This window comes from Coffea eugenioides, chromosome 2 (assembly GCF_003713205.1).
Source record: "Coffea eugenioides isolate CCC68of chromosome 2, Ceug_1.0, whole genome shotgun sequence".
Lineage (NCBI taxonomy): Eukaryota > Viridiplantae > Streptophyta > Magnoliopsida > Gentianales > Rubiaceae > Coffea > Coffea eugenioides.
Window position 1 is genome coordinate 54,362,648 of NC_040036.1, and position 72,089 is coordinate 54,434,736.

General features: G+C 38.1%; 2 protein-coding genes across 6 annotated transcripts; both read left to right on the forward strand.

Annotated features, from left to right (window-relative positions):
• The first annotated feature begins 31,522 nt into the window (after window positions 1-31,522).
• Window positions 31,523-43,109, forward strand: LOC113760450 (mediator of RNA polymerase II transcription subunit 15a-like). 5 transcript variants are annotated; one of them, XM_027303025.1, is made up of 11 exons: window positions 31,523-31,742; window positions 32,777-32,906; window positions 33,073-33,193; window positions 35,437-36,789; window positions 37,627-37,697; window positions 37,818-37,892; window positions 38,287-39,702; window positions 39,801-40,145; window positions 41,511-41,708; window positions 41,808-41,896; window positions 42,488-43,109. In XM_027303025.1, exons 1-11 carry the CDS (start codon window positions 31,558-31,560, stop codon window positions 42,744-42,746), a joined length of 4,242 nt encoding a protein of 1,413 aa, XP_027158826.1. In that variant the 5' UTR covers window positions 31,523-31,557; the 3' UTR covers window positions 42,747-43,109. The 5 variants fall into 5 exon arrangements, with proteins under 5 accessions (XP_027158826.1, XP_027158828.1, XP_027158827.1 ...); XM_027303027.1 differs by having other exon boundaries at window positions 42,539-43,109; XM_027303026.1 differs by having other exon boundaries at window positions 32,795-32,906.
• An 11,806-nt stretch (window positions 43,110-54,915) lies between these two features.
• On the forward strand, window positions 54,916-56,085 carry LOC113759901. Its single transcript, XM_027302478.1, has one exon. The coding sequence runs from the start codon at window positions 54,916-54,918 to the stop codon at window positions 56,083-56,085; it is 1,170 nt and encodes a 389-aa protein (XP_027158279.1).
• The last annotated feature ends 16,004 nt before the right edge of the window (window positions 56,086-72,089 follow it).

Consider the following 72,089-nt stretch of genomic DNA (forward strand, 5'->3'; position numbering starts at 1 on the left):
CATTAGAGAGACAAAGAGATAGACATTGGCCTTATTGCACCACTAGTCAATCATCCATGAAATTTGAACAAGACCAAGTTCATTCTTATTCTACTTAAGTTGTTTTTCATCATTTTTCTTCCATTTTTTCCCCGCTTGGACGAAATATTGGAGAGAAAAGAGGGAAACAACAAAACAACTCAAGTTCAAGCCTTGATTCTTGTCCAATTAGTGAGGGAAAACAAGAGAAAACTCGAATTTACTCCAACAAATCTTGCATCAAGTTTGGAAGCGAGCTTTTGGTGAAGTTGTTGGGGGAAGAAAGCTCTTGATTTGCAATCCATCTAAGGGTTTTGAGGTATATTACTAGGGCACTTCTCCTTTCTCTCTTATCTTGCCATTTAATTGATATATGAAGTGATTATGGAAGATTTCATGGTTTTGTTATAGTAACTTGAATTTTCCAACTTTGATGAGATTTTTCCAGCTTTGATATGAGGTTTTCTAACTTTGAGTTGAATTTTCAGTTTTAATAGGAGATGTTCTAGCTTTGATATGAAATTTCTAGTTTTGATATGCAATTTTCAGCTTTGGTATGCAAATTCCAGTTTTGAGGTGCAAATTTTCAGCTTTGATGTAGCTTTGTTTAGAGTCTTCTATATATAAAATTTTGCTAGATTTCCTTGTGTAGGACATATACCGTTCACCCTAAGATATGGTGGCTTGATTGAGCGTGATTTTGCCATGAATATAGGGTTGAAAATTAGAGGGTTAATTTGAAGAAATTCTGGGACATGTTGCTGAAATTTTTCTTTTGTTGGTCAAGTGAGCGAAAGTGAGAGTTGAAGGGCAAATATAGGATGATTTGGACCTACTTTGCTCGAAATTACTTGAGAACACCTTGATTGTTGCATATAAGTTGGATATTTGCCAAAACCATGCATTTTTCAAAGGGTTTTGTCGTTTCTCTTCAAAAGTCATGCTTATACTTTACATATATGTTTGCTTGAGATACATATTCAATATGGAAGTTCATGAGCTATCGTTATGTAGTATTCCTTTAATGTTATAAGTTAAAAGCACGCATTTTGAAACCCTATCCTGGAAGTATGACAGTTTCTTGCTATATGATCCTTGATCGCAAATTTCGAGTGTGGTCAAGAGGTAGACCCCGAGTTTGAAATTTCCAAACCTTAATTGGTTGGTGAGTGTCTCCAATTGTATGGTCAAACTTGCCATTTGAATGCAATGCTCTCTTGTTGTATTAGAAAATGCTTGACTTGCTTGGTTTGGACGAGTGTGTACTTTATCGTACTTGCTCTAACTCAACTAAAGTATTGTGTACTGTTTACAAGTGAATTGATATGCATGTATATAACTTGAAAGTAATTGCCTGGGATCCCAAACCCCTATTGGTTAGTTGGTCGAATCAAACCAGCAAGGACTTAGTCGAGAAGATTAACGAACCATGGATATTGTTTATTGTTTACTCCACTGTTTACTACTTCTCCACTGTTTATTGTTTAATCCACTGGATGCGGTCCATTGGATTCGATATACTCAAGTACTACCACCACTGTTATCATTGGAGTTTGGGCCCAATAGGGGTTTGATCGGTGGACGGAGATTAGAGTTAAGTGGTGCTCTACTGAACTTGTTACTGTACTTCCAGGGTTGACGGAGTGTCAACTGATCCTTGACAAGTTGCTACCGAATTAGCTCGCAAGAGCAAATTGTATCCTTATGTATGAAATCATTGATTAATTCATTGACTTGTTACTTGAAGTGTTAATGTTACTCTTGTGAACTTTTACTTCCTTTACTTTGAGATTTCGAATTATATAAAACTGCCAATTTGCTGCTTGGTTTGCATGTCGTCTTGGAACCTTACTAGGCAATAGCTCACCTCATTAGTTTGTTTTCCTTACAGGGGACGAGAGCGAGGGCGTGTGAATTGGAGAAGATTGGAATTTTGTCTAGGTTCCTCGTCTTTTATTTTAGTACTAGATGTTTTGCTAATGTTAGTGAGTTATCTTGAGTTTGAACATCTTGATCTATTAGGGGTATTTATGAGAATTAAATGACGATGTATATACATGAATGTATATATTGCTTTTGCTAGTGTGGTTCTTGCTATAGTATTGGATCTTGTGAGTGAGATTTGACAAGAGTTGGGCAGGCGGTCCGTCAAAATCTGGGATACGCCCTAGGAGGAGGTGGGATCGTCACATTTTCAACTTTGAAAGGTTCTTTAATTTCGCTATAGAAAGATTTTTGTGATTGAAGGAATTATGTTTGTTTGAAACTAATTGTTGTGGAATTAGGTTTTCTACTTAATAAGCATTTTAGTTATAGTTGAGTTTTTTCTAATGGTCTTTAGTAAAGGCTAGCTTTAAGCTATACTCTAAAATCTATGTCATTAGTTGCTAAAAGGAGGTTTTAGGAATGAGGTATGTTTCTTTAGTAAGCAATGTGTTTTGGAGTGTGCTTTTGGATAGCACTTTATTTAAATTCATGATTGTTTTAAAGGAAATTTGAAACCGGTTCATATTGACATTTCCGTAATTTGGTTATGTCCTCTAAAGCCATTTAGTATGGAAGCTGATAATTATAGATCATAATCTACAATTCCATGATTTGGTTTTTAAGTCCCTTATTTAGTTATTAAGCTAGTATTTACATATTATTGGTGTTATGTCCTTGTAAATGCTATTTTATGAAATTGATTTTAATAGATTCTAACCTAAGCTTTACTAATTCAGTTGTCATGCCCATAAGATTATTTAATTGTGAAGTTGGTATTAGCGATTATAATGTAGGGCTATGGTTTGTAGTGCAGGATGTTCAGGATTGTGACTAGCAATTTGATCTATTTTTGTCTCAATTGGGTGCAGCCTGGCTTTTCTTTTTTTTTTTGGTTTTTTTACCTCTGTTCTTTTTTTAACTAAAATGAGTGTGCTTTAATTGTATCTGTTAACAAATGAAATCGAGTATCCTTTAATGGGATTAGTTTATGGCCCCTTCTGGCACCTTTTGGTAAATGGCATGGATAGATGTTATATCAATTGGTCTATTGAATTAAGACATGGAATTAATTGTATTGTTGAATCTATGAGGTAATTATAGCTTGTAGTTAAAGTTGTTCAGCATTCATTTTCTTTTTTTTTTAAACTAGGCTGGCATTTTATTTATTCCATTTACAGAACTGATATTATCTATTTTTGGTTTTACAGGCCTTCCCATTATAATTTCTGTACAAGATTCTAGAGTGAGTCGCAATACGCAATACAATTTTACCGACTCTTGACTTGGTAGGTCCCTAGCTAATTTCTTTCCTTTTTATTCTCATTTCTTACTCTTGTGATTGATCTGATAGGCTTAACCATGAAGGGAATGATATTGTCCTAGGTGTGAATTTCGAGGGCGAAATCCTTTTTAAGGAGGGGAGGATGTGAGGACCCGAAAATTTTCTTATTTTTATCGAATATTATTGGTTTATTTAAATATCTATTCACCCGTTTTCCTCCGACTAATTTATTTCAACCCTTTAGACCCAATTACATGGAACTATGACTTACGTATATTTTTAAAATGACTTGTTACAAAATTTAAATTTTGGAAACTCGTTTAGTGAGATTTGTGAATGCACATATGGAGGTAATAATCAATTTGAGGGTACAGTGAGCTTGGAAATTGAAGACTTATACATTAGTCTTAAAAAAGCTATTTTGATGTTTAAGTACTCAAGTATTAGTTAGTAATCCTATCGTTGTGAGAATTTCTTAGAAATTTCACTCTATCGTGCACAAATCGGAAGTACGGATTTTCGCGCGCGCGATTAATTGAGGGACTTTAGACCTTTAGTTTTAAACTATTAAGAGTGAATAATAATAGTATGAATGGAAGTGCATTAGAGGTTTAGTGCACAAGTTAAACAAACCCGAAAGGAAACGAGCACGAAACGCGCGCGTACTCACACTATTCTTAGTTGACTTTTGGCGTAATTTTGGCCACAAACTCTTAAGCTTCTCAAGGAAGCCTCAACCATCAGCCAACAACTCTTCTTTCTCTCACTCAAGCAGCCGTGCAACACCAAGGAGAAGAAGACCAAAAATTTCTTCATCTCATCTCACTTTCTTGCACCAAATCCTCTCAATTCATACCACAACTAGCAAATAACTTGGAGATCATCTTGGGCTAGGAAAGGAGCTTCATTCTCACGGTTTTCTTGAGCTTCTTGTGGCCGAAAATTCTGGTCTTCATCATCTAAGAAGGTAGCTAATCACCCAACCCTTGAATCTTAACTTTTGTAAGTTAGATTACACTTAGAAGCTTGTAGCTTCATATGGGCAGCTTTGGATTGTTGAAAATCATGTGAGTGGGCTCTATGAAATCCCACAATGGACTTGATGATCTGATTTGATGAGTTTGGATGTTATTTATGTTGATTTAGTGTTAAACTAGTGATTATAAGTTGAAAAGTAGAAAGAAAACTTAAAGGAAACAAAAGTAAAGAAGGGGCCGGTTCTACCCTGCCTTTGCCGCGCCTCTTGGTGCAATTTTTTGTAGTCAAATTGACTTGGTTTTGATGTAGATATGTTGTATAGGTTGTGTGGAAAATTTCCACCAAAAATCACTTGATTTGGTTGGGTAAATGTTTAGATTTCGAAATTTCTTCATGGCTGGAAAACGTGTCCAGAGTTGCTCTGGCAGTGAATTTCAAATGACTATAACTCTTTGCTTCAACGTCAAAATCGAGTCCCGTTTACGGTATTAGAAACTAGACACTTCCATTTTCTAACGGTATAAAATGCATTCCTTAATTCGGCCTGAGTGAACCGTATTAGCTTTTCAAAGTCACCTATCCTGTTTCTCTACTGTGTTGGAAAACCTGTTATGAGCTGCGACTTGTTGCCTGAAAATGAGCTAGTTATGGACAGAATTTCAGAACGATTTCTTCTAAGCAATTGTAGCCTTATGAATGTAGTTTTCAACGCCACCAACCACACCCAATTCCAAGTTGAATTGAGTGAGTTGTGGCCAAATTACAGACCTGCTCCAAAGAAAGAAAACCCTGATTTAGCCAATGGCTTATCTTGAATGGGACTTGTTATTTTGAAACTCTTGGTGTTAATCACCTACCAAATATATTTTGGATGTTTCTTAGACCTTGTCATCATAAATGAACCAAATTTAAGTTGATTCCATTGGCCAAAAGTTAGAAACAGGAAAACGGAAGTACAAGGCAAATTTGCCTTGGAAATTCTTGGAAATTTAGTGGCTTTGTTAACTGATCTTCCGTTCGAATTTTTGCATGAAATTTGACAGAGGAATAGGCCTTATATGGTAGGGTAATACTACCAAATTTGGTGCCATTCCAAGTCCATTTCGATGCCCAACTGAAGTCCCAAAGTTTGAGTTTCAAATCTGGAAAATCCTTGTTCAGTGAGAAATTTTCAGCAACTTTGAGCTGCTATATCTTGGCGCTCAAAACTCCGATTCTTGTTCCATTTGTTGTGTTTTAGACTTTGATTGTAACTCTAATTAAGTTTCAAATTTTAGAGGCTAGTTCGTATTCTGTGAACTTTGCCAAATTTCCAAACTTTGTCACAAACCAACCTCAAATCTGTCCTAGGAGTCCAAATCAGCAACTTTAAGCCAAATTTGAATGTCTTCCTTTTAGAATCATAGAAAAGTGTCTTCTAGGAACTTTTAGTACTTCGAAACTAGTTTCCAATGGTACCAAGTTTTCTAATTTTGGACCTACAAACAGTGAGATATGATTTTTCAAAGACTGCTTGTCAAATCTGAAATTTCCAGACTTAAAGGAAATTGAGTTTTTAGAACTCTCCATTTTCCTTCGATATCGTTTGACCATTTTACACTTGATTTCAAAAATGAAAATCAGATTTTTCTTATGCTTTTAAACCCCACTTTTGAGCCTCGATTTACGAGTAATTAAGCCTCATTCTCATGATATCTTCTTAGATTGTACACAAGTGCAATCTTTCTCGATAAGTAAGGGTTTTAAGCGATAGTATATAATAGTTCATTATTATTGCTCAGGCACTCAAGAGGATCTCACAGGAGACGCCTAAACGACCGCTTGTGCTTTACTTCTTGAATTACTTGGTGAGTGTCAAGTGTATGCGAACTTGATACATGCTTAACTGCTATTAATGATTGGAGATTTTGAAAATGGAGTCAAGTGTGTACTTTACCGCACTCGTTCTCATTTGAATGAATCGTGATTGAATTGATTGAAATGAAATGAATGAAATGAAATGTATTGAATGGATTGAATGAAATGAACGATTGAATGATATTGAATGATTGAATGAATGAAATGGTATGCTATGGCTGCATACGTCGTTGGAGTAAATCTCCTCGACTCATAAATGTTAAATGGGGGACGCCCAAACTCATAGGCCGACTTTGGGACTCGAGCCGGCATGGGTTTGGTCGGGAACCTTGGTGAGCCATGGGAATGAAATGATAAGCTTGATCTATTGGAGAGATCCTGCTTGGCCTACTCGTGTAGTAGCGCCTTATAAACGAAGTTCGGGCCCAATGCAGTGTACGGTGGACGGAAATGAGAAGCAAGTGGAGTTCTACGGATTGGAAATACCGATCCGGTTGACAGAGAGTCATCACGGGAAGGTATACGAATGAGATTGGCAAAACAAGTGAAAATTATCTCCTGAGAGCTACCATATCCTTGAATTGTTTCTGTTTATATTTCACTTGAATGGTTAATTACTCGATTATTATTGTTTCTTGTTAATTGGGATTGTTATTTGGAATACATGCTTGCATGTGTGTTCTTGGCCTCACGAGCAATTGCTTACCCCGTAGATTTGTTTTCCTTAACAGGAACGGCCTTGGAGTGAAAGTCAAAGAAAATCTTGGGATGTACTTTTGTATTAGGGTTTCATATATATTTGAATAGACTCTTGGCTGTTGTATATTTTGGGAACCTGATGTAAGAATTGGATAACTGATGTATTTTGCACTCGTGGTGTAAGACTTGGATATTCGATTATGGAAGCGACTTTTCTTTTAGGCTTGTATTAATTGTTGTGTATCATTAAACGTGAATCGATTTGTCTTGAGTCCTGGCGAGAGTTAGGCAGGCGTCCCGCGGATACCCTTTGATTCACCTTAGGGAGAAGTGGGGGCGTCACAGTTGGTATCAGAACTTAGGCTTCAAATTTTTATAGTGTATCCTAGGCTTAATAGTTTAGGATGTCGGACTGTGGAATTGGTTAGAAAGTTAAGTGACCGCTTGTGGGAATGAAAATTAGAACCTAGGTCTGAATTATTGGACAATTGGGAGTCTCGATCTTGTAAGAGATATGTGGGATGGTATGAGATGATCAAATCTAGTTTATTTAGTATACTTGGACCCATTTAAGCTTCTAATTTTAATTGTAAGTTACGGAAGGTAACGGTGGTATTGAACCGTCTCGAGGACGCATTCCGGTGGCCATTGTTGGGGAGGGCCTAGGGGAGCTCGTTGGAGGTATAACCCAACTCGCCGAACTAGGATTTCATGTGATTTTCAGAGGACTTAACGTAGTGTTAGCTGTAATCGATGACGGGGGGCGGTTGTCTAAGGAAACAGGGATAGTTCAAGAGGATAATCAAGAACTAAGGACAATTGTGGATGCCTAGACTACTATAATTCTGAAGTGGAGACTGAGGTACTTGAGGAGCGAGGAAAACAAAGGCTCCTTGTGAGAAGCTTTAAAAGCTAAGAACTGACGTGTTAGGGTAGTACATGAAATTAGAGACCGGATGGATAAGTCGATGGTTGGGTGTGTTACCTTGGTTGAACAAGTGGAGAATGACAAGATACTCAATAAGGGACATGAGATTAAAACTCCTAGTACAGGAAATGAAAATGATCCTATTGAAGTAGCAGAGACTTCTGGCTCCACCAATCACTAAGCTAGTGACTTAGTCTACTTTAATGGTTTTGTCAAAGTTAGTCGGGGTGATACTTATTCAAAGGCCATTGCATTTTGTATTTTGTTTCACTATGTTTCCTACCTTTTTGAAGCAATTAAATGTTACTCATGAGATGCTTTACTTTATTGCTTTATGACTTCAAATCTATGATTGGGTTGTACATATCTGCGACTATTCTGGTGTTTCCATTTTATTTTCATTTTGCATGATCAAAGTGTCATTTTTCAAGTTTCGTTTATGCACACTCATTTTATGTCATGTCTTTATAAATGTTAAATTTATGAGCGGCCAAAAATGTGAAAAGGGACCAAGAGCAAGGGGTTGAGCAACCCAAGTTCAAGGGGATGATTAGGGAACGACTGTTGGACTGAACCGAAACCCTAAAAATGAAGGAAAAATAATCACGTAGCTACTGCTATTGACCATATGATTGATGTCCTACCACGGTTGGTTGAGCACCAAAACTCTAGACTAATAAGCCAACCTAAGAATCAAGAAATGTGTGAAAATGAAATGATTCTTGAAGTTCACCTATCTAGGTTTCACGGAGAATTTAACCTCGAAATAGTAAGATTGATTTGAAAGGATACAATAAGGCACTAGTGAGAGCAAGATGTTATGATTTCTTCTCGAACAACTTTGTAGATAAGTATTGGAGAATGAACTAAGACATGGAATTTTATATTAAGGAATAAGATCCCCTTATCTTGTCGTGTTTGTGATTAATGATAGTAATCTCGTGGAGACCTAAGAGCTCGCCCGTATTAAGTAAGGAATAGTTAAGATTTGTATTTTGGGGTAACCTATAAGCAAAAGAATGAAAGAGTATTATGGCTCGAGCTTCCATTATGAATAGCTACTTATTTGATCCTTTGATTTGCCTGGCAGGTTAGCACTTGACTTAAGCCCGCTGGTAAGATGACAACTTTGGAAGAAATGCGTAAGGAAATAGACATTCTTCGAAATGAGATAGAATTTCAAAGGAAATTGGTTGACTACTGGGAAGGACGGTGGAAACAGGAATATGCAGAGAAAACTGAGTTGCTACGTAAGAACGTAGAACTGGAGAAGAAATACAAAGGAAATCCTCAAATTGGTCAAGCCGTCACTTCTCTCGCAAATTGTGAATACTACGGCAAGATTAACCACACTGAGGTCGAGTGCTGGAAAAAGTAAGGAAAGTGTTTCAGGTGCGGTAGTACCGAGTATAAGTTTTCGAATTGCCCTAGAACTCTTAAAAAGAGGAAGTACTCAGCAGCCGACTAGATCCGCTATAAAGTGATCAAGTGCCATATGGGAATAATTAGTGCTAATAGCTATGAAGGGGGCCTAGTAGTGAAAGTTCTACGAGTGAGGATGATTTTGACTCCACTCGAGGGATAGAATCTATAGTTTTACCCTAGTCTAGACTAACACCTTTGGAGGTTGTGATCTTTTGAAAAAGAGAAAAGTCTTTTGTTGTTTTGTATCCTGGCAACTTGACATGTTTTGTTATAATCTTGTTGTTTCCCTTTCCCTTTTGAAATGATTTGATAAACCTCTTCCAACTGGATGTAACTATTATGATCTTTATGACATATGAAAATTTATTTCGCTTTTAATTAATTTTATGACTTACATGTATATTTAAACCTTGCCCCACACTTTTAGATTTATAATAAGACACAAACGGTATTAGATGTAGTCGAGGTTGTACTTGAAAAATGGACAAATTCCGAGGTCTGGAGGCAACCAGGGATCGGGACCAAATTGAGAACTTAGCGTTGAAGTTGGGACCCAATATTTGATTGCCAAATTGATATATTAAAGTTGTGAGATTTGAGTTAGTGAAAGAAAATATTTGATAGATTTAATGAACCAAATGATTAAGGGACCGGATATCATATTTGGAATGGCAGTTTGAGGCTATATATATAGACCATTGAGACTTGAACGATGTGACTATTAAGAACAAATACTCTGTCGCCTCACATAAACAAGAATTTTGATCAATGGCAAGGGGCCGTGGTATTATTCAAGTTGAATTTAAAGTAGAGCTATCACCGGTTGAGGATCCTAGAAACTGATGTGTTTAAGACCACTCCCAATTCAAGATAGGGACACTTTGAATTTTCAGTTATGCCCTTTGGATTGACTAATGCACTAGCAGCAATTATGGCCTTAATGCATCGGGGTTTTAAATCGTATTTGGATTAATTTGTGGTGGCATTTATTGATGATATATCAGTATACTCTAAGGTTCGAGAAAGTCATGAAAGACACCTGATGATAGTTTTACAAACCCCGAGAGAGCGCCAACTTTCATTAAGTTCATTAAATGTGAGTTTGGTTGGAAGAAGTAGCCTTTCTAAGTTGTACAATATCTAAGGAAGGAATTGCCATAGACTCAGCTAAAGTGGAAGCTGTTTTAAGAGGAAATGACCAGAAAATCCTACCGAAATTTGGAGTTCTTAGAGTTAGTCGAATATTACCTTTGATTTATCAAGGACTTTTCTAAGATTGTAATATTTGGTAAGTTATTTGGGATTCTAAATGTGAAGAAGAATTTTAAAAGTGAAAAGTGCTTAACCAATGCACCTGTGTTAGCCTTACCGAGCAGAGGAGGTAGTTTTGTGATTTATACAGATACTTCAAAGGATGGTTTATAATGTATATTAATAATACATGATGAGGTGATTGTATATGCCTCTAGAAAGTTAAAATATCACGAGAGAAAGTAGCCAACTCATGATTTGGAGTTAGTGGCTATAATATTTATATTAAAGAAGTAAAGACATTACCTATATGAGGTAGACATGAAACTGATTAGGTTACCATATGACTGGGAAGTTAAAATGCCTATTGGGGAAAAATTTAGATTTGATTGCTAGTTGAATGAATAAAAATTGTAAAGTATGGGTTGGAAAAACGTAAGTTAGTGATTGATCTGATAGGCTTAACCATGAAGGGAATGATATTGTCCTAGATGTGAATTTTGAGGGCGAAATCCTTTTTAAGGAGGGGAGGATGTGAGGACCCGAAAATTTTCTTATTTTTATCGAATATTATTGATTTTTTAAAATATCTATTCACCTGTTTTCCTCCGAATAATTTATTTCAACCCTTTAGACCCAATTACATGGAACTATGACTTATGTATATTTTTAAAATGACTTGTTACAAAATTTAAATTTTGGAATCTCGTTTAGTGAGATTAGTGAATGCGCGTGTGGAGGTAATAATCGATTTGAGGGTACAGTGAACTTGAAAATTGAAAACTTATACATTAGTTTTAAAAAAGTTATTTTTATGTTTAAGTACTCAAATATTAGTTAGTAAACCTATCGTTGTGAGAATTTCTAAGAAATTTCACTCTATCGCGCATAAATCGGAAGTACGGGTTTTCGCGCGCGCGATTAATTGAGGGATTTTAGACCTTTAGTTTTAGACTATTAAGAGTGAATAATAATTGTATGAATGGAAGTGCATTAGAGGTTTAGTGCATAAGTGAAACAAACCCGAGAGGAAACGAGGACGAAACGCTCGCATACGCTCACTATTCTTAGTTGACTTTTGGAGTAATTTTGGCCACAAACTCTTAAGCTTCTCAAGGAAGCCTCAACCATCAGCCAACAACTCTCCTTTCTCTCACTCAAGCAGCCGTGCAACACCAAGGAGAAGAAGACCAAAAATTTCTTCATCTCATCTCACTTTCTTGCACCAAATCCTCTCAAATTCATACCACAACTAGCAAATAACTTGGAGATCAGCTAGGGTTAGGAAAGGAGCTTCATTCTCACGGTTTTCTTGAGTTTCTTGTGGCCGAAAATTCTGGTCTTCATCATCTAAGAAGGTAGCTAATCACCCAACCCTTGAATCTTAACTTTTGTAAGTTAGATTACACTTAGAAGCTTGTAACTTCATGTGGGTAGCTTTGGATTGTTGAAAATCATGTGAGTGGACTCTATGAAATCCCACAATGGACTTGATGATCTGATTTGATGAGTTTGGATGTTATTTATGTTGATTTAGTGTTAAACTAGTGATTATAAGTTGAAAAGTAGAAAGAAAACTTAAAGGAAACAAAAGTAAAGAAGGGGCCGGTTCTACCCTGCCTTTGCCGTGCCTCTTGGTGCAATTTTTTGTGGTCAAATTGACTTGGTTTTGATGTAGATATGTTGTATAGGTTGTGTGGAAAATTTCCACCAAAAATCACTTGATTTGGTTGGGTAAATGTTTAGATTTCGAAATTTCTTCATGGCTGGAAAACGTGTCCAGAGTTACTCTGGCAGTGAATTTCAAATGACTATAACTCTTTGCTTCGACGTCAAAATCGAGTCCCGTTTACGGTATTAGAAACTAGATACTTCCAGTTTTCTAACGGTATAAAATTAATTCCCTGATTCGACCTGAGTGAACTGTACTAGCTTTTCAAATTCACCTGTCCTGTTTCTCTACTGTGTTGGAAAACCTGTTATGAGCTGCGACTTGTTGCCTGAAAATGAGCAAGTTATTGACAGAATTTCAAAATGATTTCTTCTGATAAATTGTACCCTTATGAATGTAGTTTCCAACGCCATCAACCACACCCAATTCCATGTTGAATTGAGTGAGTTGTGGCCGAATTACAGACCTGCTTCAAAGAAAGAAAACCCTGATTTTGGGCTAGCCAATGGCTTATCTTGAATGGGACTTGTTATTTTGAAACTCTTGGTGTTAATCACCTACCAAATATATTTTGGATGTTTCTTAGACCTTGTCGTCATAAATGAACCAAATTTAAGTCGATTCCATTGGCCAAAAGTTAGAAAAAGGAAAACGGAAGTACAAGGCAGATTTGCCTTGGAAATTTTTGAAATTTTAGTGGCTTTGTTAACTGACCTTCCGTGCGAATTTTTGCATGAAATTTGACAGAGGAATAGCCCTTATATGGTATGGTAATACTACTAAATTTGGTGCCATTCCAAATCCATTTCGATGCCCAACTGAAGTCCCAAAGTTTGAGTTTCAAATCTGAAAAATCCTTGTTCAGTGAGAAATTTTCAGCAACTTTGAGCTGCTATATCTTGGCGTTCAAAACTCCGATTCTTATTCCGTTTGTTGTGTTTTAGACTTTGATTGTAACTCTAATTAATTTTTCAATTTGAGAGGCTAGTTTGTATTCTGTGAACTTTGCCAAATTTCCAAAATTTGTCAAAAACCAACCCCAAATCTGTCCTAGGAGTCCAAATCAGCAACTTTATGCCAAAATTTGAATGTCTTCCTTTTAGAATAATAGAAAAGTGTCTTCTAGGAACTTTTAGTACTTTGGAACTAGTTTCCAATGGTACCAAGTTTTCCAATTTTGGACCTACAGACAGTGAGATACGATTTTTCAAAAACTGCTTGTCAAATCTGAAATTTCCAGATTTAAAGGAAATTGAGTTTTTAGAACTCTCCATTTTCCTTCGATATCGTTTGGCCGTTTTACACTTGATTTCAAAGACGAAAATCAAATTTTTCTTGTGTTTTTAAACCCCAGTTTTGAGTCTCGATTTACGAGTAATTAAGGTTCATTCTCATGATATCTTCTTAGATTGTACACGAGTGCAATCTTTCTCGATAAGTAGGGGTTTTAAGCGATAGTGTGTAATAGTTCATTATTGTTGCTCAGGCACTCAAGAGAACCTTCAAGAGGATCTCACAGGAGACGCCTAAATCACAGCTTGTGCTTTACTACTTGAATTATTTGGTGAGTGTCAAGTGTATGCGAACTTGATACATGCTTAACTGCTATTAATGATTGGAGATTTTGAAAATGGAGTCAAGTGTGTACTTTACCGCACTCGTTCTCATTTGAATGAATCGTGATTGAATTGATTGAAATGAAATGAATGAAATGAAATGTATTGAATGGATTGAATGAAATGAACGATTGAATGATATTGAATGATTGAATGAATGAAATGGTATGCTATGGCTGCATACGTCGTTGGAGTAAATCTCCTCGACACATAAATGTTAAATGGAGGATGCCCAAACTCATAGGCCGACCTTGGGATTCGAGCCGGCATGGATTTGGCCGGGAACCTTGATGAGCCATGGGAATGAAATGATAAGCTTGATCTATTGGAGAGATCTTGCTTGGCCTACTCGTGTAGTAGCGCCTTATAAATGAAGTTCGGGCTCGGTGCGGTGTACGTGTGAGGACTCGAAAATTTTATTATTTAAAATCCCTAATTTTGGCTAAATTAATTATTTATTTGGATTTTTGCCACGAATAATATTTTTTAGCCTTTTTAGACCTAAGTACATGATTTTATAGTTTCGTTATATTTTTAAAATGTCTCGATTCAAAAATTATTTTCTTAGAAGCTTGTTTAGTGAAAAATGAAAACGTGTCTGAAAACTCTAGCCAATTGGGAGTACAATAAGCTCGAAAATTTGGAGATAGGTACAATGGTCCAAAATAGGTAAATTTAGGTTTAAGTACTCAAGTGATAGTTAGTGGTACGATCGTTATAAGAATTTCTCGAAGGTTTTACTTTATTGCGCCTAAATTGGAAATACGCGTTTTCACGCCCACGCTTAATTGAGGGACTTTAGACCATTATTTTGGGACAATTAAGAATGAATAATATTTATATGAATGTAAGTGCCTTAGAGGTTTAGTGCACTAGTGCAACAAACTTAAGAGAAATCGAGCACAAAACGCGCGCGTATGCGCACTATTTGCAATTGACTTTTGCGCACTTAAACTATTAGACGTTCAGCGTTCCTTGTACGCCAAAGGGTCAGACCAAACATTTCATTTCTCCAAGCTTCCATGGCCGGCTAGCAGACAGCAAAGGAACAACCGAAAACTTTTCAACATTTCCTCTACAAAACTCACTCAAATCACCACCAAATCTTCTCAAATTTTAGCACTACTTAGCCTAAGCCTTGGAGTTCATATCTAGCTAAAAAGGGGAGGCTTTTCACGGCTCACTTAGGAGCAAGGAGGGACTGAATTTCTGACTTAAACATCAACTAGAGTAAGTCATAATCCAGCATTCTAACTTCAATTTTTGGAAGTTCTAGTATATCTTTTAGCTCTTAATTTCTTATGGGTTGTGGTTGTTGTTGAAAAAAATGGAAGGTGGGCTCTATGAACTCCCACCTCTGTCTTGATGGCTGATATGATGATTGATGCTATTTATAATGTTGGTTTAGTGCTTGAAATGTTGGATTAATGGAGTATAATTAGTAGAAACCTCAAGGAACTCATGGGATAGAAACTTCCGATTTTGCCCCTGCCCTGTTCGATTATTTTAAGGCCAAAATTTGATGATCTAATGCCTTGAATATGATGTTTATATGTTGTATTAGTTGTGTAGAAATTTTCATTGGAAAATATTGAAGTTTGGTTGGGCAAATGAATTTCTTTGTGAAACTAGTCAAGCTGGAAAACTGTTTTCGTGTAGCTCTGTCCAGTGATAGTGTTTTGGCCGTAACTTTGTCCTCTGACGTCGAAATCGAGTGCCGTCAGTGGCATTTGAAACTAGACATCCACACCTTTCCAACGGTATAAAATGCAAGTTTTGGTTCCAAGTGTGTGAGCCAAACCAATCATTTTAAGAAGGCTACCCTGTTTCTCTGTTCTGCTGGAATGATTTGATGATGCTACAACTTTAGGCTTAATTTTGAGCCAGTTGCATGCTGAAACTTAAAACGATTTCTTCTGTGAAGTTATAACCCTATGAATGTATTTTCCAACACAATCAACCATGCTCAATTCCGAGTTAAATTGAGTGAGTCATGATCAAAATTCGGTGACTGCCTTGTTCTTGAAAACTCTTAGATTTGGACAGATTAGATGTGAGACTTGTTGTGGTCTTACTAAATGAATTTCTTGGTGCTAAACACCTACCAAATGTACCATGTATGCTCCTTAGACTTTTCTTGCACTAATGGACCAAATTTAGAGGTTTTTCTTAGCTGAATGTTTGGAAACGGAGAGAAATAGAGCTAAAGACAGTTTTGCCTTAGTAATTTCAAAACTTTGGTTGATTGGTTAACCACCTTTCTGAAGGTATTTTTTTCCACAAAATTTGATAGAGAGATACCCTTCATATAGGAGTACTATACTGCAAAATTTGGTACCAATCCAAGTCTGTTTCGACACTTAACTAAAGGTCCAAAGTCGGAAACCCAAATCTGGAAATTGTTCAACAGTCTTGAATTTTCCCCAACTTTGAGCTACCATATCTTGGTGCTCGAAACTCCGATTCTCAATCCGCTTGTTCTGTCCTAAACCTTACTTGCATCTCTAATTGAGTTATAAGTTTCAAGGGCTGGTTTGCAACGAGTGAATTCTGCCGAATTTCCAAAGTTAGCGAAAAACCAACCCCGGCTCAATCCTGGGTGATCTGGAACAGCAACTTTAAGCTCATTTTTTAATACCTTCCACTTAGATTCATGGAACAATGTCTTCTAAGGACTTTTAGTACTTTGGAATATGATTCCAACGGTACCAAATTTATCAAGTTTTGACTAGTAGAAAAGAATTTATGATTTTTCAAAAATTTTACCAAAAATCGAGAATTCTGGAATTTCAAAAGAAATCCGCGCGGGAAGGAATTCGGCCTTGAATCCGGCCAGTTTCTGGCCGGATAGGCAGCCAGATTGTAGTTGGGATTTGAAAAAAAAAATGATGAGGATGGCTATTGCCTCCAATCCGGCCAAGAATCCGGCCAGATTCCGATCGGATTGTGACGTGGCCAGTCCACTTTCAACTTTGGTCGTCCGTTTTGAGATTTATTCGCACGTACTCGTTTCCATCCAATGATTTCAAGAATAATAATCCGATCTTACTCGAGTCTCGCACCCTTTTTGCGAATCCAACTTCAAAGACAAACTCAAACGAAATTTCCAAAATATTTCTGAACCCTACTCGTGTTCAATCTTTCTCGCCACTTGGGGACTTATAGAAATTGTCTACTATTCGATGTTCAGGCACGCACGAGGACCTCCAAGAGGACCCTACCGTGGAAGTTTGAACTCTCAATCCAACCTACTTGCTTGCATATCTTGGTGAGTGTCAAGTGTTTGACTACTTGAACTCTATGGACTTGATTCATGCTTAGCTTACCTGAATACATGCTTAGCCTGCTTAGTTTTGAAAAATGGAGTCGAGTGTATACTTTATCGCACTCGTTCTCATTTGAAACAAATGACTAATGCTTAACATGTTTTACCTGGTTTACATGACCTGAAATACATGCTTAAACCTGTCAAATGCTTGAATACATGATATGGTATGCTATGACTGCATACGTCGTTGGAGTGAATCTCCTCGACACTTACATGATACATGGGGGACGCCCAAACTCATAGGCTGACCTTGGAACTCGAGCCGGCATGGGTCTGGTCGGGAACCTTGGTGAGCCGTGAGAATTACATGATAAGCTTGATCTATTGAGAGATCTCGCTTGGCATACTCGTGAAGTATCGCCTTATAAATGTCGTGCGGGCCCGAAGCGGTGTATGGTGGACGGATGAGGAGTAAGTGGTGAACTACGGATATGAAATATCAATCCGGTTGACGGAGAGTCATCGCGGGGAGATATACAAATGACATTGGCAAAATGTGGAACTTATCTCCTGAGAGCTACCATATCCTTGAATTATTTTTGGTTACATTTTGTTGGCATTATTAATTACTTGCAAATTATTACTTGAATTGTTACTTGGGCTTGTTACCTGAGCTATGTGCCTGCATGTGTGTTCTTGGCCTCACGAGCGTTTTTGCTCACCCTGTAGATTTGTTTTCCTTAACAAGTTTGAACTCGGAGATGAAATGGAGAAACCCTCCTGATATACTTTTGTTTAGGGTTTTCTATTACTTTTGGTTATGCCTTTGGTCTTGGATTGTACTTTTGGAATTGAAATGTAACTTTTGGGGCGTAATGTGTATTTGGGATTCTTGATGTATTTTGTATACCTACGTGTGGGTTGGATAATGGATGACTATTTTAAGCTTGAACGCTTCCGCATCTATTGTATCTAAGTTATTGACTAGTATTGTGTGGTCCGGTAATAAGCTTAAATGGAATTGCTTGAGTCCTGACGAGAGTTAGGCAGGCGTCCCGCGAATACCCTTTGGTTCGCCTTAGGGAGAAGTAGGGGCGTCACAGTTGGTATCAGAGCGCTAGGTTAGAGATCTATACGGGGGACATATTAGATACTCTACCCTTAAGACTCGATATGGGATGACTTAGTCATACCTAAAATGATACTCAGGGCGAACTAGCAACTAAGTTAGTTTTACCTAGAGTGATACTTGGAGACGAATTAGTGATTAGGTAAGCATGCATTACAGGATATCCGAACTAGATAGCGATTCAAATTTCTAACCCGAAAAGTGCTATTATTTTGCAGGGATGGAAAACGAAAATGGACTTTCGGCAGCTGACGGGAATGGCCATGCGAATGGTCATATAGCGCTTCCTAGGCCTATCTTCTACCGAGCTTTGGTTGGGGGAGCTCGAGTACGCTATTCCCCATCTAACATATATCCCCGATGTGCGTGTAGGGTTACCTTTGCCTACCCGAATCACCTTGTACTTGTTCTGGACGACGAGCGTCGTCAGCTAGTGGATCTTAACAGGGATCTCCAGGCGGAGGTAGATGAGCTTAGGCAGATGGTGAGCGCTCAGGGCGAGAGGGTCGCCGAGCTCGAAGAGGTGATTGAGGGTGAGGTGGCCACATCTGCTGTGGTCCGTGATGAGCTTCAGAGTACTAGGGCTCAGCTTACTAGGTTGAGGGAGGAGGTCCGTAGTAGGGCTTCCGATATCGTAGCTGATGCCACTAGGCTAGTGGAAGATGCGATGGAGGTAGCTCCTAGTCCTGAGGAGGAGGTTCCTCCTGATAGTCCTACTGTGGACTAGGTCTAGGCAGTTTGACCACTCTTTTGACTCTTTTGACCAGTATAGCTAGAATTAGCTGGGGTGATACTAAGTGCTGAGACCATTGTATTTTGCATGACTATGTGGCTTATTTTTGGAAGCACTTGCTTTTACTTTAGTCTTCTGTGACTAAGAGTACTCTTGTGGCACCTGTGTGCTGTATTTTGTGACTACCCCATGACTTGCTAATTGTATGAACTTGATATGTTAATGAATGTAAATTATTGTTAATTCCAATATTTTCTTGATTGGTTCCTGTTTTCTGTTATGCATCGCATAATTTATTTATTTCTTGCACTAGGCACGCCTAGGTTATGGAAGGACTAAGAGGTGGTCGAGACCGTGGTCGAGGCCGTGGTCGAAGTCGTGGGCGAGGGACTAGACAGGCCCAACCTCAAAGAGGTGACCAGGGATCAGCAACTGCACCGATCCAAGGTCAGGAAAATATTGAGGGTAATCAAGTGGCTACTGCCATTAATAAGATGGCTGATATTCTAGAGCGTTTGGCTGATAGACAAGACCCTGGACCATTCAACCAACCTGGGGGTCAGGAAAGAGGAGATGATAGAGCCTTAGAGAGGTTCTTAAAATTTAACCCGCCTAAGTTCCTCGGCGAACCTGATCCTGAGGTAGTAGAGAATTGGGTAGAAAGGATGACCAATATATTCGCTGCTTTAGACTACACCGAAGATAGGCGAGTGAATTTCGCTGCTTTTCAATTTGAGGGAGTAGCCCGTGCTTGGTGGGATCTGATAAAAGGAAAATGGGAAAGAACTTAGACCCCTTGGACTTGGGAGAATTTCACAAGGGAATTTAACTAAAAATTTCTTCCGCCCTTAATCCAAGAGAAGAGGGAGGATGAATTTATCAAGCTAAAACAGGGAGCTCTTAGTGTAGCTGAGTATGAAGGAAAGTTTACTAAACTTTCAAAGTACGCTCCCGAACTGGTGACCAATGAGCGGAAAAGGATTAGGCGGTTTGTTCAGGGACTTAATGTGGAGATACAAGAGGGCTTGGCCGCAGCCCAAATCTCTACCTTTACTGAAGCTTTAGAGAAGGCCAAAGGGTTGAGAGTGCAAGATTTTCAAGTGAGAGACTTCCACAATAGAAAAGAGAAACTTTTCTAGCCATGCTTCTGGACAAGCTAGTAAAAGTGCGCAGCCTTCCAAAATGGAAAGAGGAGTGGGAGGACCAAGGACTGCTGGAGTTTCGAGAGGAGCTTTATCTAGAGGAGTCGTAGTGGACTGACACAGCTAGGAGAGCGCCTTCTAGTGGTTTTCAGCGGTGACCCCTCAAAGTTACGTGTGGGTACTGCGGAAAAGCCCAACCATTCTGAAAATGACTGTTGGAGGAAGTCTGGGAAGTGCTTGGCCTGCGGTAGTACCGAGCATCAGCTCGCGAACTGTCCAAACAAAAATGAAGACGGGAGGTGATACCCAGAGACCAGAAAAAAGTCAGCCTCTAAGCAAACTAGTGCCAGAGGGAGCCGACCGAAAGTACACGCCAGGGTTTTGCACTTGACTATCAACAACAAGTTCCTGAAACAACTAGGTGGTAGAGGTACAATTCCAATCTTTCATCATCGTTTAGCTAGGGTTTTTAATTGATCCAGGTGCTACACATTCTTTTGTAAACCCTAACTTCATGAGTGGGATAGACTTGAAAGCTAATTAAGTTACCATATGATCTTGAAGTTAAAACGCCTACTGGGGATCAGAGTCTAAATTGCTAACTTGGTGTATCAAGATTGTGAAGTTTGGATTGGGGAACGAAATTATTGGCTGATTTGATGGGATTGACGATTAAGGGATACGATGTAATCTTGGGATGGATTGGTTAGCCGTTATATACGCTCAGTTAAACTGTAGGACGAAGAATTGTAGAGTTGCGTATTCCAGGAGAAACAACCTTGAAACTGGATGTAAGGGGTAATTAGCTTCGTCTGCGCTTATTTCAGGAATTCGGGCTAGGAAGTTATTAAGAAAAGGAGCTCAAGGGTATTTGACTTTTCTTATTAACACCCCTAGTGATAAGGTGAATTTGGAGGACATGCCTGTAGTGAAAGACTTTTCCGATGTTTTTCCTGAAGAATTGGAGTCTCTACCCCCGGAACGGGAAATAGCTTTTAAGATCGATGTAACCTCGGGAGTAGCCCCTATTTCTAGAACGCCATATCGAATGGCTCCAGCGGAATTAAAGGAGTTGAAATTACAACTGCAAGATTTGCTAGAAAGGGGTTTTATAAAAGAGAGTGATTCTCCGTGGGGAGCCCCAGTTTTGTTTGTTAAGAAAAAGGACGGGAGTTTGAGACTATGTATAGATTATAGAGGCTTGAATGATATTACAATTAAAAATAAGTACCCTTTGCCCCACATCGATGAATTATTTGATCAATTGCAAGGGGCTGTAGTATTCTCGAAGTTGGATTTGAGACAGGGTTATTATCAGTTGAGGATTTTGGAGAAGGACATACCCAAGACTGCTTTTAACTCGAGATATGGGCATTTTGAGTTTACCGTGATGCCATTTGGGTTAACGAATGCTCCTGCTGCTTTTATGGATTTAATGCATAGGGTCTTTAAACCTTATCTAGACCAATTTGTGGTGGTCTTTATTGATGACATATTGGTGTATTCTAAGAATGTGAAAGACCATGAGAATCACTTAAGGGTTGTTTTGCAGACCTTAAGGGAGCATCAATTGTATGCTAAGTTCAGCAAGTGCGAATTCTGGTTAAAAGAAGTGACTTTCTTGGGACACATAATTTCTAGGGATGGGATTAAAGTGGATCCAGCTAAAGTTGAAACTGTTTCGAAATGGAAACGACCGGAAAACCCTACCGAGGTTCGAAGTTTTATTGGATTAGCAGGGTATTACCGGAGATTCATTCAGGATTTTTCGAAAATTGCTGGACCCATGACTGAATTGACCAAGAAAAATGAAAAGTTTTTATGGAGTCCTAAGTGTGAGGAAAGTTTTCAGGAATTGAAAAGACGATTGACAAGAGCGCCTGTGTTAGCTTTGCCAAACGGAAAGGATAGTTTTGTGGTTTACACAAATGCTTCTAAGGAAGGATTGGGGTGCGTTTTAATGCAAAATGACAAGGTAATAGCATATGCCTCTAGGAAATTGAAACCGCATGAAGGGAATTACCCAACTCATGATTTGGAGTTAGCGGCTGTGGTTTTTGCTTTGAAGAAATGGAGACATTATTTGTACGGGGTAACATTCGAGGTTTTTACAGATCACAAAAGCCTTAAGTACTTGTTTTCTCAAAAAGAGCTGAATTTGAGGCAACGTAGATGGATGAAATTTTTGGAAGACTATGATTGCACTATTAAGTACCATCTTGGGAAGGCCAATGTAGTGGCCGATGCTTTGAGCCGTCAAGTACAAATGGCTGGATTGATGATTAAGGAGTTTCAATTATTGGAAGAAGTGAGTTACTGGAATCCTCGATTGGAACCAAGGAAGGTAATTTTGGGGAATATTATAGTAACTTCCACTTTATTTTTTTGCAACCTCTAGAAATACCTGAGTGGAAATGGGAGAATATCACTATGGATTTTGTATCGGGATTACCAAGAACACAGAGAGGCCATGATGCGATTTGGGTAATAGTGGATAGATTGACCAAATCGGCTCATTTTCTGTCGATTAATATGAAATACCCATTAGAGAAGTTGGCCAGATTGTATTTGGATGAGATCATTAGGTTGCATGGAATACCTGTAAGTATTGTGTCGGACAGAGATCCAAGATTTGTTTCGAGATTCTGGCAAAAGATGCAAGAAGTGTTAGGGACTAAATTGAACTTTAGTACCACTTATCATCCCCAGACGGATGGACAGTCGGAGAGGACAATTCAAACTCTTGAGGACATGTTACGGACTTGTGTTCTGGACTTTGGAGAGAGTTGGAGTAAATTTTTGACTTTAGTGGAGTTTGCCTACAATAATAATTTCCACTCTTCTATTCAGATGGCCCCATATGATGCACTTTATGGTCGAAAATGTAGGTCCCCAATTTGTTGGGACGAAGTAGGTGAACGGAAAATCCTAGATCCGACCACAGTATCTTGGATTGAGGAAGCTAATGAAAAGGTAAAGTTAGTACGTCAGAGAATTCAGGCTGCCCAGAGCCGCCAAAAGAGTTATGCCGATAATCGAAGAAAGGATTTGGAGTTTACTGTTGGAGATTTGGTATTTCTCAAGATTACACCTTTGAAAGCAAGTTTAATGTCTGGAAAAGGAAAGAAGTTACAGCCAAGGTTTGTAGGACCTTACAAGATTATCCAACGTGTAGGGAGTGTAGCCTATAAGTTGGAATTACCGCCGAATTTATCTCGAATTTATAGTGTATTTCATGTATCTATGCTGAAGAAATACCATCCGGACCCTTCACATGTCCTGCAACCGGAAAATGTTGAGATTGATGAGACCTTAACCTATGAGGAGAAACCGATTAAGCTTTTGGATAGGAAGGTAAAGGAATTGAAGAACAAACAGATACCATTAGTAAAGGTCCTCTGGAAGAACCATGGGTTGGAGGAAGCAACTTGGGAGGTCGAAGAAGCAATTCGAGAAAAGTATTCAGGCCTGTTCACCAATCAAGGTAAATTTCGAGGACGAAATTTCTTAAGGGGGATAGGATGTGAGGACTCGAAAATTTTATTATTTAAAATCCCTAATTTTGGCTAAATTAATTATTTATTTGGATTTTTGCCACGAATAATATTTTTTAGCCTTTTTAGACCTAAGTACATGGTTTTATAGTTTCGTTATATTTTTAAAATGTCTCGATTCAAAAATTATTTTCTTAGAAGCTTGTTTAGTGAAAAGTGAAAACGTGTCTGAAAACTCTAGCCAATTGAGAGTACAATAAGCTCGAAAATTTGGAGATAGGTACAATGGTCCAAAATAGGTAATTTTAGGTTTAGGTACTCAAGTGATATTTAGTGGTTTGACTCATCTATTTGCTGTTTCAGGAGCTCAACCTTACTTATGAGGAGATTTTTCCAAATGCTAGTGGCAGATATTGTTGCAAGCACATTTGCAGCAACTTCAAGCAGCAATTTCGAGGCATGCTGCTTAATAGTTTCTTCTGGAAGGCAGCAAAGAGTCTTGATCACATAGGCTACAATAAAGCAATGTCAACCATTAAAGACATCAACATACAGGCTTGGAAATATTTGGACAAAATTCCCAAGAAGGCGTGATGTAGATATGCATTCTCAAAAGAAATTAAATGTGACCATGTCACGAATAATTTCATTGAATCGTTTAATTCATGGGTTGGTGATCTCAGGGGCAAACCCATACTTACCCTTGTTAAGGTTTGAGAAGGAAGTTCATGAAGAAAATGCATAAGAGATACCAAAAGGGATGCATATTAACTAACAGAATCACCTCAAAATTTGCTGAAAAGCTCAAAAAAATTGCTCAAGCATTAAGGCATTGTACCCTGAATATGGAAAGTGAGGATACACTTGAGATTGGTGATATGGACAGATCATTCATAGTCAATTTAAACCAAAGGACCTGTGACTGTGGTGCCTTCCAATTAGTTGGACTTCCTTGCAAACATGCTGCACTTGGCATTAGCTACAAAAGGGAAAAGTTGGAAGATTACTGCAATCATTGGTTCTCCAAAGACATTTACTTGAAGGCATATGCTCCTATGATTCACCCTATACCTCATGAAAAGAGGTAACCTCCTATGCATAAAGTTACCCCTAAGGTTGTACTGTCCCCTTCTTTTAGAAGAGCTCCTGGTAGATCAAGAGTTAACAGAAGGAGAGAAGCTGATGAAGGACCTTCATCTTAGCCAAAAAGGTCTAGTACCTTAAAGTGTGGAAATTGTGGTCAGTTTGGTCACAACATGAGAACATGCCAAAGAGCTCCTGTGCAAAGAAAGAATCCAACCTATACTCATGCTCAACAGCTATCATCATACACACATTTTTACAAATTAAATGTTCTTTCTTGGCTCATCAACTGCTTATGTTGTTTACTTCATGACAGATGCCAACTAGAAGAGGGAAACCAAGTAGAGGAATTGCAAATTTAGAACTGCAAGGATTTGTTCTTTGGTTATAAATCATGTTTGAATTATGCAATTAGTCTGCAGTTTTACTTAGTCACATTACTTTAACATGTAAATTTGTTATGACAGACTCATACACATGGGAAGGTGCCTATTGTGCATTCAAGTCAAGGTAGCAATTTAAGTCCTTGTAGACACCAAAATTTTACTGTTTTAATTTTCTATTTTTAGTTTATTTTGTTTAAATTTTATTTATTTTAGTTTATTTTGTTTCATTTCTATTTCTTAAGAAAATCATTTTAGCTTATTTTTAGAAATTTAGAAGAAAAAGAAGAAAAGAAATGCAGAAAAGGAAAAAATCAATCAAAATCAGTTTTGTAAAAAAAAAAATCTCCCACGCGCGTGTTATCTTCCCATGTTGCAACCCAAACTAGAAAAACAGTACAAGAATATTGCAGTGGCCATTTGATCCTATTTTTGCTCATTTTTTTGCATTTGTTCTTTCCCTCTAAGCCCCCCAGTACAATGCCAACTCATGCCAATAGAAATCATCAAGAATATTTCAGAAAACAACCCATCCAATGGCTTCAAAAATGCCACAAAAAATCCATTTCATCTGTACCATCATTTCTAGGGTTGGGGAGAGGTTTTGGTTCCCATAAAAGGCTCCAAATGCAGCCATTAGGCAAGGACAGAGAGAGGAGAAGGAGAGGCGGCGACCAAAAAAAAAGAAAAAACTGCAAAAAGGGAGAGAAAATGGGAGAGAGAGTGGAAGAAAATTGTAGAAAATTTCTGAAAAAAGTGAGCCAGGGCTGATCATCAGGCCCCTTTTCAGCTCAAAATCCGATTTAGATTTTAGTTCTTTAGGTGATTGTTTTTGTTTCTGCACCTTATGCGTTCATCAAACAACAATTTTTGTTCAGAAAAAGTCTCGAAAAAAAGCTTCCAAACCTCTCTAATTTCGACTCAAAGTAGCTAGCTCGTCAGTTCTTGAGGGTCCTGCAACAAAGCTCGAAGGGATAGTTTCAGGCCCTGAGCGTGTTTATTTCACATTTTTTCACGTTCGTTTGGTGTTGAAGGATTGAAGGTAATCTTTCTTTCATCTTTTTTCAGTTCACATACCCTTGGATTGGTATCAAACTTGTCAGAAAGCTCTTGCTAAACCTGTTCCTTCTTTTTCTGCAATTTTCCTGCTTATTTTTGCAGACCATTAGGCTAGATTTCATTGTATGATGTTGTGTTGAGCCTTTGCCTGTGAATTTTGAGTGCTCAAATCTCATGTATTTCGGTCTGAAGTCCTAGCAAATAATGAGCATCTTCCCTGCATTTTATGGAAACCCATTTTGCAGCTTACCTTTTGTTTGTTTCTTTTGTTCTGATCTTTCAAATAGAGTGTTTTGTTACTGGAATTTTGTAAAAAAAAAATGGGGTGAAGTCTTTGTGTTGTTTTCTGGTTGATAAATTGATGGTTTAGTTTGAGTTTGGGTAAGTTTTCTACGGTGAAATGAGTTGCAAAAGAAGTTTGCAGAGAAAGCATCGAAAGCTTTGCATGAATAATCTGGAAATTTGCGTTTTGGCCCCCAACTTTCAAATAATTGTACTATGGCCGAAAAACTTCTGTAATAAATCAATTTTGCCCCTTTTAAATTCTAATTTTCTTTTGCATATTTTAAATAGATCGTTGGACAAATTAATTCTGGATTTTGGGATGAAATTAGACCTTAACAATTTTTTAGTTGGCTTATCAATTTGTTGGGTTTTGGTAAAATAGAGGAGAATTGGATTGGGTTATTTTGTTTGATTTTTTGAAAGTGGGTTATTGTTATTTCTGATTGGTTTTGTCTTGGGTTAGGAGGCTGAAGCCCATGTTTTTTTCGGTTGGATTTGTTTGAGTAAAACTATAGGCTGGCCTGTGTATTTTGCCTTGGACTTTCGATTGGGCTTATGAAGTTTTGGCCCAAAGAAATAAGAAAAATGGCCTAGTGGCCTGATTTGTCAAGAAACTAGAAAATGTTTTTGCAAATTAGTCCCTAAAATTTTGCATAATTTTACTAAGGCTCTAAAAACTTTAGTTTTCTTTCAATTAGGTTCCTAATTTAATTATATTTTAGTCCCTAAACTTTATTTTTATTTAAATTTGACCCCTAATCTTTGTAATAATTATAATTTGACCTCAAAAACTTTTTCATTTTTATAATTAGGTCCCTAATAGTTTTGATTTCTTAAATATAAGTTACTTTTCTTCTTTAATTGTTAATTATACTTTATTTAAGTGCTTTAACTGGTAGATTTCATGATTATTTTCATTTCTTTATAATTAAATTGGTGTCTTGATTATTTTATTGATTTTTGGAGTATAAATAGAGCAAATTTCACTCCATTTAGCCACAACTTCAAGGAATGTAACATCTTTTATTATTTTAATTTCTTTTATGTTCTCCAATGTGTTTTTTATATGTAATTGCATGTTTTGAGGGCTTTTTCTTTTAATTATTTATTTTAAGTTTCATTTATTTTATTTAATTTTGATGATTATTTGAGAGGCATTTAAATGTCAAATTGTAATAGATAGATGCTCAAAACATGTATTTAGCTAGACTATATAATAGATAGGTTTTAATTTTGTTAAAAATGTAATTAGTTAGATAAATGTAATAGTTAGGGTATTATTTTTTTTAATTCCCCCCTTAGATTGTAGTTAGGGTCCTAAATGTAATACTTAAGTTTTTATTTGCATTTGTTTGTTTGTGTGCTTGCATGCTTATGTACTTAAGTGTTTATTCGCTTTCATTAGGGTTTTGCATCTAGAAATTATGCTTATGTGTTATGTGTTCTATGTGCATTATGTGCTTACTTGCTTTAATTATGCTTTTGTAGGATTTATTTAGTTATAATAAATGCATGACGTTACCACACTAGTCCAACGCTAGTTGTGGTCTTTCTTTCCGATTTCTCACTAGTCCAATGCTAGTGAAAGATTGTAGAAATGGGTTAGTCCAATGCTAAACCCTTTAGATCGTTTTCGCGCTAGATTCACATTCTTTGCATGACATTCATTGCATTTCATACATGTTTTTCATTTTTAGGATCTTTTTCTCATCTTGCATGATATTTCCACTACATATTATCTCCCTTATCCCTATGTGCATGAAACATGACATTTAGACTTGCATTCTATTTAGGAAAATAGAAATATGTTAGTCCATTTGCTTGATTAAATTAGGAGAGTCACCCTTCAAATATGGGAAATGAACGAGTGTGGTTTCTTAACCTTAGCACGCTCTCGTCCCCCCTCTATAAGAAAGAAAAGTTGAGTCACAAATCTTAGTTCCCCGTATCTGTTATGTTGCATTCCTCTCTTTTAAATCACGTATATTTATATATTATAATTCTTCTTTTTCTTCGAGTCTCATCTTTGCATATTCGTGACCTCTTCTAAGAATAATTTTGGGCATCACAATTAATGTGATTTGCACCAATTAAACTTTGAAAAGATATTTCGACCCTCTCGATATTCATTAGGTCTGAATTTGCATCCATATAGAAATGCCCTAATGTGATAAGTTTTATATATTAGATTAAGAAAATTTTCGACTAAATCTCGCAACTAACCTTAGCTAGATTGAAAGGGTGCCTTAGGTTGGAGTCGCCTAAAAAGGGTTTTATCTATTTTTTTTTATCAAAAATACATTTTTAGGTGACTTGGTACACCTAAATTCGATATCAAGTGGCGACTTCTATTTTTTCCTAAAAATCCTTTTTAGACTATTATTTTGGTCACAAATCGTTGCACTTTTTAAGTCCCATTTTAGGCCCTTTTTTCTTTATTTATTGTCTAAAAATCAAAAACTCAAAATTTCAATTCACTCATCTTTTAATCCATTTTTTCAACTCTATACTATTTAATTTTTTTTCAAAAATGGGGCGCGACACTTCTACTAGAAATGCTGCCATAAATGTTCAGGTTAATGTACAGACAGGTACAATTGCCTCTAAAAGAAAGGTATGGGCACTTTTGTTATGAAATCCAATCTAGTGCTGCTACATATATATTCAGTAAGGCACAAGCTCTTCTATTTTGATCAATTGCAGAGAGGAAGGCCTTCACATGCCACTTCGACAAATGTTGCAACAGGTTCTTGCAGAAGAGTTGCACCAGAACTTGCTCGACCAACTAATCATTTGTCAACAGCTCCTATTCAAACCCCTGGTGATTCTCAAGTTGCTACATCTGTTCTCAAGCTGCTACATCTGTTAGCATGAATGCAGCTACAACTCTTAACTCTACCAATATTAGCACCAATAGCAGTTTTAGCTTGCATTTCTAATTACTACTGTTATGCTTATATTTCTCTTCTTTTGTACTTAGTGGTGCTTTGTGAATTATAGTTCATTAATATGCTGCCTACTCATGCTTTTTATATGGTGTTATGTGAAACTAATGACTAAACAATGGTTTTGCAATCCTCACCCTCTGCCTGAATTGCTTCAAGGCAGATGGTGTTTTGGATAGTCTTGGATTGCATTTCTATTTATTTAATGTATGGTTATGAAATCTGAAATGATATTACTCTTGGATTGCAGTTTTGATTTTGCACCTTATTACTGTTATGGTTTCATAAATGACTATTTTAGTTCTTAGCTTGTTTCATTTAATGGATCTGTAATGTTGCAACTTGAGCATATGACAAATACTAGGAGGGAATGCCCGCGCGTGGCGCTGGTGTTTGGCACGTGTGATTAAAGAGGATTTTTTAGGTGTCTGTGGTGAGCAAGTAAATGAAAATAAAAATAAGATAACAACGCATATTAAGTAATATTAAGGAAATATATCTTTTGATGAAAACTATTATGAAATGTTGAGTGTAAAGGCTAAAAAAATAATGCAGTCCTGGAAGCCAAAAGGGGAAAAACCAAAAAATGTAAAGGAAAAAGAATTGAAAGAGTCATGACTGATACTCAAACAATAATTTAGTTGCATACCCATGTTATTGGCCATTTAATTAGGATGTAAATGGTATTTTATTGCTGATAGAGAAGCTGTTTCAAACGGCTAAACTTCAGATATAGGAAAGCAAGTGTTGATATAATTATGAGTGTTTCAGACAATTGAAATGGAATTATATTGCAATTACTGAGATTATCAGCAATGTGGCTCTATTTTAATTACATAATAACCCCATTTCAGTAATTGTACAAAAACACACGCTTATATGAATTGGATCAAATGCACAAATGATCACCAAATAAACCCACATTCCACAAATACCCAGATGTGTCTATAAATACAAGTTTTAAACGTACAAATATGGGAGTTTTAATGTAAAAACACCGAAATACATGCTGCAATTAGTTATACGAAAAACTTGAAAAAAGCAATATATTTTTTAAATTTTCAAAATGCCCCCATCCATGCGGTTGAAATTCAACTCCTTTTTTGACCAAAACTCAATCTTATAAAGTATAAGAATTTAGTTTCTGCATTGCTCATGAACCTGTTCAATTCACTCTTTTCCACCTTAATTTCTGCAACAAATCACTCTTTTCCACCTTAAATATTGCTGCTTAAAGTGAAAATGGCTTCCTTCTTAATATTGGTCCATAATATGTTGAAGATAAAAGACAAACCCTATCCAAAGTCAAGGTACTACCGTGGTGTTCCAGATCCAAAGATTAGGATATATGATGTTGGCATGAAAAAGAAGGGAGTTGATGAGTTCCCACTCTATCTCCACTTGGTTAGTTGAGAAAAGAAGGGAGAATGTCTCTAGTGAAGCACTTGAGGCTGCTCTGTTGCTCTTTACATGAAGTTTTGTTTGTTTTTGGTCTTGTCACATTTTTTTTGCCTGAATTTTAGGGGTTTTACCAAGTTCAGTAGCACAGACTATGTCAAATGGAAGCAAGAGAATCGTATTGTTCCAAATGGTATTAATACCAAAGTTTGTTGCTGCTATATTTGTTTGATTTGGAGCTGTCTTTGCTTGTATTGTTGTTCTTTGATTATACTCTTGGCTTTTGGTTGTAAGGCTAGTGCTAACTTGGTTTTGTTCAAATCTTGCAGCTTCTTGGTTGCCACAGACCATTGGCTAACATTCAACTTGGAAGAGTGTTTTTGCAAGCAACTTCTTAGTTTACTTCATTAACATTTTGTCTCTAGTATTGTTGGATGATGTACACCTATTGGATAGCATAACTTAGATAGTTCATAATAATTCTTCAACATTGCAAAAAATAGCATAGTTGTTGCTACAGTTTTGTGCAAGTAAATGGTCAGTGACTCTTTTTCCTTATTTCACTAACATCCCCCTCACTTTTTCTAATTTATTTCTGGTTTTTATTAGTTTTCATTATTTCACTAATATAACTTGTACACTTACCTCAGGGGCATTTGTGGGAACAAATTCCCTCTCTTCCTAAAAACACTTTTTTGTGTTCATTTTTGACATCATGGACTGATTTTGTTACAAAATCCTAAACCTCAAGGGAGGTCAATGTAATTGTGAAAACCTCAGGGGAGGTCAATGAAATTGTCAGAAACCTCCCCGAGGTTTCTGAAATTATCCCTAGATTTAATGCTCACGGGTAAATTTCTGAATTGTTTTATTGGGTTTCAAGCTTTTCGATTTATTTCTGTCGACCAATTGTGTTTGATTCGGCAATGGATAGCAGCAGTTGGAGGGCGCCTCAAGGCCAGATGGCTCAGGGTCCTCCTCAAGGTGGTCAAGCAGGCGGCAGTGGAGAAGTATCGGCTGTCCCAAATGCACCTCCGCCGGCTACTATTGACAGCGGCGATTGGAGGACTCAACTCCAAGCTGATTCTCGTCAAAGAATCGTAAATAAGATGTAACCCTCGTTTTCTTTTTGCTTTGTCTCTTTACTTTGGATTATATATGTATGCAATTTTTAAAATTTTTTTTTTTAGATTGATATCTGGTTTGGAAACTGGTAAAAAAATTTTTTTCTGGACTTTCTTGAAGGCCCTTACCTGGGTTAAAACTGTGATTTTTCTTATTTAATGTAATACTAGAAAAATGTATTATTTGTTTAGTTGGTGTTGATAATTATTTTTCCAGTATGAATAATTCATTTTCATTGGGTGTGGGAGACTAATATGTTTGAGATTCTGGATGATTTTATGGTATTATTGGGAATGGAGTCGAGGAAGAATTGGAAGCTTCTTGGAGCTTCCAATGCTTCATGGGCTCTGTCTTATTCCAGAGGAGTGTATTTTAATACAATATGTCGTTTGGATAATGTGTTGTATGTGTGGAATTCTTATATTTGTTGCACTACTACATCTTTTACCGAGAATTTGTAGCTTTGAACTTATCTTTGCCAGAATTTTCCTCTTCTGATATTTTAAATGCATGGATTCCGTTGAAGGACTCCTTGGTGAGATTGGAAAGTACCAAGTTGAGAGAGTTAATATGTTGAAGAATGAAATCCTCGTGTCTTTGTGTTTCAAGTTATATACTTGGAGTTGAAAAAAGTTTCAAGAATGAAATCCTCATGTCTTTGTGTTTCAAGACTAAGTTCTCTTCTGCCTTTCCTCCTTCACTTCTTCCACTTCTTGTCACACTTCCTCTTTTAATTCATGTGCTACTTTTACAGTTCTTTTATGGCTTTCCTGATTAACACAATTTGTTTGGGAAGCCATGATGTGGAAAACTGAAATTTAGAAGACTCTGCATTTAGTATAGTTTCTAAACTCTTGTAGGTTTACTTGCTATTGGTTTTCCTTTATTGACTTTAAGATGCTTGTTTTCCTAAGTTGATTTTGTGTGGTAGTATGCAACTGTGGAGCTGGTTTATGATCTTGTTTCCTGTTGTTGATGTACTTCTGTAAGGTTGTAAGCAGCTTTTAGTTGAATGTTCAGATGTGCTCACATGTGCAGAATGGAGACTTTGAAGAGGCATCTGCCATTCTCTGGACAAGAGGGACTGCAAGAACTTAAGAAAATTGCTGTGAGGTTTGAGGAAAAGATTTATACTGCAGCAACTAGCCAGGTAGCCATGCAATTCTGCGGCATGTCATGGTCTTAACGTATCACTTACATCCTTTTTCCATTGATCCTGCGCGGAATTTTGCTGTTGGTCCATTTTATTAAGTCACTCTTGTTTCTCATTATTTGGTTATTAATTTTTTCTTCTGGACATGATTTATTTTTTGCAGTCAGATTATTTGAGAAAGATATCTTTGAAGATGCTGACAATGGAAACTAAGTCCCAAAATCCCATGGCTAATCCTTTACAAGCTAATGCTGCCAATGCAAGCAAAAATCCTCCAGACCAAGGTATTTGGATGGCATATTCACTTTCTTGGATTGTGGTATTGATCCCCTCAACCTTTTCATCTGTCATCTTTCTTTTTTGAATGTAATAGGAGTTGGTGCTGCTAATGTTCTCTAATATTTGCCTGTGCTGATGCCTTGTTACTTTTCTCTTTATGGCTAATTAGTAGTTTTGATGACCTATGATGTTTTTGTGCCATACTTAGATGAATTAATTATGAACCTTTGGATCCAGTGGCTTTGTTGTTTCTACGAAGTTTAAAAGATGTTGTCTTCAGTGGTCAGGCATGGATATTTGTGAGGAACTGACGGAACTATATGAATAAGTATCTTACCTGTGTTAACAAACCCAACGTGCCATGCGGTGCAAGTGCATCTATGTTTTGGTCTGACAAAAGGTTGCTAACTTGACTAGCCATATAAAATTGTCATGTGGTCTATCAAAACAACAGTTAATGATTTCCAGAATTTCTCTCAGGCTTTAATCAGCTCACTTTGGAAAATAGGAAGACTTTTTTAGAGTTACGTTACATGGACTTGGGTGGTGTCTGGGTGCAGTTGCGTGTTGAAGTGTCAGATTTCCGTATTTGAAAGTTACAGGATCCGGGGATATTTGCCCAATTTTGGGTACAGGTGTGTGGTTGCATCTCTTATACTCGTGTACATAAGATATTTAAACACAAATCATTCTAAAATATCCAAAACTTGTTTAAAGCATATGCTAAGAAAAGATCAATTAGATGTGCGATTAAATTGAAAAGAAACATAAGCTGGGTTACAATGTATTTAAGTAGGAGGGGATGAATTCTTATTGAGAAGGGAAAAATTGCAGAAACCTTAAGTTATTCATTAATTAAAGTTGAAATAGTGGGGCAAAGTAGATATTGTTGTCAAACCGTATCTCTTAGTCATTCTGTGCTTCCGTCACATCAAAACAGAGTGCCTCTTTTCAATTTATCATAGCCTCTCTTACTCTCAGATGCCACGATTTCACATCTTCCTCCAACGAAAGAAGCAGCCCTTATGTCTGAAGTGAAAATACACCATGGGATGTGAGTATTTTTCTTTTGAAACTTGAGTGGCTTTGGCTTTCCCCTCTTTTCTCCTCCCTCCACAGAACGACCCTTCTTCCTCTTCCATTCTCTTCCCATCTCATGAGACTTCTTGCCCATCTCTCCTCCTTGGCCATCAACATCGCATCACAACAGTTGACATACCCAAAAGCTTTTGACTGTGTCAGGTGCATATCCCGTCCTGCCTGGGGTGAATGAAGATTCCAGGTAACTAACACAAAAGTATCTTAATTAGGAGTCTCTAGCCAAGCGTGTTTAGCAGGAATTTTGGTTTCATGCGTTCAGTTGTTCCTTTTTTTGGTTTTGATAGGCATTTTGGTAAGTTAGCTCTTTTTCCGTAGGATTTTATATTTTGTGTTTAGTACTTCAGCTGTTCAGCATCTTGTCTTAGAGTCAGATTGGGAAATCTTGTAAGATTTGACTCTAATTAATTGTATGATTGAAGGATATTATCCCATATGAGAAATAAGAGTTAAATCTAGTCAACATATTACGGACTTAACTTCATGTAAGCTCATCTGCTCTTTAGTGTCTTCTGAAGTTTATGAGATGCAATCTAGCTTTCTTATGATGCCAAATAGTTAGCAGTGGTACCTGGAGTTTCGTTATCAATATCTGCTTTTGTCCAGAATACTGTTTTATTTGATGTCCACACAATCAATGTTTAATTGCTGTTTTTGCACATCCTGATCTTCAGAGAGTATTTCCAAAAATCCAGTGGCGTACTAATCTCTCTCTCATATGATCTTATTGTCTTAATTGGATCTAAATGGGTGATTCAAATCCACTCACTTTACACCCATTAATTAAGCTTGCTTGGATTTGTCAGTATCTTTCTAGGCCTAAGGTTTCTCTTGCTGGCCACGTCTAAATGGTTGACTACTGTGAGTTGTAAACTGAGACTGCATCGAAGAAGTTGATGGAACATTTAGTTGCAGAAGATATATGTACTTTTTGTTTTAAAAGGTTAAGAAGGATTGGAGTAGGTTATCACCTGATTGCTTTGGACTTTTGTGTTACTGCTTTTGGATTAGTTTTGGTACCATTTGTTGTTGTGCTTTGCTGGTTTTGACATTTGAGATAAACGTCTTTTTCCTTTGTGGTTCTATCCTTTCGATGATGTCTAATGAATGAGTTCTCTCCTTCTCCATGTGCATCTGTTCATCTTGATAGCTGTCCATGGCATGCAATCCCAAATTCAGAACCAGCAACATCCCATGCCAGTGGTGAGCAGCCAATCACAATCCCGACAACAGCTGTTACCGCAAAACATGCAGACTAATATGACATCAACTGGAGTCCAGAATTCTGCTATTTTGGCTTCTACACTTCCAACTGCTGGTAATTTGCAGCAGGCTCCCATGCCTAATATTGGTCAGAACTCCAATTTGCAGAACATGCAGAGTGTTCCCAGTGTTTCTCAGAACCCAGTAGGGAGTTCCATGGGACAGGTGATGCCTTCAAATGTTTTCACTAATTCTCAAAGACAGATGCAGGCTAGACAACAACAGGTTGTTCCCTTGCAGCAACAACAGCAGACACAGAATCCACAGCATTATCTTTATCAACAACAGCTGCAGCATCAGTACATGAAACAAAAGTTACAACAAGGAGGAGCAATGGCACAGCCCCTTATGCAATCTCATATCCAGCAGCAGCAGCAGCAGCAAAACCTTTTGCAACCAACTCAAATTCAAACCTCCCAGCAAGCTGTTATGCAGCCATCTGTAATGCAGTCAGCTCCTCTATCTGGCCTCCAGCAGAATCAACAGTCTTCTATGCAACAAGTGACTCAACCAGTAATTCAGCAGCAGTCTCAAGCAGTTTTGAGGCAGCAGCAGCAGCAACAGCAACAACAGCAGCAACAGTCACAACAGGCTTCCATGTTGCATCAGCAGCAAACCTCCATGGCTCAACAGCCATTACTGCCTGCAGCACAGCAGCCGCAGCAACAGCAGCAGCAGCTGATTGGGCAGCAGCCTGGTGCTACAAATATTCAACACAACCAGCTGATTGGCCAACAGAATAGCATGCCTGATATGCAGCAACAGCAACAAAGGCTGATAGGCCAGCAGAACAATATGCAGCAGCAGCAGCTAATAGGTCAACAGAACAGCCTTTCGAGTATGCATCAACAACAGTTGGCCCCTCAAAGTAGCGTTTCTGGGCTCCATCAGCAGTCAATGCGAGGGACTCAACCTGGTAACTCTGCCATGCCGACAAGTCAGCATTCTGTCGTCATGTTACAGCAATCTAAGGTTGCGGTACAGCAACAAATGCAGCAGAATGCAACAGCATTGCTACCAAGCCAAAATCAACAGCCACAGCAACCGCAGCAGCAGATGGTATCACAGATTCAAGCACAACCAGGGGGCCTACAACATATGCAGCAGCAGTCAAATGCGTTGCAAAGAGATATGCAGCAAAAGATTCAACCTACAGGTTCTTTGCTTCAACAGCAGAATGTTGTAGAACAGCAGAAGCAGTTATTTCAGCCACAAAGAGCCCATCCTGAGGCATCATCAAGTTTGTGCTCTTTCTTTTTTGAATATATCCCATGGAGTTTTTGATTATTTCTTTTTCAATGTTATTTGATCTGTTCTTATGTTGTGCATTTCTCTATGAACTTTTGCGCACTTTTCTCAGGATAGGATTTCTTACTTTTCCAGAATTTATGTATTGATCTTTAAACATCCTAATGTTGGTTGTCATTCTGATAACATGCACTGAAGTTAGCTTGTTCTCCCATCATGATAAGATTTTGTGAATTTTTATTCTTGTAGTTTTATTTGAAACATCTGCTTGGTTATTAATTCTTAGACATCTTTATAGCTAGTTTGGGAGTTCAGATTTCAAAGGAATAGAAAAGAAAGGAAGGGAAAGGTAGACTTTTCTACGTTTGGGACATTTAAGTGAGACGGAAAAGAAAAGAAACGAACGGATCTTGAAGGAAAGCCAAGCGCTGCTACAGTGCAAAATTTTTCTGACCAAAACGGGCGGAAAGCGAAGGAAAACTGATGGAAGCTCACAAAATTTTTTCTTATCCTTTCTTTTCTCTCATAACTTACCCTTTCTCTTCTTTTCTTTTCTATCCTCAACTCACAAACTAGCTATTAAGGTTATAGTGCCTTAATTTTCACTAATTTGTTAAATGTTGGCCAATGCGTTTTTATGTTCTACATTTTTAGGCAAAATTATGTTTCATCTTTTGCAAATTATGTTTGTTTATGCAATTTCTTGCTTGCCATGGCAATGCTCCTATTTTTTACTGCTATTCGTGCTAATCTCATCTTTTATCTCACAAGTAATTATTGCCTTTGATACCAATAACATATATGATATCCTATTTGAAACTTTATGTAGCTTCGTTAGATTCAACAGCTCAGACGGGGAATGCAAGTGGTGGAGATTGGCAGGAGGAGGTTTATCAAAAGGTATTGATATATGATCTTTTCATTTTCAATTAGGAGATGTAATGGTATAGAATGATTTTTTAGCTTCAGTATGTAGATTCCATCTGCAGCCATGTTCTCATTTGCAAAATTTACTTGCAGATTAAATCCATGAAGGACATGTATTTCCTGGAATTAAATGACATGTACATGAAAATTGCTGGAAAGCTGCAACAGGTATGTGTAATTTATGTGTGATCGTTGTTCTATCAAAGCATTGCAGAGTGGTACTTTGCAATCTGCATCCACTTTTCAGGTCTTTAAGTATCAATCTACTAATGTGTTAACCAGGAAGAAACAGTCAACTTGTCCTCTTATCAAGTGCAGTGAGCCAAGAAAAACTTTTCGTTTGTTCCCGAGTCCATTTGTCAGTCATCTGCTTGTTGATCAAGTATAGACAATGGGCTTGTGCATGCTAGAGCTTGTTATTGTCCATACCAATATGTACTAGTTCCAGAAATGGGAGAAAATTTGTGGGAGAAACAAAGGAACAAAATATCTTCTTTTTCTGTTAGAAAGGTTCATTCTTTTGTTCCCGATTCTTATTAATGAAAGCCTTGTCCTTTTGTAGCATGATTCTCTTCCTCAACAACCGAGAAATGAGCAGATTGAAAAGCTCAAATTCTTTAAGCTCATGCTGGAACGCCTAATAGGATTCTTGCGATGTACCAAGAATGACATTCAGATCAGTCACAAGGAGAAGTTGGCTTCCATTGAAAAACAGATAATCAATATTCTTTCTACAAATCGGCCCCGGAGGCCCGTTTCTTTGCAACAAGTGCAACTTGCCCAACAGCAAATGTCCAACATGCAGCACTCTCAGCCTCAGACTCAAATTCCTCAAATGCAGCCCCAGGAAAATCAAATGAACCAACAGATGCAGCCAATGAATGTACAGAGTTCCATAACACCAATGCAGCCAAATAGCTTGACCAGCCTGCAACAGAACACATTGTCCTCTGTGCCACCAGTTTCGAATTTGCAACAGAATCTGATGAGTACCCTACAGCCTGCTTCGACTTTGGACCCAGGACAAAGTAATACTCACCCGTTGCAGCAGGTAGCTATAAGCTCTTTACAGCAGAATACTGCCAGTGGTCCTCAAACAATGAACATAAATTCTTTATCATCGCAAAGTGGCATGACTGCGCTGCAATCAAACCTCATTAATGCTCTACAGCCTAATTCGACTATGATTCATAACCAGCAGCTAAAACAACAGGAGCAGCAAATGTTGCAAACCCAGCAATTGAAACAACAATTGCATCCCCGTCAGCTGCAGCAGCAGCTTTTGCAAAGACAACAGCTAATGCAACAACAGCAGCAGCAACAACAACAGCAGCTGCAGCAGCAACCACAACAGCACCAACAAATGAAGCCACAGCAGCAGCCTTCACAGCTGCCTGGACACCAAATGTCACCACTACATCAGGTAACTGATTCAAGTGACTTGAAGGTGAGACCGCAGATAAGTGTTAAAACAGGTGTTTTCCAGCAACACCATACCAACAGCCAGCGAGCGGCGTATCATCACCAACAGTTGAAGTCGGGAAGCCCATTTCCTATTTCTTCACCACAAGTCCTTCAGGCAGCATCGCCTCAGGTTCCCCCGCATGCTTCCCCTCAAATTGATCAGCAGAGTATGCAGACGTCTATAGCAAAAACTGGAACTCCACTGCAGGCTGCAAATTCACCCTTTGTGGTCCCATCTCCTTCGACTCCCTTGGCTCCATCACCTATGCCTAGCGAGTCAGAAAAACTAAATTCTGGCATTTCATCCCTCTCAAATGCTGGAAATATTGGACCCTCGCATGCAACTACTGTGTCTGCAGCAGCCCAATCACTAGCAATTGGCACTCCTGGGATATCAGCTTCGCCATTGCTTGCGGAATTTACGAGTTTGGATGGAGCTCATGTCAACACATCAACTGCATTGCCCTGCAAGCCACATACTGTAGAGAAGCCACATGAACGGTTGATTAAAGCGGTTAGTTTCTATTATAATTTTACATGAACCGAGTTCTTTGTTTAACATGTTTCTGCACCTTCTCAGTTAGAAACAAGATCTATATTTGTCATTTTCAGGTACAATCAATTTCAAATAAAGCATTGGTTGCCTCCGTTGATGATATAAGCTCAGTTGTCAGTATGGTTGATAGGATAGCTGGATCTGCACCAGGCAATGGATCAAGAGCTGCTGTTGGTGAGGATTTGGTCGCAATGACAAAATGTCGCTTGCAAGCAAGAAACTTTTTCACACAAGATGGACCGACTGGAACAAAGAAAATGAGGCGCTCTACGAGTGCAATGCCTTCCAATGTTGTTTCATCTGTTGGTAGTGTGAATGACAGTATGAGGCAGTTAAACAGTTCTGATGCCTTTGAATTGGAATCCACAGCTACATCAAGTATCAGAAGGCCAAGGAATGAGGTTTTTCGATTTCCTTGTCCATCATTATTGATCTAAAACAATTGAGCCAATGCATATTTTGTATATGTGGAAGTTACTACCTCCATGTTTGCTTAGGATTGCAAGCTATATGCTTTTCTTATCTTACTCCATGGTAGATTAACTAATGGTGAAGGGAAGCTAACCGTCTCATTCCGTCTAAAATTTGATGATGTTAGAAGAGATGTTAGCACATCTAGTTTTAGAATCTTACATGCTTCCTTTGGTCAGGATCTGATATGTTTGCTTTCCCAAAATGCAATAGACAATGTGATGTAGAACTGCAACCCAGGATTCACTGTATCTACATTGAAGTTGTCCGGAGCACCTTGTGGCTCTGAAGGAGATATGCTATGCTATTTGCCTCCCTCCCATTTTTGGAATTAAAACCTGTGGGAATTGTTTGAACATATTAATGGTCTCTTTACGTGGCATAATTCTCTTGCAAGTTGGCAATTCAATATTTTTAAGTTTTCAATCTCCTGAATCACTTCTTTGTATTATTGATTTTCAAAATCAGGTTTTGGCTCTTCTCCTCCTCTTTTATTCTTCTGCTGCTTTCCTCTCATATATTCTTGTTCTCTGCCATGGGCCAAGGCAATGAGGATACGTTTCCAGGCTGCTGGTTTGTGGCATCTTTGATTCTTTGTTGCAGCCTCTTGGTTTTATTTGCTTTAGTTGATCATAGCATTACTATGTAATGCTCTGCTTTGGTGCTTTATAAACTGGTAAGCCTGGAATAAAACATACTAGTGTTCAAGGCACACACTAATGTTTGTGCAACCAGTAGGAAGAATATTATTAAAATTTTTGGGTATATTTGTCGAAATCATTTTCAGGAGAGTTGGTTTTATATTTTTGATGATATAATAGTAGAAAATTCACCAAAATAGTGTTTAAATGGATAGTTATTTGGTAACCATAATTAGGAGTTGCTAATAAAAATTAGGGTTTATAAATAAGTGGAAATTAAAATAAGAAGAAATACATGGTACTTTGTAACAGGAGATGCGGTAGCGGTTTAGGAAGAAGATAAGGTGACACAAAATTGTTTACACTAGAAGTCCCCTCCCCCTATATAGCATAGATTTCTGTTCTGAACAGGAAAGTTTATTGTTTTTAAACAAATACCAATCAACATGAAGTCTGAAAATCATCACGCTGATTTTCTGTTATCCATTCTTAGTCATCTGAAACTAGCATAGCTTATTAGATGTGTCTGGCATCCAAGCCAGTTGTGGATGTTTTTGTGTGTTTAGTGTAGATGCCTCTGCAGATGCTTATCATTGGACTTATGTGGATTTGATGCACTTAGTTACTGATCGAACAATTTGTGACTGGTTGAAGGCCAACCATGCCCTTGTGGAAGAGATACATGAGATAAATCGACACCTCATAGATACTGTGGTTGATATCAGCGATGAAGATGTTGATCCAATTGCAGTAGCTGCAGCTGATGGTGGTGAAGGGACCATTGTCAAGTGCTCTTTCAGTGCTGTAGCTCTTAGCCCAAACCTGAAATCACAGTATGCTTCAGCACGGATGGTAAGATTCTTATGCTTTTTAGCTAGAATACTAGTGTGCCACTCATTTCCGTGAGTAGCATCAAGCCTTAGTTTATTTGTCTCTTCAATGTTGTTTCAGTCACCAATTCAGCCTCTGCGATTGCTCATTCCAACTAATTATCCTGATTCCTCTCCTATACTCTTGGACAAGTATCCTGTTGAAGTTAGGTAAGTAACATAAAATGTGGGTCCTATTCAATTCTGTGTTTTGATCTGTAAATAGACATTTATGGATACCTTTATCTTGATATATATTTATAGCCAAACTGCACTAGCCATCATCTGTGGTGGCAAGGATTGGAAGGATAATATAAGAAACATGAAGTAGGCCCTAGAGACCCTGCCATGTGTTTGGATATATGGGTGGATGTGGGGTTCTGTAGATAGAACAGGCTCAGAGGGAGGAAAAGGGAGATGGGATTTTTTTTGGTTGGGGGGGGGAGGGGGGGAGAGACAGAGGTCCAATGGCTGTTGAACCTCTCTGCACCTTTTGACATGGAATGCCCAATTTAAAAGCAGTCATTCTTCAGATGGATGTGTACAAATGATGGGATGATAGGATAACATGCTGTTAAATATGAATTGAGATAGTTAATCAGGTTTTCGATTATCTATAGCTGTGACATAAGGTGTGACACCGAAAGGTTTTTCTTTGTTCTTTTTTGTGATTTGAAGGTTCTTGAAGCGACAAAACATCTTTCTTTTTGTAATACCGCTGACCACTCATTTCTTTTCCCTTATTTTTTGTACTTCTTGTAGCATCAATTGGATCTCTTCACTGAGATTGTATCAAATAAATCTTATGTGCAGTAAAGAGTATGAAGATCTTTCTATTAAAGCCAGGTCCAAGTTCAGTATATCACTGAGAAGTCTTTCACAGCCTATGTCACTTTCGGAGATGGCAAGGACGTGGGACATTTGTGCTCGTGCAGTTATTTCAGAATTTGCACAACAAAGTGGTGGAGGAACTTTCAGCTCAAAATATGGGACTTGGGAGAACTGTGTGAGTGCAGTTTAGTGATCAGCGGTATTTCAAGTGGAACTACAGGAATTAGAATGATAATGATTTGGACAATCGTACTTTCAGCTGTTTCTTTTCAATGAAGTTTGCATTGATCATGATTGTTTATAGCTTCTCAATGAAGGTTGTAGAACCCAATGGCAGTAGAGATACAAAACCATCTAGTATACAATTGGGAAGGTAAAACTTTGTACTGCATGTGAGTATTCTGAGTGTCAGTTGAGTAATTATTCTAAATAGTGCTAAATGCTGAATTTATTGCGAAGTGTGTCACAATTTCATTGTTTTGTACTGGTTTCTGAAAACAAATTTCTTGGTTGTGTGGCAATGGTTAAGATAAATGAATGTAGTATTTATTTATTTATTTTTTTGTGGCTTTGGATTGAGGAATGCTGAATATATTGCGAAGAGCGTCACATTTTCATTGTTTTGTACTGATTTCTGAAAGACGATTTTCTAGCTTGTGCAGCAATGGATAAGATAAATGAATGTAAGCCGCTTTTTTTTTTTGTTTTATTTTCGTGGCTTTGGATTGGGACGTGTTACTAACCAATTCTATCCACATGGTTCCTTCTTTCATTCTTGCTTACCTATTTAATAAAGGCAAATAAATAAAAAGGAAAGTGACCAGTGCAGCTTGAGGGATATATAAATGGTTAGAAAGAGTATTTTAACAGAAATATCTGCTTTGTTATTAACCGCGATTTAGTAACCATGGAATCATACAAAAGAAAGGTTGGAGTATTGAACATGCTCACAATGACAAGAAGGCTCTATCAGAGTCTTTATATGATTATATTTCTAGTGACTTCTGATGACCTATGTACATGGTGAATTGATGCACAGAGAGATATATTTAGGATTATGGCCACGTTGGTGCTGGTTTAACCAAATTAGTTTTGCTTACAGTGTCAACTATTTTTTCTTTTTATGGTGAAGAAAAAAGTTCTATATTTGTAGTATTGTGTTTTCTTATGTTGGATATTACGAGAGAATGCAAGTAAGAGATTTTGGATTTGAGTGCTCCCATTTACACTAAAAAAAAATGTTGAATTAACTTACAACAATGAGATTCAATGCACCTAGTAAAAAGTTTAAGAGTCCATTAAACTATTGACTTTGTAAAGTTTTGATCATTTAACAAAAGTTTGAAGTAGGCCACTACGTTAAAGTGCACTACTGGTCAATAAACATTTTGAAAATCTTAGTTAACCCACTATACTAATTCTCATGCCAAATTACCTACCAAAAAATTTAAAATTATTCAACGAGGTCATTTTGATTTTCCCTAGTTCAAAGTAAAGGAATTTAAGACACATGAACGGCAAAACCATATTGCAAGGTCATTTTTGTCACTTAGTAGACAAAAGCCTAATATAGTGGGCAAAATAATTATTTAGAAACTTTTTTAGAGACGTTGGCGCTCTGTTTTAGAAAATGTTGTTGACACTAAAGAAGAATAAACGAATAAAGAAATTTCTTAGAAACAAGTTATAATACCAAGGATCATTGCATTCATAAATATATTGAGAAAATAATAAAATAATTTAGCCAGAGAATAACTTGACCCATATATATATATATATATATATAAAATTCAACCTTTAGGAGATATTTATGGAGATTTGGAAAAGAAAATAAAAAGAATTTTTTAAACAACACAAAATTTCTTAGAAAAGAAATCTAATATTTTCTTTTCTAACAAGTTGCTCATTATCCTTCTTTACCCTTACATAAGGACAATATTTTGTAAACGTTTTGTTATTTTTCTTCTTGAAATTTTACATTGTTTTTTTTTAATACAAATGTGGTCATTTTCTTACTAAAATACTTCTATTATTCTCTCTAAGGATTTAGATTTTCATGACAACTTCTATTACAATTCTTTTTGCTTGGAAAATTATTTTTTGATTTTTTTGTTAATTTAAGTAAAAATATTTACTTAAAATCTACTTCTCCATCTATAATTGCATAAATCAAACACTAGTATAAGGGGTATTCGGGTATTGATCCCACGAAAAAAGGCAATAAATTACTTAGACATTTTAAATTATCTTATTATTCAAACTATAAATTGTCACAAGAATGCAGGAAATTAAGAAAACTACTCAAAGATAGAAAAAATATACAAATATTAGTTACAAAATTTACAAATATCAGTTATGACAACAATTGCTAGCAATTACGGAGTCTTAGGGTAACTAGTAATTGAAGTTTCCTCAATTGTCCTTTCCATAATCTTATTTTGGTTAACTAGTAGTTTACTCTTATGAGAAACTATGGTAAAATCTCCTAATATTGCAATACTTGCTTTTCCCAATATATTAACTATCTCTATAACAAGTCCAAAACTACTTTTTTGAGACAAGTTAAAGAATCATTAAGAACTCAATATTATGCAAATTACTTATTAAGTGTTTCCTTATTTGTGTGAGTCATAAGTTAAAATTCATATCTTGACCAGGTAGTATTAGTTGTCAACTTTCGTTTGTCAATTAACACCTTAGATGCTTTACAATCAATGGCCTTCCAATTACAAATTTGGAAACCGAAAACACCAAATAGCATATACACAAGCCTTTTCGATTAATTGCCTTTTTCCTCTTGTTAATACTTCCAAATCTGGCAGGAACGTTGTTTCTTGAATTCCTACTACACAAGTAACATTTGAACCATTACTTGTGTGTTCTAATTATGCCATTGTCTTGCTGTCACCTAGTTCTTTATGTGCTCCTTGAGTAGGCACTGACCTTTACAATCAATGACCTCACACAGTTCCTTATGTACTTCTTGAGTAAGGCACTGATCCTTTACAATCAATGATCTTTCAAAAACAAAGTTGAAAATCAAAAACATCAAATAGTATATGCACAAGCCTTTTCAATCAATGGCCTTTTTCCTCTTGTTGATACTTACAATTTCGTAGGAGAGTTGTTTGTTGATTTCCTACTATATAGATAACATTGCCATTATTTGTGTGTTTTGATTATGTCATTAGCTTGTTGTTATGTAGTTCCCTATGTACTCCTCGAGAAAGGCACTAATCTTCTAGATTTGCTATCCGTTCAAGGATGTGCAACTATGAAAAATTTCAATTTTGAACCAAGATAGATCATAAACTAAAGAACAATTGATTCCACTCTTGACCTTAGCAACAAAATATTTAGCTAAACATAATAAAACTTAAGAACATAATAAATTTGATAAATAACATGGAATTCATAACTATAATAAAAAGAAGAGGGAAGACAAACTCTTGTACCATCACCAGAAAAGAGCTCCTTCCCTCTTCCTTGAATTTTCAAGTTACAATCCAAAAACAAGAGAAAATAAGTTGATTTTAACCTAAAACTACTCTCCCAAAGTGGCAAATAGTGTCCCTAAAACATTCGCCAAGTAGTTTTCATTGTCTCCTTTTTTTTTTTGCCAAAAACCCCCAAACTCGGGAAGGGACGACACTCCCTTATTTATTCATAAATAAACCAGTACAAAGTTCTCAAGATGATCGATCATAGCTGACCATAATCTAAGAAAAAATACATCAGACTGAGGGAAACTCCCTGGCATCTAAGGCCCCTAGGCAACTGCTGATATGTTTGGAAAATCCTACTGCCTTGTCCCCAACCCGCTGCCAACCGATCTGCCACCATATTCGCCTCTCGAAAGACATGTTTCAAAGAAAATGCTATTCTAGCCAAAGAGATTTCTGATCTTCCGCAGCAAAATGCAATACTTCCAACACCCAATAACACCATATCTAACCAACGAAACCAAAACTGCAGAGTCCACTTCTGCCATAACCCCTTGTATCAGTTTCTCTGCACACATTTGGAGCCATTCCAACAAGGCTAGTCCCTCCACTTGTACTCCGTCAACATCCCCAAACTCCTTATAAAAAGCAAATACCATTCTCCCATCCGAACTGTGACGACCCACCTCCCCCTGAGGCGTACCAAAGGGTTTGGCGGACAGCCTGCCCAACTCTCGCCAGGACTCACTCACTCGTATCACGTGCATTCATTCATGGACCATAAATAACATCGCAATTCAAGCTTAGAATTTACATTGATGAAAATCAAGGTACAAAGCCTCAATATATAAAACATTCTATTCGAGGAATAGCGCGAGTACAAGTCAAAAGTCAAAAACAACTACTACGCTAGTCTTTACATGTCTCATGCCTCGCTCGTACCCCCTGTAAGGAAAACAAATAGCGTGGAATGAGCTAAAAGCCCAGTGAGGTTCCAAATCACAAATTGACCATTATTTATAAGTACAAGTTTTTGATATAGCAAAGTAACGAGCATGAAGAGTTCATAAAAGTGAGCAATAACACTTCAAGTAGCAATCTCAAAATGAGCGAGTGTAAAAGTTTTCAGAAGAAACAATAATCCAATAAACAATATTCATTCCAAAGCATAAGGATACGGATGGCTCTCAAGAGCCAACTTCCTATTTCATCATCAGGAGCTTGATCACGTAATAGTTGACACTCCGTCAACTTTCAAGTAAAGGAACCAATCCAGTAGAGCACCACTTACACTACTCTCCGTCCACCATTCACACCCCCTACTGGGCCCAAAATCCTCAAGAAACACGGGCGAGTATACTTGATTGCCGAGGAGATAACACTCCACTCGACCTTACTAGTGACCCAGGGTTTGTTATCTAATCGACCAGGCCCTTGCCGGCTCGACTCGATTAACTAGCCACAGGGTTTCTGGAATTCCAGGCAAGACATATCTCAAGTACATGTAGAGCAAGTCAAGTATAATTACTAGCAAGAACAAGTCATATTAGGGCAAGTGCGGTAAAGTACACCCTTGCCCTATCATTCATTTTCATGTAATCATACAAGTCAAGTAAGGAACACATATATCAAGTACAATCGGATATTTGGAAGCACTCACCAAAATATAGTGCTTCAAGTATTCACGTTCAATTATACTCCAGGCTTGGAGTCCAGATCTGCGATAAAAATTTAGTTTAAGAACTTTGAAACACGAGTAGGATTCGAAACTTAAACGTTCCGTTCATTAAGAATTGACCAATTGAAATTCATTTGAAAGACACTCGTGAAACACTTGCTCGCTTTTCAAATCGTAAGGTTTTTGTAGCATAGATACTTGGAAATAACACTTGAGTTGAAAGTACAAGGAAATACAAGTTTACATTGGCCATTATGTCTTTTCCTCACGGGTACAAGTTCGGCCAAGTCCTAACGTATAACCCTCGATAAACATCGTAGCAAAGGTTCTCGCTAGTTCAAGTGATAATCACTTAACCTTTACTCAAGTTGCAAATATAGTTTTCTAGTCCTCGAGCGTAAATTCGGGCAGCATGCCCTTTGTGTTTACCTAATTTTCCAGCCATTTAGGATTCATTATTTTTCCTCAGCCAAATCCCAAAGTCACACATATCAGAAATTCAAGTCAAAAGCCGTTCCATAGGCTCATAATATCATAAGAGTAAGAATCAAAGTAATAACAAGTGCGGAAATACAATCTAGCAAAAGACAGATTTGGCGTGTGGTTGCGGAAATAACACATCCGAGGCTACGCTCATCGGATTGAGGCGCAACTTATGCCGTTTCGAAGCTAAGACACAGGGCTACAATGTTCATGAAGATTACTTAGTCCAGTTTCTAATGCAACTTAGTCAAATCCTCAAATTACAGAACCAAAATCCAACTCGTCGGCTATTTAACCACACTGTACTGGAATGGTCATATCTCAGGTTACAAAGGTCCGATTAAGGTGTTCTTAGAGGAGTTTAAAAGCTAAGTCCGAATACTAAAACTTTAATGTTTTGGAAAAAAGCTAAATCAGTACGGATCCTAGTGAATAAACGTGATAAACTGGATAAACTGGCCAAACGGAGTACTGGGAAAAACCTTAAAATAGTAAGGGTATTTTGGTCTTTTCATGACCTACGTTGCTCCGATTGAGCTGAAATTTTGTAGGCACCTATAAAATACCATTCTATACAACTTTTATGTTTTATCCTAAGGCCAATTCGGCCACTAACATGCAGTAACAAAACCGGGCAGAAAGGAAGAAAAATTTTCCAGAAATCTGGAATTTTCAGTTTTCAATGCAACCTTCCTCAATTTCTTACTTGTAACACTACCAAAACCCCTTATATAACCTTAATTACAACATATATATATCACACATCAAATTGGCAGCAAGTCCTCAAACCCTAGTTCATATAATCAAAAGGGAAAAAACCCTCAAAACATGATAGCATCCATGATTCACCATAAATTTGAGTTACCAAGCTAATTTACACAAGATTGAAAGTAAAAATTAGGAAACTCATCATCCTCACCTTGATTAGTGTCCACCAAGTGTAGCCTTAGCTTTCCCCTTCACAATCTCACAAACACTTCACTAACTAAACACTCAAAGATGAGTTTAATCGGTTTATTTCCTTTGATTTCTCACTTTGTGGTTGGATTCAAGAAGAAATGGAGAAATCTTCCCTTGGTGTTTTTCCCTTCTTTCTCTCGGCCAAGGAGTGCAGAAATGAAGAGGAAAGTGCTAAATTTTGGAGATAAATAGAAAGACTAACTCTTGGTCAAGAAACTCTAGGGTGGCGACACCACCACCTTTCATTTTTCTCTTTCTTTTCCTTGCTATTCTAGCCTTAGAATTCGGTCAAAGAAGCTGCCAATTAAGAAGATATTTTGCTCAAAAGTCAATAAGCTTGTATGGTAAAAAAGTGGTGGTCAAGTGGTGCGTTCAATCGGTAGTGCGCGGGACCCGCCGGTTCGCGCCGTTTTTCTTAAAAACACACGTACTAGGGTTTTTACTTCCCATTCACTAACCTTATATCATTGCTCCTAATCACATATTATTTCTCACTTAAAATTCATTTTTAATCACCAAATTTGATCCTTGCTTCGTACCGAAAATTCATCCGGCGAAAATCGCGAAAACCCTAATTTTGCTCCGATCTTGAAACCCAAAAGTAAAACCCTACTTTCTAGGTTTATTGGCACTTATTGTGGGGTGATTGAGTAGTAGGGCTTTAATAAATGAATAATTTCCAAATAAAAAGGCATTTTTAAGAAAAACGTGAGGGTTTTACAATTTCAATGCTTAAAATTAGGGTTTCTAGTCTTTTAAAATAAAATAAGGTTTTAAATCAAATCCAAAGAAATACACTTTAGTATCTTCTTTACAAACAACCTCCCAATATTCGGGGTGTCACACGAACCCCGTAAAACACCTCCTCCCCTTGCCACACCATTTATGATGCTAGCATAAGTGTTTAGCTTATACATAGTCCTAGGCAGACGCCCCCAAGCAACAGGGATTACCTTAACCCGTTGTGGTACTATAGGTATAAAACGCACCCATAGGCAATCCATATCCCTAATGAATTGTTCCTTAGTATACCACTTTGCCCTTCCCAAGTCATATAAAAACCCCTCCACTTCCAAAATCACCCTCTGAGCCGAAAAGAGATGGCCTTCATACCTAGCCTTATTCCTCCCTATCCAAAGAAACCAACATATAACTAGAGGGATTATACCACGAATATGGTTCTTCGGTAGTCCCCCCAAAGATGCATACCGTGGCAACCACATCAATGACACCACCTCAACAGGAAGAGAAGAAATGCCAAACATATTTGCGAAATAGTGCCAAACCTCCATTGCAATCGGGCCATTAACAAAAAGGTGCTCAAAGCTCTCATTCTCCTCCAAACAACATGCACATCTGGACATTATAGGGACAGCTCTCCTGTGAATTGCTGAGTCCAGTGGAAGCCACCTGTTTAACAGACCCCAGGCAAAAACAGGCAACTTTAAAGGAATGGTGTTGTTCCACACTATTTCATTTACCAACGAGCAACTCCTCTTTTGTCTAACCAGTTCCCACGCAGAGCTTAACGAAAACTTCCCTGTTGAAGATGAACTCCACACGATTTCATCCTTTTTCTGAGGATCAAACAATATTAACAAAATCTGCTCGACCACTTCATTTGCCACCCATTGCCTTAATCTATCAACATTCCAACCCTCTTGCCCATAAAATTTGGCCACTAAAAAATGGGGTTTTTCCCTGTCTGGTAGCACCAATCGCTTTAGAGGAGCATTGTTGCACCAAATATCTATCCAGAAATCTACCAACCCAGCCCCTAACAACCACTGAATGTGGGCCTCTACCTCTTCCCGAACCTCCAGCAACCTCTTCCATGTGCCCTTTGGTCTGCAAGTTGTCGCTACCAATGGATGTTGCATTCCTACATACTTGGAGAACATGAAATTCGTCCAACAAGAATCTCGTTGCCTCAATCTCCACCAACGCTTGCAAGCAAAGGCTTTACTCATACCCCCAATGATCTGACCCCCAAACCACCCTCAGTAGTAGGAAAGCAAACTCTCTCCCATGCTGCCCAATGTATCCGATTACCATCCTGCACCTTGTCGGGTGAATTCTCAGTTTATGATGGAAAAAAAAAAGAATTCTACAACGAGGGCGGTTCTTGGATCGTTTTCCACAAATGAGGGTCTTCGCATTCTGAAAATGCGAGCTCACTGAGCTCGCATTCCCGCAATGCGAGCTCGCATTGAGCTCGCATTTCCGGAATGCGAGCTCGCATTGAGCTCAGTGAGCTCAGTGAGCTCGCACTACATACCGCCAAGACCCCATTTCGAAAAGAAAAAAAAAGACAAAAGTGAGTGGGAGAAGCAGAACGCAATATCGAAACATAGCTGCCGAACATCAAAACAAAGAATTCGGAATTGTCGAACATCAAAACAAAGAAAACAGAGCTGGTTTCTGCACATCGAAGCATCCAAAGACCGGAGCTGACCGGAGCATCCAAAGACTGGTTCCGCGAGTGCCGCTTCCCAAAATTTGCCAGCATTGCCGTCCCATTGCGACTCTCAAACAGCATAAAGGTTAGGCTTTTCCACTTGCAATGCCTCACTTATAGCATTTTAAGTTTAATTAATACTTGAATACTTGAATCCAAGGACAAGTTCAGATTTGTTGTGAAATTTGGGTTTAATTGATGTGGGTTGTGCTTATTTTTGCAATTTTTGTGGTGGATCTGAGGATATGTGTTATATTTTTTGAATTCGGGCAAATTTTCTGTTTCCAATTTGTTGCAGTTTATTTGCAGTTTCTACAATTAGTGCAGAAAAAGCATGATCCGAGCTCAGATACAACTCAACACAGACGGATCCAACCTCGGATCATTTTGATACGAGCTCGGATCCATAGTTGTTCACTCAGATCCGAGGGCTCGTCTGATCATCTGCTGAGACGGATCCGAACCCTGTTGGATCCGAGGGTTGCCATAAAGAATCCGAGCTCGGATCCTTGCATTTCATAATAAATGCGAGGTCTGGTATTTTTTTTTTTTTAATTCTTTTGGATTTCGTCGTTCGAAAATTCGAGCTCCGTGAGTTCGCATTTGCTGAATGCGAAGACCCTTTGGACGTAATCCGATGCTCAAAATGCCCCATTTGTAGAATTCTTTTAAAATTCATCATAATCTTTTGTTTTTAAAATCTATTTCGCAGCTATTATTTTTGGTCGAAACACTATCTACATTGGACATTGTATGTTTTACAATTGGAGCTTAGAAATTTTATTAACATCATGTAGTTTATAGATTGGCGCTTTTGAATTTCATGGATATTTGGATTGTTTGACAAGGAGTTTTAGCCCATTTATAGGGGAGACTATGTCGAAATTTTTGTAGATCTTTCTTTGTGAGGGCAACTGACTAATAGGTAATTTATTTTATATTACAACTACCATTTCTTATGCATAAGGCTTAATTCGGATTTGATACAAGCCATTAGCTAATTTATGTTATATTACAACTATTGGATGTTTGCCGACAAGTTGAAATAGTATAGTTTGTTAAATTTTGTTCCAGTAGAATAGGGCATTAGAATATGAAATACGGATTTATTTTAAGGCGAATTGATGGATTGAAAGTCAATGACCAGCCTTGTAATGTTTTTTGTAATTGACAAAATCTATAATGCTAAAAAAGTGGCAAAATCTGCTACAGGGAAAAACATTAATTTTGTAAGATTCATTGCTAGAATATCACATCATCGGGAATGTGGATCTTGTTATGCGGTGTGAATGTGGAGCCCAAATATATATAACTTTCCGTACATTTCTTACGCTTGTACTTTGAAAATTATAGGGTCTCTTGACAATATGTAGTGTGGCAAATGTGATTACTACTTCATATAAACCCTGTTCGGATTGGCTGGCAGGGAGTTTTAGTGAAATTTGTGGATTGGTTGGCAGGGAGTTTTAGTCTATTTTTAGGGGAGACTCTGTCCAAATTTTCTAAAAATTTCGTTCGGAGTTTTAGGCTATTCCTATCGTCATTTATAGCATATTTCATACCTGTTTTCAATTTTTTCATAAACATCTGGATCGAAATTAGTCTATTTAATAGTTCCAATTTCGACCTAGAGTCCACCCTCTTTCATTTGTTTGGACCCTTGGACTACTAATTCTAATATATTGTCCCCAAAATAGGGATTCATTTCACAGACATGTCTGTAGAAAGACCTCTGCGGGTAAACCTATACTGGGGAGGACAAATACATTACGAGGGTGACTTTATTTGTTATTTGCCTCGTACTTCCAACCGGACATTCACTTTGAGGCATAGAATTGGATACGGGGAGTTGGTTGACAGGATTTACCATTATATTGGGGTCGATAAAGGGATGTTCAAGCCGAAATTATTTTTTCGTCAACCGTTGGAGAGTTCCAAATATACTGTTTCTGCAGTGGTGGATGATAAAACTCTTGATGTAATGTACGATCTTTGGATCGAAAGAGTTTCATACATGACGGAGATTTATATCGAGAAGGAAGAAATCGTCCAAATGCCTGTAGTTAATAGCGTATTCACTGGACCAATAGGTAATGTTGGTCCAATGATGTCGCTTATACATGCATTCATGGATCCAACAAAGTTTAACTTCGGTTCTAGTTCAATCGTTCCAGAGACTTCATCGGCATGTCACTATATGCATGATGATCGATCTATGGATTCATTAGAACCAAGGCTCACATCAGGGTCCATGGGTGCCCAGGAATATTTTCATGGCCTGGATTTGATTCCAAGTTTTGGAGATCCAGGTCCATTATGCCATATTTATCCACATGGGATCGAGTCTAACCCTGGTCAAGGTTGTCGCAGTTCAGCCGAAGATGATGTATATGCTAGTATACATGATAGGCTCCTTGGCTCTCTTGAAGATGATCCGGAAGAAGATGACCCGGAAGTTGATGCGGAAGAGGTTGAAGAGTCGGAGTCGCAAGATGTGTCTGGTAGTGACTCGGATGATGAGCATGAAGGTGGGGATTTAAGAGTAAACCTCGATATGTTCCAAGAGGACAGACGCAATAGCACAGCTGGCAGCTCTGCATATGTTCCAAGAGGAATGACATTTTTCTCCGATCTTAGGAGCATAGATGATGATGATATAGAAAAGGAGGATGGATTGGAGCGTATTGTAACATTCAGTGAGGAGAATAATAATATACGTCTCCATATGAGATTTGAGAGTAAGCAGCAGCTCAGCCGGGCAGTTAGGATGTGGTCCATCAATCACAATAGGGAGTTCAGAGTTATTGAGAGTAAGAGTAACACGTGGTTTGCTAAATGCAAATCATCAATTGAAAGAACTCCTTCCACTTCAACCGCGCCATGGTATCCACCATGCGACTGGTATGTTAGAGCCGTAAAGAAAAAGACCCATGGAATGTGGCAAATTACAAAATGGGTCAATGACCATAACTGCTTGGGCGACATGATTAGAAATAACAATACAAGCCTGACGGCTTCCGTTATTTCAAGGCACATCCTCCGTAGCATTGAAGATGACCCTGGATTAAAGGTCAAGAACATACTAAATTCCGTTAAAGAAAACTTGAAGGTTGATGTGTCTTACAAAAAAGCCTGGTATGCCAAACGTAAAGCAATTGAGCTTGTGTTTGGATCTTGGGAGGCGAATTTTGCAGAACTACCACAGTATCTCGATGCCCTGGTGCAATCCAATCCAGGCACCGTGGTGGAGTGGTCACATCATTCGGATAGTTCGGATCGAGTTAAGACCTTTAAGTATGTATTCTGGGCGTTTGGACCGGCTATTTAAGCATTCCACATGTGCAGGCCGGTTATATGCGTTGATGGCACTCATTTGCGTGGCAAATACAAGGGCAAACTCCTTGTTGCAGTCACTCAAGATGCGAACAACAACATTCTGCCAATTGCTTATGCCATAGTGGATGAGGAGACGATTTCCAGTTGGTCATGGTTCATGGAACAATTAAGATATAATATGGCACTTGATCGACATCCTATCTGTGTCATTTCCGATCGCTACAATGGTATCATCTATACCATGACACACTTTGACTATTGGGAGGAACCTTTAGCCTACCATAGATTTTGCCTGCGACATGTTAGGAGCAATTTGATGACACACTTCAAAGGTTTACACCTTAAAAAGTTGTGTTGGGCAATGGGAAGGGCAAGACAATTACGCAAGTGGCGGATGTTCAGAAAAGAACTACGAAGCATGTTCCCAGATACTTGGAATTATCTGTCAGTCATTAGTCCAGAAAAGTGGTGCCTAACACACGATGATGGCCGTCGTTGGGGTATTCTAACTACCAATATATCCGAAAGCTATAATAATGTCTTGCGCGGGGCAAGCCATTTGCCAATTCGTGCATGCATTGACATGACATTTCATCGGATAGTTGCGTTATTTAAGACGAGAAGGGAAGATGCTTCACATTATCGCAATCCTTTTCCCCCAAAGATATGGCGACGTTTTAAGAATGCTGAGCTGAAGGCCGGCGCCCACAGAGTCATTGAGTTCGATGGCCCATCGGGCGTATACAAGGTTATCACAGGGCGGCGTGTCGATGGTAAAGGAGGCAATACGCAAACCATAAGGTTTTTTTATAAGAGATGCTCTTGTGAAAAGTGGCAGAATTACAGGCTTCCTTGTTCACACGCTTTGGCGGTGTGCAGGAATAGAGGTGACAATCCGGGATTTCTTGTGGACCAGCAGTTTACCAAAACAAGGTGGGCCGTCCAGTATTCAGGGAAGTTTAACCCACTGCCGCATCAAGATACTTGGCTCCATCCTGGATGGGAGCTGCAGACAGACAGGAGCAAATTTGTTACACGTCGGGCAGGGCGGGTTGGAGCTAGCAGAATTCGGAATGAGATGGATGAAAGGGATCCAGACGAACCAAGAAGATGTCGAAATTGTCACCAGACGGGTCACAATAGGAGAAATTGTCCGAATTATAGGTCTTGATTTGATCGACTCCCTAGAAATTTGAAACTCATGTCAGTGCATTTTTTTTTGGCCGTGGGGTTCGAGCTAGTTCATTTGTGTTCGATTCTGGATTTATTTTAAATAATTACATTAGTGACTTTCATTGTCGTTTTGTCAAATGCATGTTTCGTTCTATACTTTGATAAGTATTGAAATAACCAGTTTACACGTGCCACCCAACAGTTTTATTCTTTTATCGCTAAATCCCCTATCCATTGATTTGTTGACATATCTGTTAAAGGAATGCTCGGATGATGTGTTATATGTGTTAATGCTCTTGCATATACAGGATATGATATTTTTGAAGAGCTATTGACAGGGAGTTATGGCCGCTTTATAGGGGAGACTTTGCCAAATTTTTTTAAAAATTTTTAAAATATGACTACAAATACATTGTTGCAGTATATGAATACATAGAGGGATAAAATATGTTTCTAAAAAAAATAACTGATAGACATGGAGTTTTAGTCGATGTATGGTGTGTTATATGGTCAAAATTTGCTAAAAAAAAAAGCTGTGACCGCGATTTATAGGTCAAAATTGGATACAACTGACTTTTTGGGTTTTACTTATGCATAACTCATGGAATTTAATCGATGTCAGATATTTGCTTGGGATTATGGCCGACACTCCTATCCCTGCAGGCCTACATCCAGGACCATACGTGCACGACATTATATCGGCGGGAACTGCACACCGGGCACATTCCATTTTTCACGGACATATTGAGAGCAATCAGTTAGATGTCAGACGGTGTGACAGAGGATTTTGGGAGCATACGCCTACTCCTGATCGGGTTTGTCGTTATATTGCCTTGGTTGGATTTGAGGGGGTGCTTGAGAGTGGATATCAGATGGTTAATCATTCTTTGATCACAAGTTTAGTGGAGAGATGGCGGCCCGAGACGCATACATTCCATTTACCGGTTGGAGAGGCTACCGTGACATTACAGGATGTAGAGGTGTTGTGGGGGTTGCACATCGATGGTCCACCGATTATAGGGGTAGACACATACCGCAGCATTCAGGAGTGGAGAGCCATTTGTGAGGAGCTCATTGGATTTTCTCTTGCAGTTGGATACTTTGATGGACAGAGGCTAAAATTGGGATGTTTAGCAAGAGTCTTGGATACAGAGTTGCCACCCGATGCTTCAGATGCTGAATGTAGGCAGCGCGCGCGCATCTACCTCTTACTGATATTAGGTGGACATTTATTGTCCGATAAGTCCGGCAACAAAGTCCCTTTGTTATATCTTCCATTACTGTGGGACTTGGAAACTATTGGGCAATATAGTTGGGGTAGTGCGTGTTTGGCGACTCTCTATCGGTCACTTTGTGATGCCACGCATCCTGCCAAATCGGCTATTGCCGGTCCATTAGTTTTGCTACAGGTACATTGCAATAATGGTGACATTTATCTTCGGTTTTTTGCATTTTATCATTTTGCAATTTTAACATTGATTCTAATTTTCTAACAGCTCTGGATTTGGGAACATATACCAACCATGCGTCCGGACCGAATCACGCCGTTGGAGCATTACCCTGGTCCATATGGAGTTAGGTGCGCGTTTCGCCCTTATTTCGGTTGTTTTAATGACATTTGTTATTTGCCAACTTTAATTTGTTCTAAACAGGTTCCTACTTTATTAAATATAGGTGGAATAATGACTTGGACGTACACAGAGTTGTTAGGCATGTTGTGCCCGCATTCCGAGATCAGTTGATAGGCCTGCGTCCTGAAGAGGTATTGTACATATGTCCGGACATTAGGAATTTTTGAAATTCGCTCCAGTAGTCTTTTCTGCCAATTTTAGTCGATCCAAAGCATAAGTTTGTCATACTGCATTTTGTTAATGGAAATTGAGTTTGTTGGCAGGGAGTTAACCTCCAGTTATAGGGGAGACTCTGCCAAATTTTTTTTAGAAATTAAAAAATTTTATAATAATGGTTGACTAGCATTTGATGTGCATGTAATGGACAAAAGTGCCATTTTAGTGTAAAAATGCAAAAATGATCAAAGAACCTCACCCTTCGATTTGCAATGTAGATGTGTTTGATGTGTTTTAAGAGATTGCATATTGTACTTTTGGTATATTACATGTGCGTGGGAGGTTAGATTTCATAAAATATTTTTCCAACGCGTGTTTTGTAATTGGCCGGAAATAATCCGAAAAAGTTTGAAAAATTGCAGTTTCTGCAATTAGTGCAGAGAACTACAGATCCGAGCTCGGATCCTAAGTGCCCAGACAGATCTGAACTCGGATCTCAAAATTCTTCATAAATATTCGAGGGCTCGTCTGTGCTTCCGGCGGTGTGGATTCGAACCATGCCGGATCCGCACCCTTTCAGCTGCGAACCGAGCTTGGATCGGTTCGCGGATACAGCAAAACCGAATCCTCGTTTATGCACTTTTCACAATTTGTCTAGCACTTTTTTTAATTTTTAAATTGACCGCAGCCGAGCACTTTTTTCATGAAATTGTTAGAATTGAATATTGGGAAGTTTTATTATTTCTTAATAGAAAAAATGAAACAACTTTGATTTTATATTTTTTTCAGTTCATATGGCAGCCATATTCGGAGGACGTTCTCGCTTCTCTTCCTGCATATTGTACTGCAGGTCGGGACATTTGGAGGTCCGTAACGTATCTTATTTGCTGGGATGTAGTTGAGCCGCACCTCCCTCATCGGGTTATGCGGCAGTTTGGGTTTCATCAGTCCCTGCCTGATATGAGGTTGACGGATAATCAGGCAGCTCTACATTCTCTAGATCGTCGTGGTAGGGCGAATCAAGACTGGAGCACCACGCATAGATAATATATTGATATTTGGACTGATCGACGTGTGCATGTACAAGATGGCACTGTAATTGAAGATACTACTTATCCATCGGATGAGTATGTTCAGTGGTATCAGGAGCGGACGGTGATTTATATTTCAAATTCGAGTCGCTTTCCCGCTTTCCCAGAGGGCTTTCAGGGTGATAGCGCTAGGGCACAATATCTTGTAAGTTTATTTCCAACCCACTTTTAATAATCACTTTGAGTTTGCTCACATTTTAAACTATTTTTTACCACAGTATCTCCTTCTAATTCTTATATTTGTTTTTCCAGAGCGATGCCATGTCTCGCATGTATTTCATGGCACAGGATTCTCTTGTAGTTAGTGATGAACAACACATCAGATATTTTCAAGAGTTGAGGGACTTTGCATCCACATCTTTGCATCATGTAGGAGAGTCACGCCGACTTGCATTTCGCCCTGCCACGTACCACAGGAGATTCCACTATACCCTGATCCATGTCGTGTTCAGCGAGCTCCTAGAAATACCCACGGAAGTCAGCATGGCGGTGGACGATGTCGTAGACTCCGATCACCAGAACCCGCCATACAAACTGGATTCCATGGAGGTTCGATGGCTACTGAGGACCAAGCTGGCGCATCTACTTTTGTCACTTCTCAGACTGAAGTCATGCATGAGAGAGATGTATCGATTGGGCATTCTAGGTCCCCTATTACTTTTCCAGAGTTTACGCTCGATAGGGACTCATATCGGCATACTTCTGAGCAATGTGAAGGAGGTGAAGGCACAAGCACTCAAATTGAAGATGCTACACTGTTGACACATATTACTCAAGTCCATACAGTAGTCCCAAACCGACCACGTCGAAGTCAAAGAATATCCAAACCAACAACATGTGGTACTCATGGAAGGCTTGGGCAGCATTGATGGCACGCTACTTATATCGTTATTGTATAAATAACCTAACTTATGGATTGCATACTTTTTTGGTGACATTTTGTATATATTCTAAAATTTCACGAATTCGGGCTAGGAACAATGCCATCACGCGTATCTTATTTCTCACTTTATATGAGTACTCTTTTAAACAAAACCAAAAAAAATGGCTACATATGTAAACCAAAAAAGGTAAACTATACTAACCTCTCCTCTAGTTCATACACGGTAAGTTAGTTGCAATGTTGGAACTTCAACAAAAAAAAATTAAACATACTATTTATAATATATTTATAAATTGTTATTTTATGAGATTTGTTATTCATAGTTTCCCCATTAAATATAGGGAACAAACTTTAATATTCTCATATGGGCAAGTTAAAAATAAGATTCCAATTTTGTTCATGAAAATTAAGCCCTAACTTATTAACAATTTAATTTTATTTTAGTGTGACCTTGAAAATAAAGAAGCAAGATGTGTAGTTATTTCGTTAGTATAGTTGTATTATAATAAAATTATTGGATCACAAAAAAAAGAGTGACTCGGAAGTTTCGACCAATGGGGAGAAAAAACCCTCCCTATTGTTCTAAAATGATCGAAATTTTTTTCAGTCGAGCTAACGACTATAAACGAAAGCGCTTGTTGGGAGGCAACCTTACATCCTATAATATTGTAGTTGTGTTTTTATGTGTTTCTTACATTTTAGTGTGATTTAATTGACTAATTAGATATATTTCACTTGTTTTCAGGCGGTATCGGAGTTTCATCATTATTTTGGAGGTACAATTGAGGAACAAGTGTAAAAAGGGGGGTTTTCTTATCAAATTGTGCTTTAAGTGTTTAGAATTCCCAAGCATACGTACAATGTTGCATTTTCAGTATATTCACGTGAGTTTTGTTAATAACATGTTTATACATGCTCATGGACTCATTTGATGTGCATGTAATGCCCAAAAGTGCCATTTTAGTGTAAAAATGCAAAAATGATCAAAGAATCTCACTCTTCGATTTGCAATGTAGATGTGTTTGATGTGTTTTAAGAGATTGGATATTGTACTTTTGGTATATTACATGTGCGTGGGAGGTTAGATTTCATAAAACGTTTTTCCAACGCGTGTTTTGGAATTGGCCAGAAAAAGAGAGAAAAAGTTTGAAAAATTGCAGTTTCTGCAATTAGTGCAGAGAACTACAGATCCGAGCTCGGATCCTAAGTGGCCAGACGGATCCGACCGCGGATCCATTGATTCGAGCTCGGATCCAAAAATTCTTCATCAATATCCGAGGGATCGTCTGTGCTTCCGGCGGTGCGGATCTGAACCATGTCGGATCCGCACACTTTCGGTTGCGAACCGAGCTCGGATCGGTTCGCGGATATATCAGAACCGAAGCCTCGTTTCTCACTTTTCACAATTTTCTTCCCTCTTTTCACCGAACCCTAACCCTCTCTCTCTAATCTTCCATTTCATCCGTTCACTCCCTAATCTTTCTAAAATTACAATTGAAATTGTAACAGATATTAATGACTATTAACTATTAGATTCTTATAACTAATATTCACTGGTGTCAACAAATAAATACGATTCATTAATAACAAAGAAAAAATTAGAATTTGATTAAAAAAATTTATTTGATAGAAAAGGAAAAAAAGTTAGTATTTTATTCATAAAATACAGTCAACACCTTACATGTTAACAATTTCATTCTATTTTTACATTGATATATGGAATACAAAGAACTATGCATGTGTACTTTTTCCACCATTTAAATGTATTATAATAAAATAATGTATTTCCAACCGTAAAAAATGCTCCAACATTTTTTATAAGATATAATATTTAAATATATTTAGTGACCCACTGGTTCAACCACTCACCCACCGGTTGAATCAGTGACCCGTTGACCCACCTCCTTCGCCGGTTTCCTCTCCGGGACGAGTTTAATAACTATGCATTTATTCATCTTTCCTGATGCATTAGGTTTTGACAGGATCTGCTTCAATGGCTGGTAGGTCACCACCACTATAGGATGAATCTGAAAGTATGACCTGAGTTTTCAATCTGCATGGACGAGTGCCAAGACATACCTCTCTACAGGCGAGTATCGGACTTCCGCTCCTTGTACGTTGGCTTTTAGATTCTCTCAACTTCCTTAATTGACACTGCATTGACTGCCTTCTCTCTCATGGCTAGGTACACAAATAGAGTTTTGCCTTGTTTGGGAGAAGTTAATGTTGGTAGTTCGGCAACATGGTCATCAAATGTCTTCTGACATTCTATGGTCCACTCAAATTTTGACCCCTTCTTCAAGGCTACTACCCTACCAGCCAGCTACTGCACTTTCTTAATACTCCTCGGGGACGCCATATCTATAATGGCTTTTACCTTGTCAGGAATGGCTTTGATTTCATCTTTGGATATCATGTACCCTAGGAACTTTTTCGACCTAACTCCATATGTGCACTTCTTGGGGTTCAGTCTCATTCACGATCTTCGGAGTATATCAAAAATTTCTTTAAGGTTTGAGATGAACTAACCTTGAGTCTTACTCTTGATCAGCATGTCATCCACGTAGACCTCCATATTGCGGCCTATCTGATCTTGGAACAGTTTGTTAACCAGCATCTGATACGTTGCTCTTACATTTTTTAGCCCAAATGGCATGGTAACATAGCAGTAAGTTCCGTATTCAATGATGAACAAAGTTTTTTCCTGATCTTCCTCAACCATGGCTATCTGGTGGTACCTTTTGAAGGCATCCAGGAAGCAGAAGATCTCATATGCCACAGTTGAATCTACGAGTAAGTCTATTCGCAGCAAAGGGTAGCAATCATTTGGGCAAACCCTGTTCAGGTCAGTGAAGTCGACACACATCTTCTAGACCTTATCATGCTTTTTATCCAATACGGGATAGGCCAACTAGGTCGGGTAGTAGACCTCTTTAACGATCTTAGCTTCCAAGAGTTTGACCACCTCTTGCTTAACAACTTCATTTCGTTCAGGAGCATAATTTCTTTTTTTCTGCTTTACTAGCCGGATGCTAGAATCCACATTCAACTTATGAACTACTAGTTCAGATTGAATTCCAAGCATATCTTCCACACACCATGCGAAGATTTCGGCATACTCTATTAACAAAGATTCCAATGCTCTCCTTTTCAGCTCACTTAAGCATGAACCTACTCTTATTGTGGCGCCCCACTTCTCCCTAAGGCGAACCAAAGGGTATCCACGGGACGCTTGTCCAACTCTCGCCAGGACTCGGTACAATTCCCGTTCAAGCTTAATACAATACTAGTCATCACGACAAGATAAAGTAAGAAAGTACGGAAACTTCTATAAATAATATCCGATTTTACACCACAAGTTCAAAATACATCAATCCCCAAAATATACAACTGCCAAAAGGTCTAGTCGATTACATTTGAAACCCGAATACAAAAGTACATCCCAAGGATTTTTTCGAGTGTCACTCCAAATCCGTTCCTGTTAAGGAAAACAAATCTACAGGGTGAGCAATTGCTCGTGAGGCCAAGGAACACACATGCAAGCACGATGTCCAAATAACAATCCCATTTAACAAGAAAAATAATAATATTCGAGTAATTAACAATTCAAGTGAAATATAAACAGAAACAATTCAAGGATATGGTAGCTCTCGGGAGATTAGTTCCACTTGCTTTGCCAGATCTCAATCGTATACCTTCCCGTAGTGACTCTCCGTCAACCGGGTCGGTATTTCCAATCCGTAGACTTCACTTTACTTCTCAAGTCCTTCCACCTTACAAACTCCCACCGAGCCCGAACGTCGATAAAGGCGCTACTGCACGAGTAGGCCAAGCAAGATCTCTCCAATATATCAAGCTTATCATTTCATTCCCATGACTCACCAAGGTTCCTGACCAAGCCCATGCCGGCTCGAGTCCCAAGGTCGGCCTATAAGTTTGGGCATCCCCCATTTAACATTTATGAGTCGAGGAGATTCACTCCAACGACGTATGCAGTCATAGCATACCATTTCATTTCATTCAATACATTCAATCATTCATTTCATTTCAATTAATTCAATCACTTTCAATCAATTCAAACATGATTCATTTAAAGGAGAACGAGTGCGATAAAGTACACACTCGACTCAACAGTTAAAGCCATTCTATTCATAACTGGTAAATTCACATAATTTCAACTATTCATGCACTTGACACTCACCAATCAAAAACAAAGAAGTAGTGCCCACTTGAGGGTTCAGGCGTCCACCGTGGGATCCTCTTGAATGCCTGAGCAATTAACAATTAACCATTACATACTATCGTTTAAAACCCCTAATTATGAAGACAGATTGCACTCATTTACAATCTTAGAGAATATCATGAAAATGAGCCTTAATTACTCGTAAATCGAGACTCAAAAGTGGGGTTTTAATAGTACAAGGAAACCTGATTTTCATCTTTGAAATCAAATGTAAAACGATCAAGTAGTATCGAAGGAAAATGGAGAGTTCCAAAACTCGATTTCCTTTAAGTTCAGAAATTTCAGATTTGAGGTGCGATCTTTGAAAAATCATATCTCACTCTCGGTAGGTCCAAAATTGGAAAACTTGATACCGTTGGAAACTAATTTGAGAGTACTAAAAGTTTCTAGAAGACATTTTTCCATGATTCAAAATGGCAGATACTCGAATTTCGGCCTCAAGTTGCTGATTTGGACTCCCAGGACAGATTCAGGGTTGGTTTTTGACAAACTTTGGAAATTCGGCAAAATTCACAGAATGCGAACCAGACTCTAAAATTTGGAACACAATTAGAGTTACAATCAAAATTTAAAGCACAACAAATAGAACACAAATCGGAGTTTTGAGCGGCCAAAAATCGAGACTGTTAGGCAATTTTCCAGATTTGGAAGTTTAACTTTGGTAACTTATTCGTACGTCAAAACAGTGTTGGAACGACACAAAATTGGCACAATTCAATTCCCATATGGGACTACCCCTCTACCAAATTTCACTTGAAAATTCACAAGGGAAGGTAGTTAACTAAACTACCAAAGTTCAAGGGAATCCGAAGACAATTCTGTCTTCAAGCTTCCGTTTTCCATTTTTAAACGTTTGGCCAATGAGATCGTCTCAAACATGGATCATTTATGAATAAAAGGTCTAAGAAATATTCAACATATATTTGGTAGGTGATTGACACCAAAAGCTTCAAAATAACAAGTCCCAATTCGAAATAAGCCGTTGGCTAGCTCAAAATTAGGGTTTTCTTTCTCTGGTGCAGGTCTGTAATTAGGCCATAATTCACTCAATTCAACTTGGAATTAAACATGGTTGGTGGCGTTAGAAACTACATTCATAGGGCTACAATTCATCAGAATGAATCGTTTTAAAATTCTGTCCACAGCTGGCTCAAATTTAAGCAACAAGTCCCAGCACCTCATTGACTCTCTAGCAGAGTAACAAAACAGGACAGGTAACTTTGAAGAGCTGGTACGGTTCACTCAAGTTGAATCAGGGGATGTATTTTATACCGTTAGAAAACTGGAAGTGCCTAGTTTCTAATACCACAAACGCCACTCGATTTTGGCATCGGACCAAAGAGTTATGATTGTTCAAAGTTTGCTGCCAGAGCACCTCTGTACACGTTTTCCAGTTTTGAAACCATTTCGAAAATTCAACTTTTATCCAACCAAATCAAATGATTTTTGGTGGAAACTTTCCACACAACCTATACAACATATCTACATCAAAATCAAGGCAATTTGACCACAAAAAAATCGTACCAAGGGGTGCGGCAAGAACAGGGCAGAACCGGCCCTTCTAGTTTTCAACTTTCCTTTGATCTTCTTTTCACTTTTTCCACTTATCTCTACTAGATTAACACTTAATCAACACAAATAACTTCCAAACTCATCAAATCAGATCATCAAGTCCATTGTGAGATTTCATAGAGCCCACTCACATGATTTTCAACAATCCAAAGCTACCCACATGAAGCTACAAGCTTCTAAGTGTAATCTAACTTACAAAAGCTAAGATTCAAGGGTTGGATGATTTGCTACCTCCTTAGATGATGAACTCAGAAATTTTTGGTCCTTTGAGCTCCAAGAAAACTGTGAGAATGAAGCTCTTCTCCTAGCCCAAGATGATCTCCAAGTGGTTTTGAGTTTGTGGTAGAAATTTGAAGTGATTTGGTGCAAGATTGTGAAGTGAAATGATGAAGCTTTTTGGTCGTCTTCTTCCTTGGGAGGTTTGGCAGCTAGAATAGAAAGGAAAGAAACGTTGCTGATGGGTGAGGCTTCCTTGGGAAGCCTAAGAGTTTGTGGCCAAAATTACTCCAAAAGTCAACCCTCCAATAGTGCGCGCACGCGCGCGTTTCGTGCCCGTTTCCTCTCGGATTTGTTTCACTTGTGTAGTAAACCTCTAATGCACTACCATTAACATTATTATTATTCACTCTTAATATGTTGACCTTGGTCGATCAATCCTTGGTTTTGATGATTAACAAACCAAAATGTAGATTTGGTCTAATGTTTTTATGTGAGAAATTTGTTAGAATCAGGTTCAATGGTGTCAAGGAAAGAAAACCAACCAAATGAAGAAGCAAAATCAGGTCACTCATGTCGGACGGCCAAAAGGAAACTATCGGACGTCCGAAAGGATGAAGAACATCAAGAAGGAAACTCTGTCGGACGCTCGTGAGGAAGCATCGGACGTCCGGAAGGATCGGACGCACGCCTCGGACGCAAATCGATCGCATCGGACGTCCGAGAAATTTCGCAAAGATTTGATGACTCTCTGCCTACGTTCGGACGCAGGGTTCGGACGTCCGACAGGTGGTTCGGACGTCTGACAGGCACCTGTCGGACGTCCGACAGGCCAACGGCTAGTTTTGACAGCAATTAATATTTGACCGTTGGAGAGTCTTTTGGAGCCATTTCTCACCTTCTATAAAAACCCCAAAGCACAAGAAGACTAGAGACTTTTGCCAACACAAAATACAAGCTTACAAGTGAGATTTTTGAGTAGAAAGATTCTTTGTTGGTTGTATAAGGGGTTGGGGAAGTTGGGTTGTGAGGTTGCTCAAGTGAAGGTTACTCTCTTGGAGTAGTAAAACCTTGGTGAAGGTGAACCAATCACTTGGAGTGGTAAAATCTTGGTGAAGGTTGCCTCATTTGTATAAAATAGTTCTTAATTGGGTGAGTGATCTTTCAAGTGTAGGTTGTTGAGGGTTAACTAGAATAGTTGTAAAATCCTTGGCTCAACCAAAGAGTATTTGGGGTGAGGAAGGAGTGAGCCTTCACTTGTACATCTTGGTTAGCATCGCCATCAATTGAAGAGGCTATTGGTTTGATATTTGGTTTGCATTTCTTATCTTTTCTCTTTAATTAAGTTTTCTTTATTGTGCTTAAATTTGATATATCTTTGTGCATCATTGTGAATTTGTTTGTACTCATTGGGTTGCACCGGGCTCTTACAATTGGTATCAGAGCTTGGTCTCTTTTGATCAAGCTTAACCGCTTAGAGTAAAGATCATGGCAACCATAAAAGTTTCTTTTTTAGAAGGGCAATCTATTGATAGACCACCTATGTTTAATGGTTCTCATTTTAGCATGTGGAAACAAAAAATGATGATTTTCTTACAATCTGTTTACATTGAATTATGGTATGTGGTAGAAGATGGTCCTTATGAAGCTAGAATAGTTGACTCTATCACCAATTTGAGTAGATTAAAGACTAGACAAGAATTGAATGAAAAAGACAAGAGATACCTTTCTTTGAATGCCAAGGCCATGTGTATATTGTACAATGCATTAGATGTAAATGAATCTAGTAGGATTAAAGGTTGTAAATCAGCTAAAGATATTTGGGATAAATTGTGTGTATTTCATGAAGGTAATCAAGATATTAAAGAACAAAAGAAATCTTTACTTGTTTCTCAATATGAATTTTTCAAAATGCATCCTCTTGAAAATGTTGATAAGATGTGTAGTAGATTTTGTGACATTATTGAAGATCTTAAATTGCTTGGAAAAGAATATTCTTTGGGTGAGAAAAATAGAAAGATTTTGAATGCCTTGCCAAAAGAATGGGAAAACAAAATAAATGCTATAGAAGAGGCAAAGGATTTAAATTCTATGTCCATTGAATCTCTTGTGGATACCCTAACCTCTTATGAATTAAAGCTGGAATTCAAAGTGCAAGAGGAAGAAAATGCAAGAATGTATAAGAGAGGCATAGCTTTTAAAGCATCTCAAGTGGGGGATAACCCATCCTTCATGGGTAATGAAATCATGGAAGTGGACAATGATATAACTCCTCACATCAAAAGTTTCAAGAAGATCTTCAACAAGAGATGTTCAAGAGGAGATTGCAAAATTACATGGGATGAATGCAATTCAAAAAGAGAAAAAGAAGAGTTGGCCCAAATGGCACTAATGGCCGTTGGAGAAGATGAGGTAAGTTCTTATCACTCTTCTTGTGATGAAGATAATGAAGATGATGATGTGAAAACTCTTATGATTAAAATGCATAAAAGTTTGAAAAAATCTTATGCTAAAAATAAAGATTTGAAAACAAAAATAAATGATTTGTTGGAAGAAAACTCCAAACTTTTTCAAGAAAACAAATGTTTGAGAATGGAAAATGATGATTTAAAAAATCAAAAAGGTGTTTTTGATTGCAAAAATAATTTGAAAAGGAAGTTGGAAGAGAAAACAAAGTTTTATGAAAAAATGTTGGAGGAACAAAATTTGTTAAAGAAAAGAATTAATGACTTGAACGAGGTTCTCCAAAATGAAAAACAAAAGTTTTCTCAAACAAAAGAAAGCAAATCTTTTCAAGGCACAAATAAGTTTGCTAAGAAAATTAGTTGCATTAAATCCACTTATGTGCAAAATACTTCTATCATGTGTCACTTTTGTTGCCAATTTGGACACATGCAAAATGATTGCTATGTAAAGAAAAATATGAGAAAAGGTATGAAATCCATGTGGATTGCTAGATCATGTTGTAATAACTCCCAAGGACCCTATTATGGTCTTGACTTGAAAAATAAAGGGGGAGTTTGCTTTTTGATTGATACCAAAAGGGGGAGTAGGATTTATTGAAATTTCTTTGCATGTTGGCACTTTCTAAGGGGGAGCTTTATTTGAACTTATTTGATAAAAGAAATCTTCATTTTGTTTGTCATCATCAAAAAGGGGGAGATTGTTGACCTTGGTCGATCAATCCTTGGTTTTGATGATTAACAAACCAAAATGTAGATTTGGTCTAATGTTTTTATGTGAGAAATTTGTTAGAATCAGGTTCAATGGTGTCAAGGAAAGAAAACCAACCAAATGAAGAAGCAAAATCAGGTCACTCATGTCGGACGGCCAAAAGGAAACTATCGGACGTCCAAAAGGATGAAGAACATCAAGAAGGAAACTCTGTCGGACGCTCGTGAGGAAGCATCGGACGTCCGGAAGGATCGGACGCACGCCTCGGACGCACATCGATCGCATCGGACGTCCGAGAAATTTCGCAAAGATTTGATGACTCTCTGCCTACGTTCGGACGCAGGGTTCGGACGTCCGACAGGTGGTTCGGACGTCTGACAGGCACCTGTCGGACGTCCGACAGGCCAACGGCTAGTTTTGACAGCAATTAATATTTGACCGTTGGAGAGTCTTTTGGAGCCATTTCTCACCTTCTATAAAAACCCCAAAGCACAAGAAGACTAGAGACTTTTGCCAACACAAAATACAAGCTTACAAGTGAGATTTTTGAGTAGAAAGATTCTTTGTTGGTTGTATAAGGGGTTGGGGAAGTTGGGTTGTGAGGTTGCTCAAGTGAAGGTTACTCTCTTGGAGTAGTAAAACCTTGGTGAAGGTGAACCAATCACTTGGAGTGGTAAAATCTTGGTGAAGGTTGCCTCATTTGTATAAAATAGTTCTTAATTGGGTGAGTGATCTTTCAAGTGTAGGTTGTTGAGGGTTAACTAGAATAGTTGTAAAACACCTTGGCTCAACCAAAGAGTATTTGGGGTGAGGAAGGAGTGAGCCTTCACTTGTACATCTTGGTTAGCATCGCCATCAATTGAAGAGGCTATTGGTTTGATATTTGGTTTGCATTTCTTATCTTTTCTCTTTAATTAAGTTTTCTTTATTGTGCTTAAATTTGATATATCTTTGTGCATCATTGTGAATTTGTTTGTACTCATTGGGTTGCACCGGGCTCTTACATAATAGTCTAAAAATAAATGTCCAAAGTCCCTCAATTAATCGCGCGCGCGAAAACGAGAATTTCCAACTTGTGCGCGATAAAGCGAAATTTCTAAGAAATTCTTATAACGATGATTTAACTAACTAAAACTAGGGTAATTAGAAATAAAATTTACCTATTTTAGTAATAAAACATGAGTCCTCACATGAGTCTAGTAGTACTTCCTCAAATCTCCAATTAATTTGCATCAGCGCGTCTTTCGGAAAACTATCGACACGCGAGCGGTATGTGCTTAATTAGAACTCATTCACCTTTAATTCCTCAATTAACTTTTCTTAATCTACTATTGATCATTCCTAATTCCCCAAGATACTTGCACTCTCGGATAGAATATCACCTCGAAACACGTGTACTCCCAAATCGATTATTACCTCCAAACGCGTATTCATTAATCCACTAAACGAGCTTCTAAAATTTAAATTTTGTAACAAGTCATTTTAAAAATATATGTAAGTCATAGTTCCATGTAATTGGGTCAAAAAGGGTTGAAATAAATTATTCGGAGAAAACGGGTGAATAGATATTTAAATAAACCAATAATATTTGATAAAAATAAGAAAATTTTCGGGTCCTCAGACTTATCACATGATCTCACTACAAGAAAATTGGTCATCAATGACAACTTTTCTCTGTGACGAAAAAAAGTTGTCACAAAAGGGGATCCTTTATTGACGACTTTCTAACTCGTCACAAACCTCTAATGGGAGCCAACTCATTTGTGACGACTTAGTAAATTCCCGCCAAGATTTAGCAAGAGCGCGGGAGTGTTTAGAACACACAATAGTGACGACATTAAGAACATCATCACTATTGCTTGGCCTATTTACGAACGACTTTTTGTTGTCGTCACTGATCACTAAAAAAAAAGTTATTAGTGACAACATTTTGTAGTGATGACAATAAGTCGTCACAAAAGGAGCTTCTTTAGTCGCGACACCTAAAGTTGTCACAATTGCATCAAAGAAACTAAATGTTTAGTGACGACTCGTTATTTTCGTCACAAACTACACTGCAAGAAATATGGTCATTAGTGACAACATTTTCTAGTGATGACAAAAGTCGTCACAAAACGTGGTTGTTTAGTGACGACAAGGAAAGTTGTCATAATTGCTCAAAGCAACTAAGTCTTCAGTGACGACTTTGAAAAACATTGTCACTAAAATGATCTATATAGTGACAACTTCTAATATCGTCACTGTCACTGTGATGGCCCCACATCCCCCTAAGGCGAACCAAAGGGTTCGGCGGGTCGCCTGCCCAACTCTCGCCGGGACTCAGTCGTTCACCACAGTCCTCACTTAAAATTGGAATAAATCACGAGAATAAATAGGGCAGCGATACAAACTTAAAGCGGAACTTATATACATTGCCATCCCAAAAGGGAGTATAAATATCGAATATACAAAGGTTCTCAATCCTTCATACGTCCAGCCCGTGCCAAGCACTAGGGCGAGAACCATTACAAAGAATAACAAAAGAACTATACTAGGCTAGTCTATGCTCTCATCCTGCTCGCCGTCCCCTGTTAAGGAAAACAAAACTAAAGGGGTGAGCTAAAAGCTCAGTGAGGTTCCGAACACATAGTCAGATAGTCAATTCAATACGTTAAACATGGAGTATCAATAATTCAAGAAATTTTTACAATGGAAAGCGATAGTAACACATTCATTAAAAGGATACGGGCTCACATGGAGCTATTTGTTCGTTCGTTCGTTCCCCTGACATTTCCCCTTATTCCTCCAATTATTTGAAATTTTTTTTTTGAGAAGTAAAACCCTCGTGCCTTAGTTCGTTCATTCATCCCCTTCCGGACGTAGACCGGACTCCACCCATCCGGACGTTGGCCGGACTCCAAGGTAATACTCGATTATACCAAATTCACCCAGGGTCACCATATCGCCCGACCGAGTCCGCGTCTGGCTCGAGTCGATCGGTAACGAAGGGCAGGGCCCAATTCAGCCAAAAGGCTTACATCATGCGCAACTAATGTT

What these genes read in the sequence shown, in the direction of transcription:
- LOC113760450 (XM_027303025.1), top strand. Translation starts at nt 31,558, where the DNA reads ATGGATAGCAGCAGTTGGAGGGCGCCTCAAGGCCAGATGGCTCAGGGT. An exon ending in ATGAACGGTTGATTAAAGCG is followed by an intron (nt 39,703 to 39,800) that starts GTTAGTTTCTAT and finishes TGTCATTTTCAG; the next exon opens with GTACAATCAATTTCAAATAA. An exon ending in TCAGAAGGCCAAGGAATGAG is followed by an intron (nt 40,146 to 41,510) that starts GTTTTTCGATTT and finishes GACTGGTTGAAG; the next exon opens with GCCAACCATGCCCTTGTGGA.
- LOC113759901 (XM_027302478.1), top strand. Translation starts at nt 54,916, where the DNA reads ATGTGCAGGCCGGTTATATGCGTTGATGGCACTCATTTGCGTGGCAAA.